Source organism: Nuphar pumila, chromosome 5 (genome assembly GCF_984573655.1).
Source record: "Nuphar pumila chromosome 5, dmNupPumi1.hap1.1, whole genome shotgun sequence".
Lineage (NCBI taxonomy): Eukaryota > Viridiplantae > Streptophyta > Magnoliopsida > Nymphaeales > Nymphaeaceae > Nuphar > Nuphar pumila.
Window position 1 is genome coordinate 44,691,532 of NC_143253.1, and position 72,089 is coordinate 44,763,620.

Genomic DNA, 72,089 nt, shown 5'->3' on the forward strand with positions numbered 1-72,089 from the left:
ATCTTCAACGAGGAGCTTCTTGTCAATGTAGTCTTGAACAATGTTCTTAAGGACGAAGCAGTTTTCTGTATCGTGCCCTACTGCTCGATGAAATTTGCAAAATTGTTCCTTGGATCTGCCCATAATTGCTGGAGGATCATTGGCTTTAGGCAACCGGACAAGGTCTTTCTCAAGCATATACTCGAGGATACTCTCGAGTGTCTGATCCAGAGGGGTGAATTCTCGATCATTTCTCCAGTCCTTGCGCTTTGATTTTTCCTGATCTTTCTTTTGATGCTGAGGGCTGGATTGAAGAGGTTTATCACTGTTGATGTCCTTCCCCTTTTGCTTTTTGATTCTCTCTAGATTGTTGCCATGATCATTCTTGTCGCCTTTGTTATTATTGAAAGATTTGACCACAAAAGTGAAGTGAGCTTTCTTCTTTTGTTCACCTTGAGGGTTATTCTTGGAAAATGTGAAGCCTTCATAGACTCCATTCTCCACGCTCAGCTCGAGCCATTCTGCTCGCTCAATGAGTTCAACAAAAGATTTGGATGGTGAGGTAGAAATTAATCCTCTCAGAGGTTGCAAAAAATTATTGAGGATCAATGATAAAGCATGCCTTTATGATATAGGATCCCTCATTTTGTTGCAGGTCTCTCTCCATCTGCGAATGAAGTCCCTTGCCTTTTCATTTTCATTCTGCCTTAGATTGTAGAGATGGCTCAATGTTGGGAGCGCTTCAGTATTGAACAGAAATCGCTCAATGAATAGGTTGACCACCTTATCGAATTCTCACAGCTTGATTGGATTGATATGCTCAGAGTACCACTTGGCGGCAGTGCTTTCTAGGCTACGAGGAAAACAGAGAAATAGGTCCCTATTGTCTCTCTTGAATTTGGAGCATTCGGCGAAGAACATGACGAGGTGGGCTTTGGGATCACCAGAACCATCGAATTTGATGAACTTGCGAGGGAGGTTTTCGAGATCATCATCTCCTTCGAGGTCATCATAGAAGTCTTCGCTGGTGAAGACTTTCTTGCCCTTGTCGCGGGCTTGCAGATCTTTTACCACTCTGGTCATTTCCTTGAATTGTGTCTGCAGGGGCTCTTCTGCGACCTGGCTTTTTGATTTGTGACTCCTCCTTTGGCCACGTTTTTGAAATGCCGGAGGCACCTCATATTCTTCATCGGTATCATCTTCGTCTGAAGTATCTTGAACATTCTCCTCAGAGGACTTGGTTGACCTCTTGACCACACGATCTCTAATTCTCTGACTGAATGGATTTTTGTCTAAGTTGGTGCCAGCCTGCTCACTCATCATCCTCTTTATCATTTTCTGAAACATCGCGTACATCTGAGGGTCGATACTGTCATCTTTTGGTTGCTCTTGGTCTTTGTCTGACCTTGGCGAATTCATCTCTCCTTCTGATGTTGATGAGTAGCTGAATTGGTGCGGTCTTCTTCCCTGACCTTGTCTGAACCATCAAATGCTGCGAAGGCTCTCTGCGGGATAAAGTCTTGATTAGACTCTGAGGAAATTTTTAGATTGGGAAGAAAATTATATGGTGAACAATTGGAAGAATATCTCATTACTAGGGATGGAGTCATTGTTGAAATCACGACAATTGTGTTGTCATTCTTTGTAAGAGAAATGAACAACGGAAAATGTGCCTTGTTACCTAGGCGAGGTCGTCAACCACGAGGAAAAACGCCATTTTGAAGGAAAGAGATATCTCTTGGAAAACAATCCACAAACGGGTTTAGAATAAGGAGAAGGCAAGTGAGTAAACAATTTTCACCACAACAATCAAGGTATGCCTGAGGAAAATAAGATGAAGAATTTTGCAAATAGACAAAAGGATTGAAAATCCAATGAGAGAAAACATATGATTTTGAAAAATTGCAGGCAGGATGAAAATGCAGCTGGAAATTCGAGATCCAGTAGAAAGGTAGAATGGGAAAATCACCTGGAGTTTTGAAGGAAATTGGATATTTTGAGAAGTCATCCAGGGTTTGAGAAAAAGACCTTGTGGAAAATAAGGATGTTTTGAAAAAGGCCTAATAAGTTGGGAAAACATTGGGAAATATAAAGAATTGAGAAAATCATACATACAATCACATCCAGCACAAACATTTATGCACATTCAGCACTCCCTAAAAGGCTGACTCTAGATGCATCAATTTGAAAACAGCTGTAGGACCCTAATCCTAACTCTAAGTTCAGATCATCTTTGTCCAATCCAGTTATGCCGATATACTCGAACCGAAATCCGAGGTACGTGGCATAGAATTTTAACTCTGGTTCTAAGGTAAGGTTTTCCAACATCCTTGAGCGCCTACCGATATACTTCGGACTGTGGCCCGCGGTACGTGGTAGGGGGTTGTTAACCCAAATAGTTGGCCCAGTTGTGAGGCTCTGTCTTGAACTAGGGTTCTGGAAAAGAGCCCAACAACGTGAAGACCGGGTAATGATAGGTAATGGAGGTTTGAAAAAATGATCACATGCAAGAAATAGAGGGCTCTAAATCCTAGACAGATAGCTTTTGAAAACTTTGAAGAAGCATACATTGTTTGCATTCAGATCCTAAATTGAGGAGAGTTGTATTTAGACCTAAGTCTATGTGAACATGAAAATTTCTCCTCAATCTGGTCCTACCAAACCATGCCTAAGCTATATATGCAGTCAATGTCAGCTAGGTCAGAATCTAGGCTCCTAGGTTCACATGATATCAGAAAGTAAAGAGCTGACATTTTTAGAACACAGTTTTGATAATTGAACTAAGTCAAGCACACTTTTAGTCAGACAAGGATAGGTCCCATCTCGGTCGCCAAACCTGTTATCGTCGCGAAATTTTTCCCCGTCTTCCCTTCCTTGCGGAAGAGAGAGAGGGAAACACTTTTGCGCTTTAAACTTGACCGGATTTTGGAAATTGTTTTTGAAATACTCGCCTCCGTTTTGAAAATTACGAGAAAATCCATGGGATGGGGCTCGACCTGTCGGTACGAGGTTCGACTGCTCCTGCCACCTTTAACAGGGGTAATCGAACCAAGGACCAAAATTGTGTTTGACTTAGTTAAATCATCAAAATTGTGTTCTATCCTATATGCACAGAGAACTCAGGCATGTGCTATGAGATTTGGAAAATGTAAGTTGGAAAACATAATGTATGCTTGGAAAATGCTTTGGGATTGGAAAATATTTCTAAGGAGCGAGATGGAAATTGATTTCTGAGGAAACTCTGATGAAAAGACTTGAAATCTCGAGAAAGTTCATAAAGACTTGGGAAAATCATGAATAGTTGAAAATCCTGAGAAAATAGAAGTGATTTTTGAGAAAAAGGTGAACATTTGAAAGAAAATTGCTTGTCAGGAAAAGCTTCAAGTTTTGAAAAGTTTCTTTGGAAAATGATTGAAATTCATTGGAAAATTGTTTGGAGAGGGAGAATTGAAACTCAAGAAACTGAAATCCTGAGAATCTTGGCCTTGAAACCCTTGGAAATTGAGTTTGATCTTTGAGGAAGATTAGAAACTTCTTTTGGAAATCTTAAGAAAATAACCTTTTCCAGGGAAAACTGTGGAAAAACTTGACTTGGGAAAATCGATTTTGGAAAATCTTCAGAGTTTCTTGAGAAATCAATTTTCTTGAGAATGAAGTTTTCTTAAGAAAATCATGGGAAAACCAAGGATTTCATGATGCAAATGATATGAATGAATGAATGCACTTTGAAAGATTTTCTAAGAAATTTGTTGGAAAAGTGTGCATTAAGCCAAAATAAATCCATCACATATTCTGACTGTGGCCATGAATATGTTCAGAACTTAATTGATTTAATGCACAATGCTTTGAAAATATTGGAAATATGATGTGCATTTGTTAAGATAGCCTAAGAGTGTAGACTCAATGTGACTAGTAGAAAGATGATGGATCTGGGTCTCGTCCATATTCCGACTAGGGCCATAAATATGGACTCCACCGAGTTCATCAACTCCCTAAGAGTTGGTGCACGTGCCATTCGTGTACATCTATAGTGCTTTTGAAATAAAAATGCATGAATCATATAAGCAGGATATTGCATAAATTTAACTATATGATATGCATCCTAGTCTAAGCAGGAAATTAAATCTCTTATTCCAAAATTTACTTTATTACATCACTAAATAAATGAAAGAAATGGAAATTGCAGACTTCAGCTCCTTCTTTTGAATGTCCCTGCCAAACTTAAAATATGGTTAGCTCAAATATGTGGGTTTTTCCAAGATTTTCCAATAATATTATGAAATTATTGGATTTAATTAGATATAAACTCTATTCTCATGCTTCCTTGATATTTGAAATGATGTAAATGCAGGAAATTTAGTAGAAAATAGTTTGAAATTCGGAATGGTGGTCAAAATGACCAAAATACCCCTAATTATAAAGTTATACCTTTAAAATCAGGGTTTTTTGAAGGAAAACTTGGTAAAATTGAGATTTCGAAATTCGAATTGAATCAAATGATGATGAAATGCAGTATGAGACATTATGACATGCTGCTAAACACATTAGGACTGTAAAATCAGAATTTGGCATTTTGCAATTTATCCAAAATAACGAATTTCGCTTGGGTCCGGGTCCTACGGGACCCTGTTTTGATATTATGGCTAATCTGAACCTCAAATGAATTCCAAATTGCACCAAATTCGGTATGAAGCATCTACTTACTCTGATAAACAGCATAGAATGCTAAAAATCATGAAATGATATGATTTAAATGCTAAAATTTAAAGGAAGTTCTAGAATGGTGGATTTTGCCTATGGATCCGAACCAAATGCAATGCTTAATATAATAATGCAAGATTTACACTATGAAAACTTCTGATATTTTGCAGATTGCTAAAGGACCTGAAATGGAACATTTTTGGTTTTTACAGCCTTAGGATTTGAGCCATGGTGAGTTCAGTAACAGGGATTTAGTTCTGATAGAGGTAAAAATCACCCTAATCTGATGTAAAATGCTAAAAAAATAGAAAACACCATGGAAATTTATGATATTAATCAGAGCTACTCACGACACCTACATGGACAACTTTCATGTTCATGACTTTGGCATTGGATCAACAGAAACATGGATAAAAATATAACTTGTTAATCCTAAATTGACAGAACAGACAAATGTGACAAAACAGAGTACTGACAAGAAAAATCCGAAGCAGGTATCAACACTGTTCTAAAAATCACAGTCTTTCAGATGCAAACAGAGGACACCTCGGAAATAACTTTCACTTTTTTACAGTTTTGGATTTGGAGCAACACACAAAGAGAACCCATCGACCTAAGTCGATCCAAAGTCTCAGAGGCCCAAATCAGGCTCTGACACGTGTCCCAAACTCTAGGATTTTTGTCAGACATAAAACAAAAATCAAAAAAATCGGAGAAAATCAGGTTAAAAACTAGACATTCTTCCGAGTTCATAACATCTTTAGGATCGAAAATCGGATCTCCCATGAGGGAGATCTCGATTTTACAAGTCGGAAAATACTTTTTAAAACGCATCCCGGGTAACAAAACCCTACTTGTCATTTTGAATGTTTACCGCAGTAAACAAATTCAAATGCTTCCGAATTTTTGGCACAATTTTAGGGACACCTAAGGGCGCATTTCGTGATTTTTTGGGGATTTGTTATAAAAAATAAATGCATGAAATGACGTGTGGACTGACTGACAAAAACAGAGAACTACTGAAATGAGCAGAATTGAAATAAATGCTAAATTAATCCTAATTAATTCATGAAACATGCTAAATTAACGAAATAAAATGCAAATTAAATCTAGCTAAATGCATGAATGCTAAAAACCATCAAGGAATCATAATCATGTATTTTTATATGTGTTGTTTTATGAGAATAGCTCGATCCATCTCTCGGATGAGCTCTTTCTTCAAACGACTCTCGAATCGAATTATGAAATCAAATCAAGAGGAAAAGAGGTGCACCTTGCTTCGTTAGGTAGCGTTGAAGCTCTTGAAAGGGGCGGCTATCACGGGCTTCGTTCATCCTTCGATCCGAGCTTCGAATGATTCACCAAAATCGACCCACCGTGCCTTCTTCACTGAGCCAAAGGGGGCGTTAATTTCCAAAGTGCAAAAATCGGATTCTCAAGAAGGCTAGGTCGAATTTCCAAGTCCAAAAAAAGTTCTCAAAGATGGTCTCCTCATGCTGGGCGTGGAGCCTTGTTTTTATAGATTTTCTGAAAAAATTTGAATTTCAAACAGGCTCAATCTGAGCCCTCCATGTGGCGCCATCTCAGGGGGTGCTATCTGGGGGTTTGAAATTCGAATTTGGCTTTTGCAGGGAGCCCTTAGGTGGCGCCACCTCATGGTGTGCTACTTTTATTAAAAATAAAATAAAAATAAAATTTGAAGCAAATTGGGACTCTGGATTGGCGCCACCTCAAAAGGTGATTTGAGGTGTAAAGCTGGAAACAATCGAAGCATGCCATGTGGCGCCACCTCTGGAGGCTCTTGACATGTGTCAGAAGGACAGGAGTGGAGAAAGCAGGCTGTGCCACCTCAGAGGAATTCAAATTCTACTTTTCTGCAGGAAAGGAGAGGCTGACATGTGGCATTTCCTCAGAGTGGCTCCTACGATGCCATGTGGCAGGAGAACATGAATGGAGGAAGCAAAATGCGCCACCTTAGAGGGGGGCTTTTCTACTTTTTCTGATGCAGGGAGGTCTGGACATGTGGCAGACAAGTGTCAGCTGTCTGGTGAGGCCTTCTCAAATGGCACCATCTCAGAAGGTGAATTTAAATTTCAAATGGAGGTTGGCTCTGGAGGAATGAAGGATGGACATGTGGCAGTTCCTCAGAGTGGCTCCTACGATGCCATGTGGCAAGAGGGAGGAAAAGGAGGGAAAGGGACACGTGGCACCATCTAAGACAAAATAGAAAAGGTGAAGTTCAGGATTTGCGCCACCTCACCCTGGAGATTGAATATTTGAATTGTTGCTTTTTTTCTGAAGGAGGCAGAAAATGACATGTGTCCTCTACTTTTTCTAAGAAGAGCAGAGAATGACATGTGTCATTTGCTTTTTCTGAGAAGAGCAGAGAATGACACATGGCATTTGCTTTTTCTGAGGAAATGAGAGATTGACATGTGTACTCTGCAGGAGACACCCTTCAAATGGTGCCACCTCAGAGGAGACAAGCCTACTTTTTCTGGACAGGACAACCTATGACACTTGGCATCTTTTGGTGATCTTTGGAATGACACATGGCGCAGGATGGATAGGGTGACACATGGCAGATAAATGGGATGACATGTGGCGGCTTCTTAAGGTAGCCCCACACTGACACTTGGCATGGAAATGGGAGGAGAGAGAAAAGACAAGTGGCGCCAATCCAGGGGACAAGGCTCCTATATTTTTGGGTTTTTCAAAATTCAAATTTTTCAAAAGAAAAGCTTGTGTGACACCACCTCAGTGTGGGTCCCACATTGCTTCTTTATTGAAATAAGAATAAGACAGTAAAACCTCTTTTTGGAATTTTCATAAAATCTGGACTAATCGGTAAAACAGGAATTTTTGGAAAGAGTTGGCCCCTGTAGGGCAATTTTGTAAAAGACTGGTCATTGAAATAGCTGACAAAAGGCAAAATCTGAGTTGAAATTTATTGAAAATTATCCAGATTGTTTCTTGAGGAAATATTTTGAAATTCAGAGCCCTGGGGGTAAAATGGGAAGAATTGATAACTTTGAAGACCCAGGGTTTTGAAATCAATTTTGAAAAGAGTTAAAATTCTAATCTGGATTGAAATTTTTGAAATCAAGAGTTCTGGACCTCGAAATGACATGTTGTGCAGTGCAGTGATATGAGATGCTCATGCCTTATGAAATGCAATCTTGAACCAAGACTTGGAGCTGTCTGTCTCCTGTCAGGAATACATTTTTGAACATCTGAGTTAAAATAGAGAAATTTTGAGAGTTCCAGATGAAATTTGGACTTTTGCAAGGTCCGGGCTCATAAAATGATCATTTTGCCCTCAAGCGATTTCAGAGGCTGGATGATGATGTTTTGGTGAAAATGTCGGCGAGGTGAGTGAAAATTTGGGGTGTTTACAGACACCTCTCTGGCTGATAGTCGACACAGAAGAAAGGACCAAGCAATCTGTAACGCTTGCTACAAGCATAAGTGTAGCGAGGACTTGACTCTCGTCTGTCGAAATAATCCCAAAGGATCTCTTCCTGATGCAGATTCTCGATCAAAGCTCGATACTAAACAGTAGACTTCGACTTCTTGCTGCTAAATCTGAAAGAACTGGCTTTTGACGGCACATGTCGTAGGAACCACGACTGCAAGGCATAAGTGCATCCTTCCACCAGAATGGTCTCTCCGAGGGCAAAACGAGCTAAGCCTCTGTAGAGAAAGGCTAGAGCTGCCATGAATACTGAAAGCTGACGGGTCTGCTTGCTTCCCCATCTTCGAAAGAGTTGGACGACTCTAACATCGATGAAATTTTGACCGTCTTGAAAGAACGCTAATCCTACTGTGCATAGGACCATGGCGTGTTGTATTCTTTCTTTCGCTGCTCGAGACAAGGTGTCAACTTACTCGTAGGCTTCATACTTGCGATAGAGTTCGAACAGGTCGATGAACTGACTTTCGTTGATCTCGGTGAGAGGCCAAGATCTGCTCCCTGTAGCTCTAGCTAATGCTTCTCGAACGTCTATCCCCTTGACATTGATCAAAAATTGTTGCTCGACCGGATCATCTGGCTGACCAGCTGGCTCTGACAATCCCATGATGTCACTGAACTCATCCATTAACAGAGTCATCTCTCCCCAGAAAACCAAAATATGCAGGTACGTAGATTCCACTGTTCTGCTATAGCTTGAATCGGACTGGCGTTGATGGTTCGCTTGCCCACTGTCGATGCCATCTCTAATCCACAATCATCCAAGTGGTCCGGGAATATACATGAGAAGGTGGCGAACCAAGAATAATACCACCGAGGGAAGAAAGGATGAGACTGGATAACCCGATGATCTGGGGTTCCACTCCTCATTTGATAGAAGACATGATCTCTGGAAAAGACATCATCAAGGGAATTGGACGTCATTGGATTGATACTGAGGCAAAGAAGAAGAGATTTTAGATAGAATGAAGGACTTACGGATAGACTCTCGATGAGAAAGAAGAGGATAAACATAAATCCTGGAAATTTTTGAAAGATTAAGGGATTTTTAGAAAAGGGATTTCCAGGGTTTTTAAAGAAAAGTTTGACACAAAAGAGAAAAGAACGTAGGTAAAGGAAAAATACACACCTGGGGTTTTTGAAAATAAAGGGAAATTTTGAATAATACACCTAGGGTTTCGAAAATGTTTGATATATATAGGAGAATACAAGGAAATATCGCATAATCAAAGCTGCACAAACAAGGATGTGCATACAACATTTCCTAAAAGGCTGACTCTGAATGCAATATTTGAAATGGCTTGTAAGACCTTAATCCTAACTCTATGGTTCAGATTATCTGATTTCAATCAAGGTATGCTGATATACTCAAGCCGAAGCTTGAAGTACGTGGCATAAAAATAATTCTCTGGTTCTAAGGTAATGGCTTCCCAACATCCTTGAGCGTCTACCGATATACCTCGGACTATGGCCCTTAGGTACGTGGTAGGGCGGCGCGAACCCAAATAGGTGGTCCAGTTGTGAGGCTCTCTCCTGAACTATGGTTCAGTGAGACAGCCCAGCAACGTGAAGACCAAGATAATATAGGTAGGGATGTTTTCAAAAACATGTTCAACATGCAGATAAAACATGAAAGCTCTAATGCAAGTCCTAAAGAGATAGAACTTAAATGAATAGAAGCATACACTTGCATACATTGTTTGCATTCAATCCCTAGAATTGAGGAGAGTTGTATTTCAGACCTAAGTCTAATGTGAACATGGAATAATATCCTCAATATGGTCCTACCAAACCATACTTAGATCCTATATGCAATGATGTCAGCTTAGGATAGAGTCTAGGCTCCTAAGGTTTGCATGGAAATGTAGCTGACATAGAAGAATAAAGACTTAGATAATATCAAAGCAAAGCAAAGGCATAGATTCAACCAGACGAAGACGAGTCCCATCACGGTCACCAAAACTGTGATCATCGCAAAATTCTTCCTCTCTTGTATCTTTCTCTCTCTTCCTTCTCTTTTTCCTTTATGACCTCTATTTTCTCCTTTTTGAATGGAGAAAATAAAAGACAGAAAATAAGAGAGAAGAGAAAAAGAAAAGAAAGAAGAGAGAGAGAGGAACTCTTGTGCGGGGTCTCACTTGACCTTGATTTGAAAATATTTAGAAAATTACTCGCCTTCATTTTTGAAATATTTGGGAAAATAGAGAGACGGGATTCGCTCGTCGGTACAAGGTTCAACTATTCCTGGCGCCTTTACCAGGGATAATCGAACCAAGGATCGAATTTATGCCTTTTTGCCTTGCCTAAATATTATCTAAGAATTTATCCTAAATTTAAATGCACAAAGAATCATGCTTGTGCAATGCAAGGATGTATGCTCTTTTAAAAAAAATGGTTTTGGAAATCTCCCAATGTTCTGAGATGAACTTGATAATAGAATAAAGAAATGGTTGAATCTAAATTAGAACTTGAGGTAGATCAAAAAAAGGATGTTTTGAAGTTCTAAGTCTTTGAGAGGATCAGAGTTGGGAAAATAATTTTGAAGATAAGAAAGATGAAGTTTCAAAGTCAGAAATGAACTTTGAATTTGAATTTTGAATTCTGGATTTAAGAGAAGGAGATGAAATTTGAAGTGATATTGAATTCTAGATTTAGAGTTTTTGAAATTAAGATGGATTTGAGAAATCTAAATGATATTTAAAAATAGAAATGGATTTAAGAAGTCCATATGAGATTTGAAAAAATGGAATTGGATTTGAAATCCGGAAATTAAGATAGAATTTGAATCCACAGTCTGAATCCTAAAATGGAATTTGAATCTGAAATCTGAGATCCAAGCTGGAATTGAATTCTGGATCCTAAGTGGAATTTGGATTTGAAGTCTGAGATCCAAGGTGGAACTGGATTCTGGATCCTAAAATGGAATTGGATCTGAAGTCTGAGATCCAAGATGGAATTGAGTTCTGGATCCTAAATGGAATTTTGGATCTGAAGTCTGAGATCCAAGATGGAGTTGGATTTCAGATCCTAAATGGAATTTGGATCTGAAGTCTGAGATCTAAGGTGAAATTGGATTCTGGATTCTAAATAGAATTGGATCCAAGGTCTGGAATCCAAGATGTAATTTGGATTTGAAGTCTAAGATCCAAAAAATGGAAGTTAAATTTTGGATCTAACTTTGGTTTTGGATTCTGAAAGTCCAAATGGGACCTTTGAAGATGGAACTGGGTTTTGAAAACCCAGATTGAATTTTAAAATTTAAAAAGGGTCAAGTTTTGAGATTCAGAATTAATCTCAAACTTTGATTTTGAATTTGAAGATGAGAAGACTTGATTTTGAAACAGAAGATGAATTTAAAGTTAATTTAAATTTTGAAGCTTGGATTTTTTATTTGGAAATTGAAATTAAAATGATTTTGAAATTTTAAAGTCAAATTGGACTTTGAAATTGAATTTTTGAATATTGAAATGAGATAGAATTGAATTTGAATCTATAAAGAAGATTTGATCTGAAGAAAAAGAATCACTTGGAATTTTGAAAAGGGAATTTTGAAAGTATGATGCAATTCTATCCTAAATGATGAATGAATTTAAAGATTTTGAAATTGGATTTTGAAAAACATATTTCATTCTTTAAATGAATTAAGAAGGAGATTAAAGATATAATACATCCCTGACTATGGTCATTGAATGTATTATATAATAACCACCTTTAAATTCAAGTGAAGAATAAAATACACTTTTGGTGCTTTTATAGAGTTTGAAATGAAATTAACTCTCAATATACCTTGACTATGGCCATTGATATATGTATTGAATCAATTTTAAACTAAACTCTGATAAAAGAGGAAAATATTTAAAAGAAATATGATGAATTTTAAAAAGGATTCAGTGTGGATCCAATGTTATTTTATAAAAGATAAAAATCCTAAGTTTTGTTTACATCCTGACTATGGCCATTGATGTAAATCATCAACTTAGGATTAATTACGTCTTACAAAATGGTGCACGTGTCATTCGTGTTCCCATTCGTGAAACTTTGAAATGAAGGAAAACGATGCAACAAAGGATATTTATATGCTCATTCATTCTAATCTAGAGCGGGAAATGTAAATTTTCATTAAGATCTAACTTATTACAACACTTAAAATTTAAAATACAAATGACATTTTCCACATATTTCCTACAAAACGCTTGATTAGTATGAAAATAGAGGAAAATTTGCACATGTCATATGGATGTTAATGGCAAAAATGCTCATATGCCAAGATGTTTAAGATCTAAAGTGTAGGAAGATAAGATGATATGCATATATATATATATATATATATATATATATATATATATATATATATATATATATATATATATATATATATATATATATATATATGTGTGTGTGTATATGTGTCTATATATATGAATATATATATATATACATATGTATATATATGTGGAATAGTGAATGTGAAGGGACTATATAGGTGAATGGTAGGTGCAGCTAATTGTGAGGCAAAAAGTGAAGTGAGGGTTGTGTATAAGGTGTGGTAAAACTGTAAAGACATGGTGTGGGCTATGTGAAGTGTAAAAAGGATATTATAAATGTTGTGTATGAGGAAAATTGCAGGCATAACAGATCAAGGTATAACCTCTACAGTGCATAATGTGAATGTACTGGATTATGACTGGCTCGAACGACTGTTTGATATTGGCAAATGATTGGCTGATGATATAAGAGTGGAGGTTTCCTACTGCTGAACCATGGGGGACTGCACAACACTATTAGCACTCTGGACTGGGCAGGGACATTGCGCCCTAGCTCAAAACTGTTACTGCAATGGTTCATTGGTAAATGTTGTAATTAAGAGGGCACTTTTAATTTCAGATGATTACAAAAGGTTGCTGAAAGGAATCAAATGGTAGTCTGCCCTCTACTGCTTAAGAATGAAGCTGCTGGAAATTTTTATTCTGGAGGTGCAGAAGGCAATGGCCATCGTATAACTGGGGAAAACAGGCCACTAAAGGTAGTGGATGGTGGATTACTGAGATATGATGAACCTAGGCATAAGGCAGTTGTGACTGTAGGAAATTGTTGTAGCAATGGTGACAGGGAGTATTATAATAAGCACCGCAGGTAACGGCTACAAGGGATGTTGTTGAATAACAAAAGTGTAATACACAGGAGAACACAGATGCAACTAGAGGCAGTTGGGTGCTGACGGGTGGATGATAGTGGTAATATGTTGTTGTGAAAAAAAAAAACTAATTTACAAATAGTGCATACAATATAGTTTACTGTTGAGATAATGAGAATATGCATCATACACTTCCTATGCTCACGCCACCTGCACTTATGTTAATGTGCTTATATTTACAAACAACACCATTGATTATTTGCTGAACACACTTACAACATTGAAATTTTGGACAGTGTATGGCCCGAGAAATACTTACCCAGTTGGCCTTACACGCATTCATCTTGGCCAAATAAAATCAAGTTGTATCTTGATGGATGATATACATGGTAACCAGCACACCATGTGTATACTATAGCAAATGCAACATAGTGAATCAATAATGCAAAAGGGGTAAAACATAGTGCAAAATATGTGGGAAGGTGGAGTTAATGGGATTTGATAGATGATTTTGAAGAGAAGACGGATGTGATAGAGAAAAACTAGATGCCTTCAAGAAGCGGTGGAGGCCTCTTCTTAAAGGAGAAATGGAGGATTCGAGAATGGAGACAGTTGCAGATGGAGGGTGAAAATCCACGATGGTTGTTGAAGATGGAGGGTAGAAATGAGAGGGAGGAGTGCGCGGGAACGGGCCGTTGCTTGTTTTCCTCTTATTCCAAATAGGGGATCCCTTTTCAGGATTTTTCTAAAAAATGGTTTTTGATTTTCAAAAAGGGGTTTTAAGAGAGGGTCTTTAATAAAAAGTTTAAAAAGGAGAGTAGACTGCATAGTTTCTGAATTTTTTGGATTTTTTATTTTCTTATTTTTTGTTCTTTTCTTGAATTTCAATATTTTTTGTATTTTTTGAAGACAAAATTCTAAAAACTAAGGAATTTGACTACTTTTTACAAAATTTCAAAATATTTACAAAATAAGAGTTTTTCTAAAAAGTCAGGGTTAGTTTGGGGAAATTTCTTCAAAAGAATGGTTTTGGGGTCCAGGTTTTGAGAAAATGTTAGAGTTTTGAAACTTGAATCGAGAAATACAACATGATGGATCCAAACGGATGCCGGATGGACTGTCCGAGCTATTTAAAAACTATTTTTGGTGTTTTCTGTAATTTTAATTTAAAAGTTGGACAACGAGGCTCAGATTTGGATCTTGACCATGGATCCGGATCCGAAATCGAGTCAGATGTATAAAATGAATTTAATTTCAGTAAAACTTGAGAAATGAACTGGAATTTAGATTTAAAAGTGACTTAATTGCTCATAAAATGAAATCAGGAAAAAAAAGGAATATGTACAACATTTTGAAAATTTTGGGGTGTTCACAACATCCCAACCACCCTCCACTCGAGCATACAGGCTCACAACATGTCTTCTAAGGTTTGAATCATTCTTTATGACCAACCATCAGTCTTAGGGTAAAACACAGTACTGAACTTTAGCTTCGTACCAAAAGATTGTTGTAGCTGTCCTAAAAATTGCGATGTGAACCATGGATCAGGATCTTAAATTATCAAAATTGGTACTCTGTGTAACCTCATGATTTCCTTGATGTACAAATCAGTTAGGCTCTTAAGAGGTTGATTGATCTTGATGGGTAAAAAGTGAGCAGACTCGATGAGTCTGTTGACTATAACCCAAATTACATCATGTTTCTTGCGAGTCCTTGATAGACCTACCACAAAGTTCATGGTAATGTCTTATCATTTATACTGTAGAATCTCAATTCTCTACATTTTTTCACCAGGTCTTTGGTGGTCAATCTTAATTTGCTGACAAGTTAAGCACCTAGAGATGTATGTTGCTACTTCTTGCTTCATGTCATTTCACCAATATCTTCAATGCAGGTCCTTGAACATCTTGGTACCTTCAGGATGAATGATGTATTTGGTCTTATGGGCTTCATCGAGAATTTCTTTCCTCAACTCAGGGTTATCTGGCACCCAGAGTCATCCTTCCATTCGACTACTTTCATCATTGTCAATATAAAAAGATGTACCTTCTTCTTGCGCTCGTGCTTTCAACTTTTCATATTGAGCATCCTATTTATGTTCTGCAATGATTCTTGAGATAATCTTAGATTGTATGGTCAAACTAGACAACTGAATAACTTTATGACCAACTGAAATGGGTTTTCAAACAATAAAATCCTCGATAAGCTGCCAACTTCTCACAAGATTGGACAAAATGCTACTAAACTTACGACTAAGTGTATCTGCCATGACATTTGTCTTTCTTAGGTGGTAGGATAAGGTAAATTTGTAGTCCTTGATAAACTCTAACCAACGTTGTCTCATATTTAGCTCCTTCTAAGAGAATAAATATTTGAGACTCTTATGATCTATAAAGACCTCAAACTTATCTCTATATAAGTAGTGTCGCAAAAGCTTCAATGCAAGCACTATCATTGCTAGCTCCAAATTATGGGTCAGATAGTTTATTTCATGAATTTTTAACTAACAAGATGCATATGCTATAACCTTATTATTCTGCATCAGTACACAACCTAAACATGTTCAAAAGGCGTTTATATACACTACAAAACCACCTTGACCAGAAGGCAAAGCCAAGACAGGAGTTGTCATAAGCTTTGTATTTAGAATTTGGAAACTCTCTTCGCATTTGTTTATCCATTCGAACTTGATTCCTTTGTGTAGGAGCTTCGTCATAGGTGATGTCTTCTTTTAAATCGTTGTAATTTTGAAAAGATTTTTAAATGAAAAACATGTGAAAACCAGACATCAAATAATAAAAACCGGTTCTCACTAGTGGATGAGACCGAGTCGAACTCAGGGAACGGGAATATATCGTATTCAAGTACACAAATCTAAACTAATCTTTATTGCCGAATTATTGAAATGTAGAATGTTTAAGAAAAGTAAAACAACTAACTATTACAACAAATGAATACCCTTCGCAGAGGGCGTAAAGTGCAATAGTTACAAACCTAATTAAATTCCAAATTCTAAACTGAAAAGTAAAAATCTTCTATTCTTGCACTCTTCCGTGTCACGTAATCACTTTCGCTCCACTCCTGTGCTATCCTGCACAATTTAAAGGAACACGAGCAGCACAAGAGAGAAATATAGAAACTAAAACTATACTAAACTAGCTAAATGCTAATTACAAAAGCAATTATGCAAGAAATCTAAATAACAATGCTAATTATTTCAAATGAACTAATTACCTAATAATGGAACAGTAATTAAATCTATTATCAAAATACTAAAGTCATCTAATTTACAAAGATGCTAATTAAATCTAACTACTAAGTAACTAAATCATCTAATTATAATGCAAATCACCACTAACTAACTGCTAAGCTAATACATACCAGCTTACTAAACTAACAGCATTACATCAAGTTCATTGTTAAGCAAGTTCAGTGGGTAATGCATCAATTTTAGACAGAACATTCAGCAACCTTGAAATCCTATATAGCTTCATCAAATTAATCTCTTGTATTAGGCAAATCCACACTCAATCGATCAACAAATTTAATCATCCAATATGCTCCATCAAACAATTAATACAATTCTTTGTATTAAAAGATTAACAGAAAATTGCAGCAAAAATCAAAGACAGCCTTCAACCGGCTATCAGGAACCACTCCCCTCACTTGAAATCAATGAAAATAAGCTGCTGAGATCTAATTGCTTTTATCAGAAAACATTATTTTTCTGATTAAAAAAAATCAGTGCCTCTCAATATCCACATCGGATTCAGCCATCCGATTGAATTTTTTTTTCAAAAATCAATACTGGAATTTCAAAGAACAACAGATATCTACTGGAACTTTCAAATAGCTGCTGGAATAACCAGAACTCAGGAATCTAAACACTCAGATAGAAAAATTCAAACATTTGATCGATCTTTGATAAAATCAATTTATCCCTTAATAAAATTTCAACACTCAGTCAATGCAAACAGTAATAGATTCAAAGTCATTCACGAGTTCGATCATTGATCGGAAACATTAAACCGTGAACTGAATTTCACGGTAGTTCAAGAATGAAAAATGCTTGTTTCCCTCTTTGCGTGCAGTGAATCAGGAGATTCCCATCGGCTGGACTGTATCCATCTCTCTAATTGATGCCAGAAACCTATTTTGAATTACTTTTGAACACATTAATCGCTGGAATCTCAGATCAAAAAGATACAGAGCATCGCCGGAGAACTCATACCGGCAGAAATTCAGTCATTGAACGTCAGACAATCAATCGGATGATTGTTTACAGAATATCCATCTCAATTCAATTGGATCAGAATCTTATGGGATTGAAATCGATCTACATCTCTGATAGATGCTGAAAATCATGTTTAGATTTTGCACAAATACTTACCGGAAATCTAAACGGCATCAATGATAAACGAGTTCTGACAGAATTAAATTTTCTGATCACTTAAAATCAGAGACTAATTATTAATGCTCCATCGATCAACAAATTAAAAACAATCACTCCCTCTAAGTTTAAACAAATTAAGACATGAATCTGTGGGCTGTAATCAATCCAGACAGTATCTAATCAAAAGCTTCACAGGCATATATTTGATCCATTACATTTGAATATTCAACTTCCAGCAATTGATCAGATGATCGATTATCATTTTTTTATCAGATAATCTTGATTATGCTGGATGATCTAAAATGATCTATCAGATTTCAAAATAGAAAATCTCTGCTAATATTGATGCTTTTGCAAGAAGAGCCGAAGTGATGATGCTGCTAATTTGCAACTGCTGTAAACTAATTAAGCTACTGTACTATAACTAAGCAAACTACAGGAATTAAAATGTGATGCATAGATCTAAAATGGAAAATTAACAAATCCTTACCTATTTGAGATCAAAGGAAAGAATGATATGCAAAGAAGAAGAAGAAGAAGATAAGAAGAAGAACTCACCGTAACTGGAGGGATTAGAAGAGAGGTGGAATCCTCTCTCTTGCTTCAGCCGTTTGTTGGAATTCTCCACCGGAAAGAGGATAAGAAAAAGAGGGGAAAATAGGGAGAAGGAGAAGAAGAGGTAAGAAGAGGTGGAGAAGAAGGGGAAGAAGAGAGGGCTTGGGCAAAAGAGAGAAGACAAGCCTCTCTTCCCCCTACGTATGGTATTTATAATTTTGAACTTTTCTCCATAAGTCCCTCTTCTTTGTAAAATTGCATTTCAAAAACCTCTCTTCAAAAAGTTATTTACAAAACAACTCAAAATGACTATGTTTTAGAAAATACAAAACTAAGTCTATTTTAACTCTAATTTTTTATGATTTTCAAAAACTAAACTACTACAATTATGTCAAACACTAAAATAGGCATTAAAATGTAAAATGAAACTATTTTTCATGCATTTTTTATTTTTAAATCATTTTAGCACATTTACTCGAAAGTAACATAAAATTGGGTTTTTAAATCATTTTCTCATGAAATCATGCATATTTTTATATGAAAAATCCCTAAAATATATGCATGATCAATAGGTAAGGCAATTTTGGAAAAATATTGAATAAATCGTCGATAATATCCTGCTAGACCAAGAAAACTCCTGATGTCGTTGACATTCTTTGGTTGCTTCCAATCTAGTATAGCTTCTACTTTAGCTAGATCTACGGACACTCTGTCCTTAGATATCATGTGACCCCAAAATATGACTTCCTCAAGCCAAAATTCGCGCTTGGAGAACTTAGCAAACAATTGGTGCTTCCTAAGGACTCCCAATATGATATGCAAATATTCTCTATATTGTTCTGAACTCTCAGAGTAAATCAAGATATCATCGATGAACATGATCACAAACATATCCACATAAGGTTGGAACTCTCTGTTTATGAGATCTATGAAGGTTGTTGGTGCATTAGTGAGTCTGAAAGGCATCACTACAAATTCTTGATGCCCATACCTCATGGCTAGAGAGGAGCAACCTTCTGTGTTCAAAAATGGTATCCACAAAGCCAGAAGTACCCCTTATTCTCTCATTATAAGCATCAGTATTTAGTGTTACATGTTTAACTTTTTTAATTCATTGATTCTATGCAACATACTATTCAAATCAATTTACAAAATTCAGGCCTCTTCAGGGCGCATGGATACACATGTTTCAAATGCGAGACAATAATCTTACATCAATGCATTTTTAACTTTAACATTCATTCATAAACATGCAGTGGTCATACGCAATTAAAGCATCCATATTCAAATCACAATTTGTGCTCATTTCATCTGGTTCAATAACAATTGGCGACGAAAGCCAATTTGTGCATAAGCACTTTATCTAGTTCATGCTTCATATTGGACACTTAATCCCTGCATAAAAATTATTTTAGCAATACATATGTAGTGTTATATAATTCAAAAAAATCATATTTGAATGCTTTAGAAATATTACACGTATTGCTAACCAGGCCTTTACTCGGTTCAGGATCTGTCAGACCCCAAATTTGCCTAACTGATATGACTATTACAGAGAAGTATATATTCTACGTATAGAGCTAAAATTTTGATAAGTTATAAAAAAATTTGTTAGCTTTCTTATGCCACAAACTTTTTGTAAAAATTCCTTCGTATGAGAGAGATATGACTGGTGTAGTGTATGCCTATACTTTTCTATTCTGACTATCACAATTCAATGCTCACTCTGAGAACAGAGCTCCAAATTTCACAAATTGTGTGAAATGTTAGCTTTCCAATGCAATAAACCATTCATAAAAACTTCTCTTGATGAGAGAGATATGAACGATTTAGCATTCAAGTGTCAGACCAGAATTATGAAATAGTAGAAAATATGCATTTGGGTGAGCAGAAATAGGTCACCTGAATTGATATTTATAAAAATTTTCAACAACAATGCATCTAATATTATTTCAAAAATCTAAATTCATGATATTACCTATTTCATTACAGACAAATCTCATTTTTATAGTAATTAGGCAGAAAAATCGATCTGTCTTCCTGAAAAATATTTTCTCATAAAAGTTTTTGATGTTTTCTCAAATTTAAGCATAGAGTTATATTTTTTTTTCATGGCAAAAATAACAAAATTTCAATTAACAGCATACCACATGAATGAGAACATTAAATCAAGCAATCTAACTAAATTTTTCACAAGAAAACAATATATATTACCCTATTATATTTCGAAAATGGTTTTTATTTATGAAAAATCCATAACACACGACTCGCATCAAATCTTACGTCTTTATTTCAAACAAAACATTTTCTCTAGGGATTGAACCAATTTTCCTTGCAAAAAAACAAATTAAACCCTTCTTCACTAATACATTCAAGGTTTACAAAGGGTCTTCATTTGAACACCCTCAATATTTCAAATCCGGGCTAATCAACTAAGACAGATTTACCCGTATTTGAATCCAATACACATTTTATATATTTTGTTTTTTGTTAGGGCTTAAACCAAAGCTTTCCTCACATATATACATGTGTGTACACCTCTGATTCAAAGTGTATGCACACATATTAGTGTTATAACCAAATTTTAATTAAGATCTAAGAAACTCAATTAAGCAAAAACTGGTTTTTAGAGGGTTTTTCTTTAGAAAACCCTCTCTATTCTAATTTTGATGAATCCAATACCAAATCCTCACATGAGAGGTTTGGTACAAAACTCATCTAATTAGAAATCAGAATAAACTCATGCATATGAGTTATGATCTATGTGTAGAGAATAGAACCCCCTACCTTTTTCGAGAAAACACCCCTTCTAGCCAAAAAATTAGATTTTTCAACTGAATTGGTTTGTTCGCTTCATGCGGTGGTTGTGTTTCAATGTTCAGCTCCCCTCCAATGTATGTGGGTTCACCTCTTTGTTGTGGAAGAGGAAAACCAGAAGAAAAAAAAAAAAAGAACAAGAAGAAATAGAATAGAGAGAGACAAAAATTCAAAAGGGTGTCAAATAGGGGAGGCGTGAGCCTCTCCTCCCTTTTTATAATGTATGGGGCTAGATCAAGGGGCTGAAGCAATTCTCAGCCCTTGATCTAATCCCCTCTAATCTTATCTTTTTTCTACTATTTGGTTTTTCAAATTTCCTTCTATTTTTTTTCCTATTACCTTGTATATTTTTTTTTACCTTCTTAGCTTAGGTTGCTAATTCCTATAATGTACTAGATGTACATTAAATGAAACATAGCCCTCCCATAGACCGGACGTCACCCCTTATGGAATTTCTCTTTCCTATTCTCAAATCTTGTCAAACTTGCTTACTTGGCAAGCAAGTTTGACTAGGTCTATATATATATATATATATATATATATATATATATATATATATATATATATATATATATTCTTCTTTCTTTCCTTATTTCATTTTTTTTATTTTCTTCTTTAACATCCAACTCATCCTAGAAGATTCTAGGATGGGATGTCCCCCGGCTTGGGAGGGTTTCCATGCAATTAAGAAACTTAGACTTTAACCACTATATTTTGGTTTGTTTGTTTTTTTACTTTTTAAAAGTCTTGTATTTAAAGTTTTAAAATTTTTTTTCTCAATTTTAACTTTGAGGTGCCACATAGGATGGGTCCCATAGGGGATGCCCCTCCTATGGACTTCTACTCCATTATTGAATTTGCTTAAATCTTATTTTCCATTCCATATTAATTATTTTACTACTTATCTTTATTGGATATTTTGGATTTCAAATTTTTCAAAACTAAATTTTAAATTTAAATGGAATGACTCTACATGTAAACCAAATTATTTCAAATTCATATGAAATTCTTTTAAATGCTAATTTGTCATAATTATTTAAATTCTCTTATCAAAAATTCTATTTTTACTGAAATTAGTTTTGAGTGCGATTTTTTTCTAGAGTTGGCAGGACAATTTAGTCATTTTTATTTTTTTATAAATTAGATTTTAAACTCATGAAACTAAATTCAAATTTATTAAAATTGCATTACATACATATCAAATTATTTTAAATTCGTCTGAAATTATATTTAACTTTGTTTTGATAAAATTTACCAATTATTTTATTAAAATCTATCTTTTATTAAATTCAATTTTAAATATGAATTTCACTAAAATCAACCTGAATCAATTTTAATTTTTTACAAGATATTTTTTATCATTCATCATAAGCTAATTTGCATTTTTGCACTTTTTTTGGTAAAATTCATCATTAATATTATTTTATTCATTAAAATTACCCTAAATTTCAAATTCAATTTCAACAAAAATTCAAATTATTGTATAATTCAAACTTGAATTGACATTCAATTAAGTCTTGATTTAGATTCGAATCAAACTCAAATCTAATTATAATATTTGAAACATATTTATTAAATCCAAATTAAATCAAAATCTGATTCAAATTAAAATTAAATTCAATTAGAGATCAAAAGTCGTAATTCAGAATAACTTCTGATTAAAAACTCAGAGCCCGATACAGAATAAATTTCTAATTGAATTTCATCCTGAATCCAATTTAAAGCTTGAATTATAATTTAAATTGCATCTTAAGTTCGAATAATATTTTAATATTAGACTTTGTTTCTTGTAAAATATCAAAAATTTGCAGATTTTACAATAAATATCAAAGCATCTATCATGGATATCAAATATGTTTTCTAATAGTCAAATAGATGTGGGTAATACAACATGTGATCCTTAGTATTAAATATTATAACATGAAATATCAAGTAGATAATCATCATGAATCACATAACATGGATATGCAATAATCGAGCTAAACAGTTAGTAGTGTTAATAAACTTTTGTTTGTCTTGATTACACCTTCAAGTATGCAAAGATAGTTGTCATCGTGTCTGCTAGAGCATACTATGGTGTTCATTATGTCATTTATATATTTTTATCGTAGTACCTACAGATCAGATAAACACACCCAGGCGAGTGGTTCGTGATCAAGCAATTGTTTGCACAAGGGTAAATTGGATTGCAATCTCTACTACGAAAGTAGCTGAGGTATACCACTTTTGGGCATAAGTGATTGGAGGTCAAAAGACGCCTTTGCTCATTAATTCAAGTCGGTACTTGACCCTTTGATTGCCCTTTTTATCCTTGAACTTACCCTAACCTTGTCTTTTTCTCTCTCTCTCTCTTGAGTTTCCTAACTCACTCAAGCTTTTTCTTTCTCTAGTACTTTTTCTTTCTCTTACTCTATTGAGTTCAAACCTAAGTTAAGCCTAAGGTTCCAGCCTAAGTTGAGCCTAGGGTCTAAGATTAAATTGAGCTTAGGGTCTAGTTGACCTTTTCAAGAGGCTATCCAATGTGATCTGTGTCGAGTTGTTTGGTCTCACTCAATGCAGGGAATAGGCTGACCTTCGCGAGTAGACGAAAACTCGATTGTATCTTCGGAGCAAAGTTGCATGAATATTCATTACACTATGGACTTGATCCTATATAAGTAGGGCAACTATAACTTAAAAGATAACGCGTCTAATGCGTGCCTCTGAGCACACTTGATTCAAGTTCAGTTGTCATACTCACTGAGTGAATAATTTTTCAACACAGATGGCTAGACAATGTTGTAGGAAACACTACAAAAAAACAGTTGATTAGCGACGGAGTTATATCGTCGCTACTTAGCGACGGATTAACGAGAGAAATGAATTCGTCGCTATATTTGGAGAATTTTACGAAACTAGCGACATATTATATTCCCTCGCAAAATCCGTCGCTACGTAGCGACGGATTGTGCGAGAGAATATTTTGTCGCAATAAATATGGCAGTTAGCGACGGAATTGTGACGACTAAAATTCCGTCGCAAAATAGCGACGGCCTAGGCGACAGAATATTTTTTGTCGCCTTTTTCGTTTTTTGAATTACGATGGCTTAGCGACGGAATTAATCCGTCGCTAAGCCGTCGCGAAATGTCGCATTACCCCTAATCCCAGCCCTCTTTTTTCTTTTTCCTTTCGTTGCTCCCGCCCGCCGCCCTCTCCCTCCTGCCGCCCTCTTCCTTCGACCGCCCTATCCATCCTGTCGACCTCTCTGTCGACCCCCACCGTTCGCCAGAAGTCGATCTCCGTCAACCTTCCGCCGCCGCCGCCGCCCGGAGCAACCACAGGTATTTCCAGGCCCCCACCGTTAAATGGATTGGGGGTCGACCCCCTGCGTTTTCCGACAGGGGGTCGACCCCCTGCGTTTTCCGACAGGGGGTCGACCCCCTGTCGTGTCCGGCCGGGGGTCAACCCCGGCAGGGGGTCAACCCCGGTAGGGGGTCGACCCCCTGCCGTGTCCGGCCGGGGGTCAACCCCTTGCCTTGTCCGGCAGGGGGTCAACCCCTTGTCATGTCCGGCAGGGGGTCGACCCTGGCAGGCACTCGACCCCGTGAGGGGGTCGACCCCGGCAGGCGCTCGACCTCGTCAGGGGGTCGACCCCGGCAAGGAAAAGCCCTTTCCCATTGCACCCTCTCCTTCGTTGCGCTCGAGTTCAACCCTCACACCTCTCTATCCACAGCCTTCTGAGCCTCTCCCATGTCCGTCGGAGCCTCATCGGAGTCACCTACATGTGCCTCCAATCGCCAGAGCCACCTCAACTATTCTTCCACAAGAGCTGAGCCCCGTTGAATGCTCAGCGGGGCCTCTCCACACCTCATTTTTCAAATGGTGCTGCCCATTAGCAAATTTAGTCACAATTCCTACAAATATGATATTCGTGGATCCATATCCGCCCAAGGATGAGTTGGCAGGATCTTATTGTCCTAAGTTTGAAAGGGTTTTTTTTCATGGTGACTTCATTTTAAAACATCATTTCTTTTTTGCAGAATTCTCAACGGAACTCGCTTGTGCCCCGCCACCCGTGGTAAGTAAGTGAAAAAAACAATGCAAATCGGGTAAATACCCATGGTGAGTAAGTGATGCAAGCGCATCACATGTTATTTAATTTATTGAATGTAACACTTTATTGTTCACACACTCACTTAGTTGTTGATATCTAGGACTTCTTTGTTGGAGTTCGGAGATCATGCTGAGCATGGTAGTAGTTAGTGAGATATTGAAGTGTGTTTGCTGCAGGTATATGTTTGAGATTTGTTTAAAATGAATTATTTCGATGTATTGCAATGTTTGATGTGATTGTATCCATGCTTACATGTAGTTACTTTCAATTTGATTATGTCTTCCATGTAAAATTGTATACTGAAAGCATGCTTCAAATGAATGTATCGTGTCATGAATAGTTTGCACATGAAAATATTAAGTTATCAATGCATGCATCATAATTCTTGTGATTGTATGACATCATATATTGCATGATAAATTTGATATTTTCTTCATCATAGCATTCTGATGGTTCTCTTTTAACTGGTTAGGATACTATTCGCAACATCATACGACAAAATGACTGCAAACCGTGAATGGATGTACCGTAGGATAGTGGACAATGAGTTATCGCATGAATATATGGATGGTGTTGACAGTTTTATTGAATTTGCAACGGCAATTGTCAGTACAGTAGATCCCACAGGTCGGATTAGGTGTCCCTGCAAGATTTATAAGAATAATCGATTTGTAGAACCTCATGGCGTTAGACATCACCTATACAGGAAGGGTTTTGTGAGTGATTATCAGAACTGGACGTTTCATGGAGAAGAATTTAGAAACGATTTTGATGCACGGGTGAATGTGGTACACGATAATCCATATACGAATTTGATATTTGATGCCGCAGGAATAGAACTCGGTTCTGCTATGAGTTCTAATGATGTAAGAACTGCCGTAGATGAAGAATCACCAAACGATACAGCTAGTAGATTTTATGATTTACTTAGAGATGCTGATGAGCCACTTTGAAACGGTTGTGAGAGTCACACTATCTTGTCTGCAGTTCTTCAGCTAATGAATTTGAAGTCCGAGTATAATTTGAGTCAATCATGTTTTGACCGTTTGTGCATGATTGTGAAGAGTATGTTGCCCAAAGATGAGAAATTGCCACAAAATTTCTATCGTGCGAAAGTTATGGTCAACGCTCTAGGTATGGGTTACAAAAAGATTGATGCTTGTCCAAATCACTGCATGTTGTATTTCAAGGAGCAGGAAAATGACATATCATGCCCGTCATGTGGGCATCCTCGGTTCAAGCCAAAGACAAGAGGCAATGGTAGTACGAGATCAAAGGAAGTTTCATACAAGTCGCTCTGCTACTTTCCTATCACTCCTAGATTGCAGCGATTGTATATGTCTTCAAGGACAGCTAAACACATGAGATGGCATGCAAATAAAGTTCGACACGATGAAAACAAGATCATGCATCCTGTTGACGCTGAAGCTTGGAAGCACTTTGATCGTACTCATCAGAACTTTGCAATGGAAGTGCGAAATGTTAGACTCGGTCTATGTACAGATGGATTTAATCCATTTGGGGGTAGATCAACTCCATACTCATGCTGGCCAGTATTTGTAACTCCATACAACCTTCCACCAAGCTTGTGTATGAAACGTCCAAATCTTTTCTTGTCTCTGTTGATCCCTGGTCCGACCTCACCTGGCCAAAATCTTGATGTATATCTAAGGCCATTGATTGATGAACTAAAAGTATTGTGGGATGATGGTGTTACCACGTATGATGCCCACAAAAAACAAAATTTCAACATGAAGGCCGTTGTTCTATGGACAATCAGTGACTTCCCTGCATATGGTATGTTATCTGGTTGGAGGACACATGGGAGGTTGGCTTGTCCGTACTGCATGGAGGATTCCAAAGCTTTTAGATTAAGGCATGGAAGGAAGTCTTGCTGGTTTGAGTGCCATCGTCGATTTCTACCCAGCGATCATCCGTTCCGACGTCAAAAGAATGCATTTAAAGCAGGCACAACTGAAACGGAAGGTTCATCCTCAAGATTGTCCGGCATAGAGATTCTAAGAAGATTGCGATACTTTCCAGATGTATTAACAGATGCCCGCAGTCCTATACCCTTCCGTGGATTTGGGAAGGATCACAATTGGACGAAAAAATCTATTTTTTGGGAACTACCGTATTGGCCGACCCTATTGATACGACATAATTTGGATGTGATGCATGTAGAGAAAAATGTGTTTGATAATGTGTTCTAATACAGTAATGAATATTAAAGGAAAAACGAAGGATAATCCGAAGGCCCGTATGGATTTAAAATTAATATGTAAAAGACCAGAATTGGAACTCAAAGAGTATAATGGCAAAGTACTGAAACCAAAGGCGAAGTACGTGCTCAGACCTGATCAAATAAAACATGTATGTCAATGGTTGAGACAACTGAGATTTTCAGATGGATATGTCTCTAACATTGCTCGGGCTGTGAAGATTGACGAGGGACAGTTATATGGGTTGAAGAGCCATGATTGTCATATATTTATGCAACGATTGATACCCCTAGCATTCCATGATATGTTAGACAAACCTATATGGGGGGTATTGTCTGAGTTGAGCGGATTTTTCAGAACATTGTGCGCAGCGGAGGTCGTTGTATCAGATGTAAAGAATCTCGAGGACTCTGTCATCACCACTGTTTGTCTGTTAGAAAAGATATTTCTGCCAGCATTTTTCTATGTTATGGAACATTTGATCATACATCTGCCATATAAACTAAGGGTTGGTGGCCCTGTGCAATATCGATGGATGTACCCATTTGAAAGGTATATGTTTTTTTATATTTGTCTCTTTAATGACAGATATTTAAAATTTGAAATGTATATTCTTGTCAGATGCATGTTCAACCTAAAAAAAAAGGTTCGTAATAAAGCAAGAGTAGAAGGCTCTATTTGTGAGGCGTACACTTTAGAAGAGATTTCAAATTTCTCATCTATGTACTTTGAACCTCATATTCCAACACGTTACACATGCCCGCCCCGTAACAATGATGAAGAACAAGTAACTGTAGCTGATAAGCTGTCGATATTTCAACCACTTGGGCATGCATTTGGTAGTTGCCGATCAAGGCTATTGACAGATCGAGAGCAAGATGCAGCACACATCTATATTCTTTTTAATTGATCAGCGATCGACCCATACATCGAGTAAGTATATGTATATGCAACTCAATTATAAATCCTTTTATGTTCTATATGTGGATACATGGCTCGGTAATATAAGTATTTGTGGTTTGCAGACGATTTGATCTGGAGTTGCAAAGCGAAGTTTCACATCTCACTGATGCAGAAGTACAAAAAGAACGTGAAACTAAGTTTGTGGAGTGGTTGAAACAGTTGGTAAAGAAGCTAACATAAATTTTGTACTTATAAACAACACTAAGTTACTTAATTGATCATGATCACAATCATTGTTTATGTCTGTGCGTAGGTTCGCCATGGTGATGTTAAAGATCAAGGAATATGTGATTTAGAAAATAGTCCGACCAAAGTTGTGCAATGCTACAACGGGTATATCGTAAATGGTTATCGATTCCATACAAAAGACTATGGTATAAACAAATCAATGATAAATAGTGGCGTGTGTGTCAAGGGTAGCAGCTACGGTGAAAATGAACATGATTACTACGGTGTTATAGAGGAAATAATGGAGTTGACTTACTTAGGCATGAATAACACAGTTACGATATTCAAGTGTCATTGGTTTGATCCAACTACAACAAGACTCAACAAAGCTTCAGGCATTGTGGAGGTGAATCATAAATCCAGTTTTGGAACATATGAACCATTCATATTAGCCTCGCAAGCTCAACAAGTTTATTATACTTCATATCCGAGTATAAAAAAGTCAGATAGAAATGAATGGTGGGCAGTTTGCAAGGTGAAATCCAAACTATACCCCGAGTATGATCAGTTACAGGAAGATGAGTTAGCTGAAGACAGTGATTACTATCAATCAGATGATGTCTATGACTTCGCTTATGGTCACGATGTTGCGCATGATATGCATGTCATATCTCCATTGGCCATTGAAACATTCATAGAGGAATGTGATCCAAATGATGTACCAAGTGGATGGGCAAACAATGAAGAAGAAGAAGAAAGTCAAACTAGTGACGAGGAAGAATTCTCAAGCTAGTGAGCAAAATCTTATACTACAAACCTTTATTTAAATGCATTGTAATACTTGATGTGAGTTGTATTCCAATACTTGGTGTGAATGATTAAAAATTTTATTTGAATGTATTGTAATACTTGATACGAATGATTCGAATGCATTGTAATACTTGATGTGAATAATTTCAATTATCTGAATGTATTATAATTTATGCAACGAATGATTTGAATTAGTGCAATACTTGATGTGAATGATTTGAATTATTTGAATGCATTGCAATGCTTGATGTGAATGACTTGAATGCATTGTAATACTTGATGTGAATTATTTGAATGTATTGTATGACATATGTTATTTGTTAGAATATGGTTCGTGGAGGTTATAGTGGTCGCTCATCCAGTAGTAGCCAGGCTCAGCCTTCATCTTCACGGGCTCTTGTGATAGGTATATCATATAACTAATTGGATGCTTGATTAGTTCAAATGCGCATTCTGAGAAGTTCTAATGTATTTTTTTACAGATGATGTTGCGCCTGTACACGACCCACCTACACCAGTTGATCACACAAGTCAACAGTCAACATAGGAAACAGGGTCTTCTCAGGCTGGCACAAGAAGACTCATTCGAATAGTGTATATCGATAATCGACCGTAAGTATTTTGTTTTCAATTATTGCATATCTTTTAAATATTTTATATTGATATTTATTGTGTAACAATTCATGTGCAGCACGAGGTTTGAGCCACAAGAAGTAGTACGAGAGATTAGGAATTCACTTCTTCAATATCTACCAGGACCAGTTGCTCAATGAAAAGAGTACCCAAAGGAGGTGTTAGACAGATTGTGGTCCTCATTCATGGTATACAGTTGTTCCTCATAGTTAATGCGTTTCATATTTAATTTATTTAAGCAATGTCTACTAACTTTCTGAAAATATTTGTAGGCTTCGAATCGCTTCGCAACTACGGTGGAAGAAAATGATGCAAGGAAGGTGTGGCAGAAGGTGGTTGTCAATCGATTTGTAGACATGTTGCACACTATGAAGACTGCAGCAAAAAAAGCATCTGGCGTAGTAGATGATTCATTACTGTGGAAGGGCCATGGTTCTATTACTATCAGGAGAGATTACTGGGATGAAATGTGCGATAAGTGGGCGGGAGATGCATTTAGAAATCGCTCTGCGAAGGCTGCACAAAATCGATCGAAGATGCCCGAAGCCCATCTACACACAGGTGGATCTAAGACATTTGGGAGCCACCTAAAGAAAATAGTAACTCATCAATATAAAATATTAATTTTATAAGTATTGTTGCAAACTTGTGTACTAAATTTTTTGTCATTTAACTTCGCAGGAAGCAGAAAAAGGAGGCAGTGTACCATATAAGGATGTGTTTGTAGAAACACATAAACGGAAGACCACGGGAGTCTTCGTATCAGAGAAGGCGAGAACGACAACGGTATGTATTAATTCTATTAATAATCATTGCAATATATATGCAAGTTATCATAATGTTATCATTAATTATTAATGAATACTTTAAACATTATTTTGTAGGAGGCATATGAGAAATAGATGGTAGAGCGATATGGCGATGACGCTACTCAGCATCCATCATTTGATCCTACAGCATGGGTGACTGCAGCAGGTGAACCCAAAAAAGGTCGCGTGTTCGGGTTTGGGAGTAATATGAACACTTCACCAGTTATTGGTTCTTCCAGTTACGGCTCACCGACTTCTTGCGCAGACATAAGCTCCAAGCAGCCGACTATTCTTTCCGGTGATGATGTACGTCATATCATTAATGAATCACTGAATAACTACTTCCAATACACCATCGCCCCCTTTCTCCGAAATGAGATCAAGGCCGTTGTTCAGGATAGGGGATCTTCGATTCCAGGTCCCTCTCAGGTATAATCACATATTCAGTTTTTTGTCTGCCTTAGAACACATATGAGCATAATCGAATCACATATATAACTTTTTGCCTGCCTAAGAATACATATGAGCATGTTATAATCACATATTCAGTTTTTTGACTGCCTTAGAGCACATATGAGCATGCTATAATAACATATAGAGTTTTTTTATTGCATTAGAGCACATATGAGCATGCTATAATCACATATAAAGTTTTTTTGCCTGCCTAAGAACACATATGAGCATGATAGAATCACATATAAAGTGTTTTTGACTGCATTAGAACATATATGAGCATGCTATAATCACATATTCAGTTTTTTGACTGCCTAAGAACACATATGAGCATGTTATAATCACATATTCAGTTTTTTGACTGCCTTAGAGCACATATGAGCATGCTATAATAACATATAGAGTTTTTTTATTGCATTAGAGCACATATGAGCATGCTATAATCACATATAAAGTTTTTTTGTCTGCCTTAGATCAAATATGAGCATGATAGAATCACATATAAAGTTTTTTTGACTGCATTAGAACACATATGAGCATGCTATAATCACATATTCAGTTTTTTGACTGCCTAAGAACACATATGAGCATGTTATAATCACATATTCAGTTTTTTGACTGCCTTAGAGCACATATGAGCATGCTATAATAACATATAGAGTTTTTTTATTGCATTAGAGCACATATGAGCATGCTATAATCACATATAAAGTTTTTTTGTCTGCCTTAGATCAAATATGAGCATGATAGAATCACATATAAAGTTTTTTTGACTGCATTAGAACACATATGAGCATGCTATAATCACATATTCAGTTTTTTGACTGCCTAAGAACACATATGAGCATGTTATAATCACATATTCAGTTTTTTGACTGCCTTAGAGCACATATGAGCATGCTATAATAACATATAGAGTTTTTTTATTGCATTAGAGCACATATGAGCATGCTATAATCACATATAAAGTTTTGTTGCCTGCCTAAGAACACATATGAGCATGATAGAATCACATATAAAGTTTTTTTGACTGCCTTAGAACACATATGAGCATGCTATAATCACATATTCAGTTTTTTGACTGCCTAAGAACACATATGAGCATATTATAATCACATATTCAGTTTTTTGACTGTCTTAGCACATATATGAGCATGCTATAATAACATATAGAGTTTTTTTACTACCTTAGAACACATATGAACATGCTATATATCATTTATGATAGAATCATATATAAATTTTTTTGCTTTGCCTGCCTTAGAGTATATATGAGCATGCTATATTCACATATTCAATTTTTTGACTGCCTTAGCACACATACGAGCATGATCGAATCACATATATAGTTTTTTGCCTGCCTTAAAGCACATCTGAGCATGGTAGAATCACATATAGAGTTTTTCTAGATGCCTTAGAACATATATGAACATGCTATAATCACATATTCAATTTTTTGACTGTCTTAGCACACATATGAGCATGATAGAATCATATATATATATATATATATATATATATATATATATAACTTTTTGTCTGCCTTAGAGCACATATGAGCATGATAGAATCGCATATAGAGTTTTTTTATTGCCTTAGATCACACATGAGCACATGATAGAATCACATATAGTGTGTAATTTATTTCATTATATTTTGTTTATCAATACTGACTATTCTTTTCTTGTGTAGGCTGCTAGCGATAATCAGCGTAGTGGAGCTGAAGGGACAGATAAAGACAATGAACAAGAAGACGCACAAAATCTTGGCGATGATTAGAGGACTATGTTGAAGAAGTTCTATTTTTTTTATGTTTCCTAATTGTAATTGTTGAATTGTAAATAATTAAACTTTTTAATTTTAAGGTGGAACGATTAATTGTTGTAGATTCTTGTTATATGAAATTTTTTTTGTGGTTTGTTTTTTATTTACAGGAAATATAAATTGTACAGGAAATAGAAATTGCTCTGTATTTAATTTTCAAATAAATTTTTTTAAATTTTTTTTCGTGTTTGCGACGGATTAGCGACGGAACCATCCGTCGCTATTCATATTAATCTAGCGACGGCATAGCGACGGAAGTAAATCCGTCGCCAAGACGTGGTCGCCGTTTAGTATCGGCGGATTGGCGACGGAATATAGCGCCCGTTATTCCGTCGCAATTAGCGACGGAATAATTCTGTCGCCAGTTAGCGTCGAAATATTCGCGACGTAAGCATATTGTCGCCTCGTTGTCGCTAATCCGTCGCTAACCATGTTAGCGACGGATTAGCGACGGAATGTGGTTGTCGCTAATCTACTGCTTTGTTGTAGTGAAAGCAGTTGAATCGAGCACTCAATTTTTTTGAATGCAAGATCAGTAAAAGAATTTGGTGCAGCATCCTGTCTGAAATCAACATGAAGAGTGGTCGTGGCCAGGGAATTCGTCTTACCTAGTTCGGGGATGGGTTTATTTTGCTGACAAGCAAATAGAGGCAAGATGGATTCTTTGTTTGCCATTGGTGATTCGTTATGTTTTAGAGGAAAGCAATCTCATCACAATAGACGTTGTGCTCAAATCGGCAAATTGTGCAATTTAGGATGTCGGCAAATTGTGCAATTTAGGATGTCTTAAATGCTGTTCGAAATCAGATTATGCCCATTCTAAGTCTGGTCATGTAGTAAATTTCAAGTGGTTATATGCTGGTAGATGGACTCCTCCTCCAAATGAAAGGATCAATATATCGACAGCAGATGCACGTGCGTACCATGCAGTGGGTAAGAAGAGATGTGCAGTTCGTCACCGCTTAGGTCATGTTTTGAAGGGTGGACGGCTCAGCCTAAAGCTAGACACATGCATAATGGTGGTGGAAAGAAATTATTTTCGATCTCCTGCATTATGCCACAGGGACACGCTATTTTTAAGTGTGACTTTGGTGACACAACCGGACACATTGACATGGATACTTGTGCAGTCATTATTTCAATATTTTTAAATAATATTTTAATACTTTATATAAAAATAGTTTTTTTAGTATTGAAATTTTAAAAATATATATATTAATTATAAATGTATTCTTGTGTCCTGCATCTAATTCCTGAAATCTTTATGACAGTTGTCAATATAGTTTCTTGGGTGTCGGAGGGTGAAGATCGCATACAACTCATGTTGTCTTATCATCCCCTTTCATAAATTTAAGTCTATGTTTGGGAGTCTTGGAAACGCGGTTTTAGTGCAGAAAACATTAAATGTGGGGTTTGGCCTGCCAACACTAGTCTCAAACTTGTTTTTTCAGCTAGCTACTCCATTGCTACCAAACAGCAAGAGTATGAGAGCGTCGCTAAAACCACAACACAATCAGCGATTCAAGGCTCTCAAACATAGCCCAAATGGCGATGGATCCTTAGGTATTAAAATCATGTTCCTAATGATCTTGTAATGTTAGGGAACCTGAGGTTTTGATCACTGTTGAACGGACAAACTGCCATGTTAGTTTCCTCCTCTTCCTGATATGTGAAGTTGAAAGCTCGATCACGTATTCTGCTGCAAAATCTTTCCTAACCCCCAGCTTGCTACTTAAAAATAAATAAAATAAAATAAAAAGTTGGTAGACAAAAAGTAAAAGCTATCTTATTCTGACAAGTTGGCAGCACTATCTGGTTTGTTCGTATGGAATCCCATAGATTTTCAGCAGATGAAACCATGAGCGCCGTTGTTAGAAGTTACTGAATGCACACTCTCCAATACCACCAGGCAATAGTCCATACTCCGTGGGCTTACACAATGGCATTCGAATCTTATGAGAATAAAGGATATGCTGACGTTACCTCCCTTGGGAAGGCAAAGCAAGGGAGAACTGGCATGTCAGCCCTCGGACGTCCTCGTCAAAGGCAGTCCCAACGCACATAAATAAATAAAGTTTGGTAAAGATGCTTTGGGAAATCTAGTTGCCACACAAACCTGTGAGCTGGCAATTTCAAAGAGTCTTGATCACCTTCCATAAGATCTCGAGTATTGACAACTTCCTTTGATGAATATGGGCATTAGCTAATAAGACCATGTTACGAGTTGGTAGTGAAGAATTGAAAAATGGGGTCCACTAAAACTACTCTAAGGGTACATTTGGTTGTTTTTTAATAAATGAGGAAGGTAAAACTCATGAGACTCACTCTCACGAGATTTCATTTCCCATGTTTGGTTGGTTTGAGAAAAGAAATCTCATTTGTATGAGATCAACTTTTCTTTGTTTGATAAGTTCACTGATTCATTTTCTCATGTTATACATAATTGGATCATGGATGGAATACCAAACATGTAATTATTAGATCAATATTTCTTTTTGTATTTAATGACCATGAATTGGATCTAATGGATCATAAATTGGATCAATAGATTTTTTTGGATTTAATTGATCATGGTCCATAGATTGTATCAGTGGATTTTTTGGATTTAATGGATCATGAATTAGATTTAATGGACCCGTACATGGATTGTTATTGGATCATTATTTGGGTTTATCATATTTGGATCCAATAAAATGGTTTTAAACAAATTATAAATATTCACCCTTGGACCCTGCATCCTGCCTTGCCCTATGTCGCCTTTCCCCTATGCTCTTCTTCATCGTAAAGGAGAGAGCAGAAGACGAGGGAAACAAACTTTGTGGGGAATCCCAACTTTCACCCGTATTTCACGGGTGTGATTTCGAATCGTGTGATTCAAAATCACACCCCAACCCGTGAGATTAGAAATCTTACTGGTGGAGTGATTTTGATGCTCGTGAGAACCAAAATTAGTTCATTGTTCAATTCTCACGTTCAGTTGAACATGAGATTTGATGTGAATGATTATCGTGTGATCAAAACAAATGACGCCTAATAATTGTTGTCTAGGACCTGAGAAATTAGGTAAGTAGTTGCAGCTATGGCTGGAAAACGATCCTCACGAATCAAATAGGGGAATGTTCAAGCTTGGCTTGTTTTTTTATTGAGCCGAGCCAAGGTTTGTTTTTTGTGTTGAGCTGAGCCAAGCTTGAGTACATGAAAAGCCCGAGCTAAATGAGACAACACAAACAAGATCACAAACAAACTCATTTAGAAAAGATATATATAGTGTGTGGCTTCCTGCACAACTCTAAGGGCCGTCCATCACGCCTGTGATGGACAGTCACAAAAGAAAAAATACAAAAAAAAAAAGAGTTTTTTCGTGTGTGTATATATATATATATATATATATATATATATATATAAGTTAAAAACAATAAAATTTAAACCCTAAACCTATAAAGCCAAGTTCTAACTAACTCATTTACAAAACAAAACTTATAAGCAATAGATCTGATCTCTAAACTTATTGCTTGCATGCCAAACACTTCAACCATCTTAATTCTATAATATAAAACATATGTTAAATATATTTATTATTAATAAGCGAGTCTAGACAAACATTGGTTGTTGATGCTCGAGCTCGTTGAGCATATTTCAAATGGACGCTTTAGGAGCCAAACATGAGCCAAAGTCCCAAGCAGCTCATCTTGTTTCCCAGCCCTAGTTGCACAATTCACAATTTGGTGATTGAACCCAAACGCAGAAATGGTAGTATTAGTCAATTGCAAGCACTTGACAACAGCTCCACTCAAAATTGAGTCCGATAACGGCGTAACGAGCAGTCAAACAAACGTAAAACAGTTACCCAATCGGCTTAAGAGTCATTCAGTGTTCTCTGAGATGATTCCAACTTGAGAATAAGAAAGCAGTCAACTCATGCAGGAAAACAAATGTTTGGAAAGAGTTTTGTCTACATGAAAGTTTATTTTTTAATTTATTTTGGGTCGGCGAAGAAACTGTTGATTGAAGGCATGATTTCTGGAGCTCTGTTGCGAAGGAACTTCCTTAGTCCATGTTCAGCATATTTTTCCCCTTCAGCAAAGTTTTCCAGAATTCCAGAAGTCCTGTTTTCCTTATTGACCCTGAATTTAAGTCACAAAATGAAAAAAGTGGATCAGAAATCCAGAAAACACAATGCACTTGCCCGCATACATAAACTTTTCTCTTTACAATCATAATTAGGAAAACACTATCGATATGACACAGCTGGGTAGTTGGATATAAAATCCATATTGAAATCAACATGGCAGATTATAGCTTCAAGGCAGCCATACATTAATGGCACATTTGTTTGGGCCCAAATGAGAATCCACCTCTCATGGCTGTGAGAATGATTCTCATTGGCCCCGTTTCCCACATGCAAGCAAACACGAGAAAATGGGGACAGTGATTCAAAGTGGCATTTGGTGTCATTTTCTCACTTCTCATGAGATTCCAAATCACAACTGTCCACTTCATGATTCGGAATCACATGATTTCAGTTCACAGGAGATGGAATCACATGGGATTAAAATAAACGTGACCCGAAGCCCTTGCCTCCATACAGTAAAAAATGCCTAAATCATTAAAACCCACAACATTTAACTCGGGAAACAGAATAAAAGTGAAAACAAGCTTTACCAGATCATTTGCATGTAAGCACATATGAAATCAAACTCCTAAAACATCCAAGATAGCCAAAAAAAATTCCTTCCAGTCAAAAAAGAAAAACCACTGCAACAGAAAATCCATGACATAGGCAGATTCCTAATATAATGAATTTTATGAACTTTATTTACTGTACAGAAACACATCCCAGTGACATTCACGAAATGTTACTTCAAGCCTCAGCTAAATCAGTTTCTTTAAAATTCAGCAGAATCTTTTATCCTTACACAGTTCCAGGAGAGAACTCAAAAGTAAAAGAAAGTTATAAGCATGCTAGAGCTCAAGGAAGTCTTCAAGCGAAGCAAATTTAATAAGCATAGAAAAGCAATTCACATTGGAGGGGGGAAAAATGTCCACCATGCATCAGTTCATCAAAAATTCAATAAACTCAGCCATCTTACTAGACCTTATATCCCTATGCAATTACAGAAGCAGAGTACCAAAAGCAACAAAAAAAAGGTTACAAACATTTTAGACCTTAATGAATGTTTAAAGGAAGCTGATACTAAGCATCATTAAGGCAAGAAAATTTAATTAGAAATAAAAAAGTCTAACAGAAAGTGTGGCACAAAAGTACAAGGTACATACATGTTTCAGTTAGACCATTAAAAGATTTAAAGTTAAAAAGTATAATTGGGATAAAATTCCCTAGGCTTTCCTAAGTAGCAACTAATTGTTGCACCAATTTATTTTTCAGGCTATAGGATGTTCCAAATCATAAAAGTTGGATTTTGCAAGCAAGTTTTATAGTTGCAGACACAGTAGCAGAGCTTTGAACTATATTCCAGGGACCAAAAGTAAAAAAATTCACAATGCACTGGCAAAATATATGCAGCTCCCGATATCAGAACTGCCAATACAAGCTCATGCCCAATGTTTTATCAAACATCTGACTCAAAGCTCCTTATAGGAAATATTAATTCTGGACCAACAACACAGGAGAATCACAAAGAATACATAACCTAACAAAATAGGGAAAACTGCAGCTCAGTTATGACATAACTGATTACCTCAAGCATGTACTCTACTACAAATCTCACCGAAGGACTATATTATGTTGTGAAGGAAAATTGACGACAAGAGTTTCCTAGTGGTTGGCTGACACATGCTGCAGACTAGGATAACAATTAAAAAAAATGACTGCATAATTTCAGATGATCACAATAACTTGCAATAGGAAATGAACCACCCTCTTTTACCCAAACACTTTATCAAGCAAAGAGACCCGTGCTTCCGGTAGTAGCTAAGCAACAAAATGTACCCTAGGCTTCTAGCAAGGTTGTGCCTAATAGAAAAGGGTCATAAACAAAAGCAAGAGTAAAATCTTCATTTCTTCCAATGCAAAGCTTAAACTGTAAAATAAAGGATGGGCCTTTTAAAGAAAGATGAAAGCAAGTCAAGCCCACCACAAAGCTTGAGAATTTGATCAACTAATTTGATCCAAACACTTTATCAAGCAAAGAGACCCGTGCTTCCGGTAGTAGCTAAGCAACAAAATGTACCCTAGGCTTCTAGCAAGGTTGTGCCTAATAGAAAAGGGTCATAAACAAAAGCAAGAGTAAAATCTTCATTTCTTCCAATGCAAAGCTTAAACTGTAAAATAAAGGATGGGCCTTTTAAAGAAAGATGAAAGCAAGTCAAGCCCACCACAAAGCTTGAGAATTTGATCAACTAATTTGATTCAAATGTACCCTCAGATGCTGGATCACATCTCAAAGTTGTTAGTTCCAATATAGAAAAAAAATTATATTGTACCATGCAGATACCATACAAAACCCACATAACACGCGGCCCCCCCTACCCCGCTGGAAGACCCCATGGGGCAGAGAAAGGGTGATACATGACCTATCATAAGAAACAGCTACTTATTTATTGAAAATTTTAAGAAAAATGAGTAGAGATTTCACCTTTAATGAGGTCACTTCAAATGAACAACTTTAACATGTTAAAAGAAATTGGCAAACCTTTCTTTTTTTAATATTTAATACTCACTAAAACTTGTTATACTTATAAAGTAAATAATTGATGGTTGGTTCTTTATTTACTATTTTATATGGTGTGGCTTATTACTTTAACATTTTGCATTTCTAAATTTTTCATTCTTAGACCCTTTTTTGATACTATAAGAGATATGCTTGTAAAATCTTGTCATTACGACCGTTTGTCAGTTCATGTATTATTTGCTAATTGTTAGATATTTGCTCATATTCTACCTATTCAATAATCAAGCTCACTTAATATTGTATTTGATTACTTAGATTTGCTTTTTTGCTTGTAAATTGCCTTGATTGTGATAATGCCAAATCAACTGTAAACCATTAGAAAACCAATAGCATCCAACACATATAAAATAGCTGCCAATGTACCATAATTTACTCCAAAACATCTTCCTATCCCTCAAAGGATGTTTGATTTGTCAGAGAAAGTTGACAAAGTGGAAAATTTTTACAAAAAGAAGGTGAATCCCATTTTTATCTACAAGAGCTAGCAACCACAAGATAAATGATAAATTTATCTGAGAAAGTTGCCAACTTAAACAACTTTTCTTAGGGGAAAAATAACAAACTAAAGAGGCCAGATTTTTTCTCCAAAAAAAATCCATATGCACTTTTTTCAACACTTGCACCTTCTATTTTAAATCAAACGCATTGAAAAAGTTCCATGGGTAAAAAAAGTGAAAAAGTTTTGTTTCATGGGCAGTTTTTCCTAGGTCCTTTAATTACCTTTCAATTTTGATCCTTAGGAGAAAATTATCCAAGAGATAATTTTCCAATGCTTTTGTAAAATGCTTGATATAAAATAGAAAATGATTTATTGAAAATAGTGCATATTAGACAATTGTCTAGAGAAAAAAGTCTGACTTCTCAAGGTTGAACAATTTTTATCCATGAGATTGGACTTTTTCAACAGAAAATTTGTCCAAAATGATAAGTTTCCCCAAGGGTCTATTAGATTCTTCAGGACAGCTTTCTCTTTAAGAGGAAGCACTTTCACAGGCTTTTTCTCCTAAGGATTAAGGACCTGTTTGTTTCAACAGAAAGGAAGGAAAGTGCTGTTCATATGAAAGACACGGCCCTCAGAAAATATACACAGCTCTGCAGGAAAGTGCTTCCCCAGGGAAGAAGGGGGGGATTGGTTTGTGAGTGAGCGTATGGAGGAATTTTCATAAGAAACATGAGCAGAACCTGCACTCCCTATGGGAGACGTTTGTTAAAATGAGTCATTTTCCTGCAGGATTCAGTGAAACAAACAGGCCCTAAGACAGTTGTCCCCAATAAAAGTTGTCGGTTCTCTCAATGTTTGACAATTATTTTCAAGAAATTGTCTAAAATGACAACCTCCTCCAAGATAAATTCAGTTGGCGTTTGTGAGTCTTAGAGAAGAAAGTGAGCCCCAATTTCTTTTTAGACGAATTTTCTCAACTTTAACAGCTTTCTCTTTGCCATTAAACAGGCCCTAAGATACATTCATCAGTGATTTCTAGGTCACGAACAAAAGAGAGATCTTTCCTTTCTTCCTTTAACAAGTTTCTTCAGCTTTCTTTGGGCGATCAAACAGCATCCAGAGGACAAAAAGTCTGGGTAATCAAATGTCCTCCCTGAGTAATAGGGAAAAAAGACAAAAATATTTACTTTTTCCAAAAACAAACCAGAGGCTTCCCACCCTTTTGTTTCGTCTCCAACAAGGTTTTCCTCTCCTTCCTTTTCAACATCATTCAGTTGCTTCAGTTCCATCTTCGCCTTAAACTTTCTTTTATAGCCCAAAATAACACAAAAACAACTCGAAAAATGATAAAAAAAAAATCTATAACAACTTACCCTTCCATACGTACAGATCAACTATACATTTGAAATTAGATCCCTAAGCGAAAGTCTTCTAAACCAGTTTCCATCAAACTCCATCAACACTCTACAAAATCCATAAAGGAAAATCCAAAACTACGCATCATAGAAGACACATGCATTAACCAAAAGAATGGCATCATCACCAGATTCATGAAAACATATATAACCTAACCAACATTCAAAACCCTTCCAAATTACCCACCCACCACCACCCAGTTCCTCCCTTGTACAGAAATGAAGAGTCAGAAGCGAAAAAAACATCCACGGACAAGGGAAAAAAAAGGATATAACACAACACCATAAATAGGGAAATAATAACACGAACTTAAAACAAACTCGATCTCAATAACCAAAAAAAAATGTGAGAGAGAGAGAGACACCTGACTTCGGGGTTGATGCAAATGTTGCGAACCAACTGGAACCCACAAATGCCAACGGCCACCCCGACGGCAGCAAACAGCGGATACACCTACCACTCACCGACTCATCAAAACAAAAATCTACGAAAGAAGTCCCAGAAACAAAAAAAAGAAAGAAGAAACCGCGGAAACAAAGAAATCACGGAGATGGTAACAAGAATCCTAGAAAGGGAAGACACCCAACTCGGCGAATCGGGTGAAACGAAGAAGAACAAGAAGATGAAGGGATTCAGTGGCAGAAATTATTTTACCTCAGGCCTCAACCATCGGTTAGCGGTGGACGCCATTGACGACGATGATGAGGGGAGGCTGCAACCAAGGAAAACGAAGCGCAGACACAGAGAAAGTGAGCCAAGGACGTCCCTCAAGAGTTCTTCCCTCTCGGAGTTGTTATCTTCTTTTTTATTAATAAAAAGCAGCTGCCTATCAAAAAAATAAAAGCAGTCGCTACTGAGAGGATGGGTGGTTTCCTGGCTGGACCCGCAAATTAACAAAATGCCTCGTTCTTTTTGTCACGGATGATTGATTACAAAAACGTTAAACCTTCTGTTTGGGAACCGTGTTGGATTTGGAGGGAGTTGCAAGGAGTCGGTGAGAATAGAACTACCTAAGTTAGAGAAATAAATTTTGGAGGAGTTGTGGACTCCCTCTTTTATTAGGAAGCATAAATAACTCCATAAAAAAATTCAGGCTTGTGACTGCTGTTGATTTCTTATATATATATATATATATATATATATATATATATATATATATATATATATATATATATATATATATATATATATATATATATATATATATATATATATATATATATATTATCTATGCATATTATATATATAAGGTATGCATTTTGTATGTATATATATATATATTATACATATATATATATATTATGTATACATATATTATCTGTATATATTATGTGTATAGGAATAAAATTGGTTTATTAAATTCTATGATAATTATAAAAGGGTGTTTTTTCAAAGATGTGTTTTAGATCTTGCTAAAAACATGAATTTGATTATGCTCTAATGCTTGTGTTGATTTATATTTCATGTTACAATATCAGGACTGATAAATTATGTGTGTATCATGCTTAGAGATCCATGTTAGATATATTTTCATATAAGTGTTTTCATGCAAATGTTTTAATTAAGAAAATTGGATATATGTTTGTATCTTTCTAACTAAACAATGTCGGTGAAAAAATTCTAGTACTCAAATGAATTAGATTCTAATTAAATTCTTTACGGGGGTCATATAGACATATACATGAAGTCTCATTCAATAAGGTTTGGCCAGAAGGTCCATCGTTTGAGGGTTATTATTTCTGTAACACAAACCAAAAAATCTAGCCTCTGCAGAGATCCAAATCTGGTAAATGTTACAACAAAAAATTCAGTAAATCTATTTTATAGATTTTTTAATTAATTTTGGGATATGTGATATAAGACAATATGCAAAATTTATAAAAAATAAAAGAAATTTTTTAATACTTGTCAGTGAGTACTAGAACTTCATCCAAGCTGATAGAATTCTATCACTTATAGAAAATTAGGACTTGTGAAATTCCTTGACAATAGTTCAGTCTAGAATAAATTTAAAAATGTTGGCAAGTGGTTTTGCAACAAGAATGGTTTTAGTTGAAAGGCATCAGATAAGGCTATTATTCAAAAAATTGAGAAAATTTTAGTCCTTCGGATAGGGTATTGAATTACTACTTCTTTAGCGAGCAAAATTATGTACTTGTGTCTATTGATAGAAAAACAAGTTTCAATTTGAGAATTTTTACTATAAAGTATAAGCGCTTTTCCAGATTTGTAAATTAGAGATGTTAGAGGACACATGTAGGTGTCATCAAAAGAATTTTCTTGTTAGTATGAGCTTTGTGTGAACCGTGACAGAGCCTGTGATAGTAGGATAATTTCTTCTATTTACTATTTTTGACTAATGAATTGTGAACCTATGTGATCCAATGTCTATCATGGTTTCATGTACATACTCAATTTGTAAATCGGTGTATAGTCTAGGAATTGTATGAAATTGATGTGTGACAGCATGATAAGTGTTTATGCATGATGGTTGTAATGAATGTCATGCTTACATGGTGTGATATGCATAATGAGATGAACCATATGTAATGATGAATTGCATAAGAGATGCGTTAGTGTTTTATGTTATGGGTATGGGCATCATGCATTGTTGTTGAGTGGTGTATGGATAGCATGTTGGATGTATGTGGGTTATGAGAAACCCTACGTGTTCATAGCTCATGAGTGAGCTTGAGTTCTAAGCAACCACTGCGGGGTTCGTATGCATCACATAGTAAATAATTGTAAAGCATACTCATACACACTTAAACCTCAAGAGAGGTATGGCTCAAGGGTACTTCTGAGGGGAGTATGTTATAGTGAGTATGGCTCAAGAGTATCCTAGAATGGGGATATGTTACCGGGGGTTTGGTTTAAATGGGTTGATATTTTTCTTGTGTTTCTATGAGAGCATTCTGAGGAAGGCTTGGGTTGGAAGCCCTTGGTGCTAAGACACTTGAGTTAACTTATGAGTTTAATTAATCAACGCTAAGTACTCATTCAAAATAGTGTGTATCTTAAAGAAGGTAGGTGGTACACACGACTGAAGAAAAAAATAATTAATTTGGAGAGTGAGGCATCTCCCCGGTTTCACATCCTCAGCATAGAAAATCAGGACTACCTTATAAGGCCTAGGTAAGTAGCTCTACGACTCTGCAAAGTAAGAATCAATTCCCTAGACCACTGGAGTGTCGCTCAGCTAGTGGTCAATTTAATGGGTATTTGCAGATCTTATTAAGTTCATGGGTTAATTATTAATACATGGCATAACGAACCCCCCATCGAATTGGTTTGATCGAAGTTGAGTCCTTGAGAGTGTACCCTTATAAGGCGAGAAAAAATAAACAATGCATTAGAGATAAGGTTCACCCTGGTTCACATGATTCATAAATTTTATGCATAATTTCATACATTTTCGTGCATGATCATGTGCGATAAATACTTAAAAATGCTTATTTGTGAAGGGTTTTAGAGTTTTTCATCAAATTATAATTTGAGCAAATTGAGTCTCTTTGAAGTATTTCATGGAAAATAATTAAGTTTTTAGAAAATATTTTAGAAAGAGAGGTCTTTTGAAATATTAAAAACTTTTCAGACTCTTTTTGAAAGATTTGCTAAAAAACTAATTAGCAACTATAAAAAGGAATTTTTGAGCCAGAGGAAAATGTTTTTTCCATCTTTGGCAACATGCTTTGATAAATCACTAGTTTCTTTATTAGTTAGTCTTGCGCAATACAGGCATTCTTTGTAGCAGATGACATGATTTACATAAAGCAAAATCTGGTTATGCCTTTTGTTGCACTCATCGTTAATCACCCGTCTAGGTGTGACTGACGATACTCAGTTCAGACTGGGTTAAGTCCAATGCTCTTTGTGTTTCAGAGTTAGTGAAGTTTTTTATATTGTTTGGATAGATGGTTAGCTTGTCTTAGAACATTATGTAGCCTGTGAGTCATTAGTTTATAGTTAGTTCATATATTTTATTGCTTATTGAGTCAGTTAGTTAATTCAATGTTGGGTTAATTAGATTTAGTAAAAGAAAGTGTTTCTTTTCATTTGATCTTAGTTTGTTTCTTACTAATTAGTTAGTTTGTTATGCTAATTCATCTTTTAGTTAGTTAGTTTTATAATTTGATTCATGTTAGTTATAGAGTTAGTTATGTTATTTTATGTTGTAGTGTAATGCCCCAAAACCCCAACTTGGAAAATCCATAGATTTTTAGAGTAATTTTTTTTTATAAATATTGCGCAAACAAAAAACCATAAGAGAAATAAGTAGAAAATTCTGAGCGGGTTACAGAATAAACAACAAGAAGAAGCATTCCTTTCCTATTGGTTTACAAAATGAGACGGAAGAAATTATACATCATTCTCCTTTACAAAAAGTCTTCCAAACAAGAAATTTCTCAAAACCAACTGCCAAGATCGCAAAGATCTGAAGTGTGGGTTCAATTCTCCGTCGCACATCGAGCACCATCGCACCACTAGCAATCATCACCTGCATCCCCATAAAACGGGGTCAGTACTCTTGTGAGTTGGTGGGATAATATCTACAACTATCCATTTATGAAAAATATAAGCAGTAATAGCATGATGTGCAAAAACCAACATGGCTATACGTAAATAACTTAGGCATGATGAAACAATTAGAAACATTTGCAGTAATTAACACATGCCACTATAAAAAAGAAACAATAAGTAGGAAGATACATCTTTAGCAACATGGTTAGAGATAAGCAGTAAGAACATTATCAAGCGACTAGCATGCTTACATGATTAACATTCAATTGCAACAATGGACAGTTCAGCAATTATAACTATGAGCAGAGAAATATGACTTTAATTATAGAGTTATTGCAAGGTAGTAAGTGATATCATCGTGTAACAAGCATGCATCTAGATTCATAACTCAGTGTACTTAAGCAGTTAAGCAATTAAACAGTTAGATAATTAAGCAATTGAACAAGTGGCCATTTAAGCAAATAACTATGACAGAAACCATCAAACTCATAAGTCAGTTGTTAACGCATTTAGTTTAATTACATTGTCTTGATTACCCCTTCGGGTATGTGAAGGAACCTCGCATTCTGTGAGAAATATCATTGGTGTCTGTTATTTCAACTTATGTGAATATGCAACCAGCACTACAAGAAACTTGTGGATTAGCGATGACCTAAATTTGTCGCTAAATAGTTTAGCAATGAATTAGTGTCGGATTAGAGACAAATAACTTTCATCGTAAATTTTTTGACGCTAAGTAGTGACAGAACTTATCTGTTGCTACTTTTGTCGCTAATTTGCGATGGATTAGCAACATACATGATCCGGTGTGAGTCCTTCGCTATTTTAAATTAGCGATGGATAATATCCATCGCTAATCCGTCGTTAAATTTAAAAAAAAAAAAAATTGCTCTCTGTCGGCGCGCTCTCCGGCAAGGAGCAAATTTTTTTTTGCACAGAATCGACGCGTTCTTCAACGTGTTCTTTTGCATAGAACCGACGCGTTTCGGCATTGGGACGCTCTTCCGCAGCGAGCCAGTCACGACGGGAGAAGGGACGCGAGCAGCCGCAGGCGGCCTCTCGTGATGGCCAATCGGGAGGGAGAATGACTCCCCCTGGAAGGAGACCGACAAGCTCTGTGTCGACGGCTAGAGGACCTCCGACGCCCACTTCACGGAATAAATTGTCGGCGAAGGAGTGGACGTGCGGGAGGGGGTAGAGGAGCGACGTCAATCGACCGACTGCGACCTTTTCGGGGTCGTAGTGGAGACGAGATCCGACGAGGGAGAGGCGGGATGGGTGGTAGAGACTGGTGAGGGGAACCGCCGGGAGGAGGAGGACGACGCGGGGGAGAGGTAGCGGGAGTTAATCTCGCGAGCCTTTGGCCTCCGGGGGCCGATGCCATTGTCGCGCTCGGAGGGTGCGAGAGGTGGCCGCTGCGCATCATCAGAGGAAGGGTGGGGGCTTCTGGCATCCTGAGAAGCGCGTGGTGGCGGTGGTGGGGACCGCAACCACCATTATCAGCAAATCATGGTCGTAGGGATCTCCATGCCCAATAAAACTTGCAATTCCACCAATAAAAATGGAGGGAGGGAAAATTTTGTGCCTCATGTGGGACGATTTAAATAAAAAATTAGCGACTGAATTAGCGAGGGAATGTTTTCCTCGCTAATCCGTCACTAATTAGTGACAAATTAGCGACGGAAAAATTCCCTCGCTAATTTCATCGCTAATTAGCACTAATTTTTTGTAGTGTTTTGGCGACAAAAAAATGTTGTCGCTAATCCATCGCTAATTAGCGATGGATTTAGCGAGGGAGATATTTTTGTCGTTAATTTTGCAAATATTTTGAATGTTAGTAACAAATAGTTTTCTCTCGCTAATCCATCACAAATTTGCGATGGAAAAAATCCATCACAAATTTTCGTCGCTAATTAACATTTTTCTTGTAGTGCAGGCAGTTTATCTTATTTATGCTTATCTAGCAACATTCCCTCCTTCTGAGGTACTTAAGCTCATCTGGCCTTGTGCTCCCTACAGGGCAATACGAACAACATGACAAGATCACACTCATACATTCACGTGCTCTAGCACAACAAGCCAAGAGGTGCACTTCACCAGTGAAGGCGACATCAACATTCATCATTTAGGGGTGTATGACATCCTTGAACAAGTGAGCTCGACTCACAAGGTGGATCCATCGCCCACACAAAACTTGCCATAGAGTTTCAACATTCACTAAGTCTCAAAAGACAATTATACCCCTATAATGTGCCCCAAGTCCCTGTTACAATTTTGGGATGAATCAAGTGTCGAGTGTGCATCTTGTGTCCAGTGTGGACATGCACGAATTCATTTAAGCATTCATCACTTGCTAAGAAACATCGTTAAATATAAGATACTTGATTTATAAGCATGCTCAATTCAACACATTTTAGTTCAATGATATGATGTGCCAAAGTGCATGTAAGACTATCACATCATCAAGCATTCAATCACATATTTCTATGATTCAAAATACATGTGCTGCATCATTTTAAGCAAGACATATTGTTTTGCACATGCTTCATTAGACAATTCGCATCATGGTCAATGACATTGCCATTTGTCACACATCATAGAATATCAATCCTCACGCTCATAATTTATTTCAAGCAGTAATTTACATGTTATAAAATATCTGGCATTTGTTTCGATAAAGCGAGCCTCAATCGTACAATTCATTCTAGTGACAAACGGTGCGATAGCGTACTTCATCTCAATGACATGTATGTGCAAGCACTATAGGTATTTTTCTTTCAAAAGTTGTCAAGCATGCGATATGTCTAGCCTGTTTTACACAAACTGCCATATGTATTAAACCCACAAGGGAAGATCAATACCGCAGCGGGAGAAGCGGTGCCAAAGAGCATGGGGTTTCACAAACTTTTGTAGCGAACCAAGAGCTGCCACGAAACCCACTACAACAAGAAAATCTATAGCGATAAGGGCGCTGCCACGTAGCGCCACCATTACGGGAGGTTGCAACCAACAATATGCTGCTCTATGATGAAAATATGGGAAGTAAAACGCAGCAACCGGCTTGCTTGTCAAAACCTTTTAAGGATGTTGTCTAGCACAACATTCTAGTGCTGAAACGGATGCTAAACAAGCAGGGAACTAGCATCCAAAGGTGTGCTGCCACGAGGGTCACACGTGCGGTAGAAATGCAGCAACTCAGTGTTGCCCTACATGTGCCAAGTGCATAGGAAATCACAACTGGCTAATTTCTGCAATGACGTGTGCCGAAAACACAGGGAAATTGCAGCATACAAGATGTCTGCAATTACCTCCTGCCACACAATTCTCAGCGCAAAAGGCGCAGCCAAGGAAGGCATTGATAAAGAATATAGACAGCGCACATGCTGCTGTCAAGCGTGTTAACCTGCAAGGGTTTGCGTGAATGAGGATGCTGCAGTGAGGGTGTTAGGCGTTCACAGGATCGCAATGTGCTTATGCTGCCAATGACGTGGAGATTTTGCAATTGGAGTCTCAATAAAAATTTCAGGGTGTCGGCCCACTTAGGGTACCATTTCACAAGAGGTATGAGGTTGAAGACATGCGACTGGGCAAGCATACTTTACGAACGTATTTAATATGCATACATACCTACGCAACGACTTTCACTAAGGAGAAGCGGCACGCAAAGGAAAGGTAAGGTATTGTTGTATGTTGCCCCAAGGTGCAACCCATGAGGCTGTCATAGGAGAAAAAGGAAAGGAAAGGGATCAAGACTAGTATGGACCAACCATTGATCCAGACATGTCATACCTGGACTTGCAGCTCCAGACACAGCCATGGTCTGGCCCGTGGGAGTGCCAGGTGCAACGAGACTGCAGCCACCAAGGGACAAGGCACCCAAACCGCATGGTGCACCAAGCTGGGTTGCCATGGCCACCCAACAGCTAGCCAGTGCAGGCAGTCCGGGGTGACTGCCACAACAGAGCAGACCCACCATAAAGGGATGGTGTCATGGCTTGCACCCAACTTAACCCAGTTGAGTGGTGCGCCAGCCATGCGACAGCCGCACACTTGCTAGGCCAAACCCGGGACTGGAGCGTGTTGCAGCATGCTGCTTCAACCTTGGTCGAATGAGTGCCCAGGGGTTAGGACTTGAGTTGGCCCAGTTTTACCCGGACGGAAAGGCACCGAAGAGGGGAGGAAGGAAGGGCTGACACGAGAAAGGCATGGGCAATGACTAGTCTGGACTGAACTTGGGTCCAGGTCTGTCATGACCATGGCCATTCCATGCAAAGTAAAGGGCTCAGCTCGGTCCGGACTCAGACGTGGCTGCAGCCATTTGGCTAAAGCCAACCCCCAGAAATTTGGGCGTTCGGGCTACATGCCATACCCAGACCGCGGATGTCACAACTGCCCTACAACATGAGCTGGACGGATCCGGAGTAGCTGCCATGATAGGGCAGAACCCGAGGTTTGACACCAGGCCGATCAATAAATAAAAATGTAACTGAACATGGGTCATGAAAATGAAGGAGAGAAGGAGCATGGTGTGGCTGCCCTGTTGCAGACCGACCCATATACGAAATGAGTTTCTGTTGCAGGGTTATGCATGCCGAAGGGAAGGCGTCTGAACCAGGCGGATTAAACCCACCCTTGCATAAAAAAAAATTCCATGTAAACAACAACTAAAAAGAAAACCCAAATAGCAATGTGCGTGTGTGAGTAGCGTGAACAAGGTATCAAAAATATAAAACCCATTGGGGTACCCAAATCCGCCTAGCTCCCGTAAGTGCACAAAGGCGTCGGGGAGACATGGCTTCATGTTACAAGTCCATGTATTGCAAAAATGTTAGCCGTAGAAATGAAAAACCTCACCTTAGAGCGAGTGGAGTGTTCCTTTTTGGGTGATGGAGGAGGCAACGACTCCCCTTTGCTTAGAGTGTAGAGGAGAGTCCCAAATCGATACCCACCCCTACACCAAAGCACAAAGGGAGGAAGAAGGAAGGTGGGCTCATGGTTTGAAGAAAGAGAGAGAGCCAAAAAAAATGCCACTTCCTCTTCTTTGTCCTCCTTCACAAAAGTATTTATACTTTAGGGTTTACAACAAAGAGTTGAGATTAAAGGTCAAAGATGGATGGATGAGCTTGAATTCACACCCTTCTAGGCAAGGGCAAACTTGAAATACCTCAAGTTTGCCTCCCTTGCCCCTTATAAGCTTCTAGCATTTGAATTTTATTAAAAGTTTTTTTCAAAAATGCCATAGGGCTGCCACCCCCTATGGCTAATGAGCCTTCTTTCTTTGAAAGCCCAAAAAAATATTGCAATTGGGCCACTGCCCAGCTGGTCAAACACGCCCAGCTAGGGCTTCCTCATGTGGGCTGCACCCAGTGAGCCCTAGCTGGGGTCTAGGTTCGAGCTTTCCGAGTTGATCCCAAACACAAACAAAAATCCAAATTTTGTTTTATTTAAAATTCACACTTAAGGTTTGAAATGCTCTTTCTAAATTTTATTTTAATTCCTACAACACTTAAACATTTCTAAAACCTCATTTGATGTAAAAATATCTATAATATGATGGGTTTAAGCATTTAAATTTTTTGATGTGCAACTCAATTAATTTTATGCATTTTGATTAAAACTTAGGGATTGTGTAATTACGAGGAATATATATATATATATATATATATATATATATATATATATATATATATATATATATATATATATATATATATATATATATATATATATATACATTCATTTTAGGGTTTCGTATATATGCACATATATATGCAAATATGTACACATACATATACATGTATGTAAAACAAAACAACAACAACTACGCCTTCATCCCAAAACAATTGGGGTCGGCGATATGAACCAAAAAAGAAAATCATTCCGGGTCTTCCACATGAATCCTTCTCCTCCAATCATTTCTATCTAATGCCATGTCCTCGGTGAGGTTCAAAGCATTCATATTATTTCCTATCACCTCCATCCATGTCTTCCTAGGCCTACTCTGACATCTTTTAGCTAATATATTTTCCCATTTCTCCATCCTTCTAACTGAAGCGTCATTAGGCCTTCGCCGAATATGTCCAAACCACCGTAAACGATTCTCTCTCATCTTATTTTCAATGGGTGCAATGCCTACCTTCTTTCATATCTCCTCGTTCTGAATCTTATCTTTTATTGTATTTCCACACATCCATCTCAGCATACGCATCTTAGCTACACATTTTTTGAATATGTTGTCTCTTGGCAGCCCAACATTTTGTACCATATAGTAAAGCGGGCCTAATAGTCGTCCTATAAAACTTTCCCTTCAATCGCAATGGCATTCTACGATCGCACAACACTCCAGTTGCACTTTTCCATTTCATCCACCCAACCTTTATCCTATGATTTACATCTCCATCAATTTCTCCATACTTTTGAATGATAGATCCCAAATATTTGAAACAATCATGCATCGATATTTCTTGCTCACCAAGCTTCACTACACTCCCATCACTACTTCATTGCGTACTAAACCGACATTCCATATATTATGTCTTACTCTTACTCAACTTAAAACCTCTTGCTTCCAATGTCTGTCTCCATAATTCTAACTTAGCATTAACCCCAGCTCTAGACACATCAATCAAAACAATATCATCAGCAAACAACATACACCATGGCACATTTTCTTGAATTGATCTCGTAAGCTCATCCATCACTATAGCAAATAGAAAAGGGATTAATGCAGATCCTTGATGTAACCCAACCGTTATAGGAAAATTGGTTGTCACCCCTCCACAAGTGCGGACATTGGTTACTACTCCTTCATACATATCTTTAATTATACTAATGTACTTAAGAGAAACACCTTTCTTCATTATTGTCCACCAGAGAACGTCCCTAGGTACTCTATCGTATGCCTTCTCCAAATCAATAAAAACCATATGCAAATCTTTGTTCCTCTCTCTATTTCTCTCAATAAGTTGTCTAAGAAGATAAATAGCTTCCATAGTTGATCTTCTAGGAATAAAACCAAATTGATTCTCTCATATCATGACAACCTTCCTCAACCTAGACTCAATCACCCTCTCCCAAAGTTTCATAGTATGACTCATGAGTTTTATACCACGATAGTTTGTGCAATCTTGTATATCACCCTTATTCATATATAGAGGCACCAAAGTACTCTTCCTCCACTCATTAGACATCTTATTTGTCCGCCAAATCTTGTTAAAAAGATTTTTCAACCATTCTAAACATTTTTCTTCCAAGCACTTTCAAGCCTCGATAGGTATACCATATGGGCCAACTGCCCTTCTTGATTTCATTTTCTTCAAAGCCTCTGCAATTTCTTTCTTTTGAATCTTGCGCTTGAAGTCACGATTCATCTCATGAAAAGGAATGGAGAAGTATTCAAGATCCTAAGCATGACTTTCATTAAATAACTTATCAAAATAATATTTTCATCTCTCCTTAATCTCCTCATCTTTGACTAAAACCCTTTGTGTTTCATCTTTGATACATCTAACCATACCCAGATCCCTCGATTTCCTATCTCTCATCTTTGCAAGCCTATAAATATTCTTCTCGCCCTCTTTGGTATCCAACTTGTCATAAACCTCCTTATATACCTTATCCCTCACGTTTCGAACTACTTTTTTAGCTTCCTTCTTTGCTATCATATACTTCTCCAAATTCTCATTATCACGACTCTTACTTAGATTTCTATAACACTCTCTTTTAACCTTAATAGATAATTTAACATCCTCGTTTCACCACGATGTATTCTTACGTAGCGGTGCACCGCCTTTAGACTCACCCAATACCTCCTTAGCCACCTTTCTCATGCCACCCGCTATCTTATTCCACATTGATTCTGAATCCTCCTCGAGACACCAATCAACTTCCTTAACTATCTGCTCTACAAACATTCCATGTTTAGCTCCTTTCAGTGCCCACCACTTAATTTTTGGATCTATCCTATGTCTATCCCTTTTGCGGCATTGTCTAATTCTAAGATCTAAAATTAAGACTCTACGTTGTGTAGCTACACTTTCTCCCGGTATAACCTTACAATCGATGCAACAACCCCTATCTCTCTTTCTAAGTAGGAAAAAATCTATCTGACTCGTATTAACCCCACTTTTAAATGTTACTAGGTGAGACTCCCTCTTCCTAAACCAAGTGTTTGCTAAGATCATATCATAGGACAAACCAAAATCTAAAATCCTTTCTCCACTTTCGTTTCTTTCTCCTATACCATAGCCTCCGTGGATACTCTCGAATTCATCCCTACTAATGCCTACATGCCCATTAAGGTCACCGCCAATGAAAAGCCTTTCTCCATAAGATATCTTTTGTACTACTCTATCTAAATCTTTCCAAAATTGACGCTTAATGGAATCATCTAAACCTACTTGAGGTGCATAAACACTAATAATATTAATAATATTCGCACCTAATACTAATTTAATAAGTAAAATCCTATCACCCTTCCTACAGACCTCAACTACATTATCTATAAACTCACGACTCATAACAATCCCTACTTTATTCATATTCCTATTTATTCCTGTATACCAAATCTTATATCCCCAAGGTTCTATCACTTTTGCTTTCTCACCTACCCATTTGGTCTCTTGTAGACATAAAATATCAATCTTTCTCCTACGCATAACATCTACTAACTCTACCAACTTACCAGTTAAAGACCCTATGTTCCAAGTGGCTAACCTAATTTTATGGTCTTGGACTAACTTCTTTACCCCCACCCATCCAACAAAGTGAGGGAACCCTTGCCCATTTGACACCACACCCGGGCGCCGGTGTGACGCGTCACTTCCGGGCGACGACCTTGCAACCCTTGCCCATTTATCACTGCCTCCGGGCCTATAGAGTACAACGCGTCGCTCAGTAGGGAACGCCCCAACGAAATTCTCATATTGGTTCATATTCATAGGGTATGACTAAGTTTTTATGCTGGCTGTCACAGGCCTACCGCAACCGTCCTCCTTTATCCGGGCTTGGGATCGGCAGTGTATAACTAAACAGTTATACATAGGCGAAGTTTTATACATGTATGTATGCCCTCAAAAATATATATAAAGTTCTTTCATGAATTAATTTTTTCTCAAAAAAATTATGGGTCTCATATCCTACCCTCCTTAAAAAGGATTTTGTCCACGAAATCACGACATCAAACAATCCAAACAGGTCAGAGTATTTTTCTCGCACACTCGCTTCAGGATCCCATGTACATTTTTCGATGTCATGGTGTTGCCAACACACTTTAACCAACAAAATTGTCTTGGTACGCAAAATGTGATCTCGATAATCAACAATCTCGACAGGCTTCTCGATCATTGTCAAATCTTCTCCTTCAATGGAGCCTAATCAGCATAAACTAAGTCTCCAGTAGACTTCTTCAGACAAAACTTAGCGACATGCCCTGGCTGCTCACACTTGAAACACTTGCCATTATAGAGAGGGCAAACTCCGAAGGGATGATCTTCACTGCTTCGTCGACACTTTTGCTAGATATTTAATTATTGCAATTTCCTTTGTTGTTGGCAGTCCTGGTAGCCTTCCTGACACTTTTGCTTTTTGGTAGGTGGTGTGAACTCCCTTCCACTAGGATTCTTCTCACCAGTACTCACATGAACCTTGGTCGGTTGTTTGAGTTCATTCTATTGGTTCTTCTGCTCCTCAACCTAGTCTTTTTCCAACAGTGTCGCTACCTCGATGGCCTTATCGAGTGATTTTGGCCCTTGAGTGAACACCTTGGTTCTCAGAGCTGGCTTCAACCCACAAGCGAACTTCATCGCTCAATCCTTCTCCATGACATATATATTTGGAAAATATCGCTCCAGACAATGAAACTTAGTGATGTAGTCTACCAGGGTTGTTGCCTTCTCTTGTAGGTCTAAAAATTCTTGCATCTTCTTACTTCGTTCATGCTTAGGAAAATATGCAGAGTTAAAAACAACGTAACATTCCCATTTTGAAACTTTACTGCAAAGATCATGTCCCACCACTTCTCAGCGTGGTCCTTCAAACGATAGGTACCGAAGTTCACCTTCTGCTCCTCTATAACATTTAGAACACAAAAAAGACATTCTATCTCGCGTATCCATGTCTCAACAGCTTCAGGGTCCGTCTTACCCTTAAAAGCAGGAAGATTCATATCCATAAAGCGCTTGTAGGTGACTGTACCTATGTTCTGCCTATCTTGGGCTACCTGTTGGAGGTTCACACCTATCTGTTGCATCGCAACCACCTGTTGTTGCACAACCTCCGCAAGGTTATTCATAGTGTCTATGATATCATTGCACCTGACATCCTGTGCCATCTATCTGGACAGAAATATAATAATAGTTAATCATTAGGTTTCATAATCATGCTCGCTAAGTAATATCCCAACAATCTTTCGAAATTCTCGAATGCACGATACATGATTCAAACAGTGACATAATACCATTTATTTATGCAATATCTCAAACTATATACAAATTCTTCGATTGATCTCAAGCTACACCACCTAAGGCCGCTATCGTCAGAAAATCACCATTCTAGACGACCATCGCTAGAGAATTGTCACTCCAACATACTATCCGGAGAATCATCACTCTGATATCATAATTAGAGAGCCACCACCCTAATGGCATTGTTAGATAATCACCACCCTAATGGCATTGTTGAAGAATCACCACTTCAATAACTTCATTAGAGAATCACCACCTAATAGCATTGTTAGAGAATCACCACCCTAATGGCATCGTTAGAGAATCACCACCCTAACTGCATTACTGAAGAATCACCACTTCAGCCACTTCATTAGAGAATCACCACCCTAATGACATCGTTAGATAATCACCACCCTAACAACATCGGTGAATAATCACCAATCTAGCCACTTCATTAGAGAATCACCACCCTAATGACATCGTTAAAAAATTACCACCATAACGACATTGCTGAAGAATCACCACTTCAGCCACTTCATTAGAGAATCAACACCCTAATGACATCGTTAGAGAATCACCACCCTAACGACATTGTTGAAGAATCATCACTTCAACAACTTTATTAAAGAATCACCACCCTAATGGCATTGTTAGAGAATCACCACCCTAACAGCATTGTTGAAGAATCACCACTTCAACAACTTCATTAGAGAATCACTACCCTAATGGCATCGTTAGAGAATCACCACCCTAACAGCATTATTGAAGAAACACCACTTCAACAGCTTCATTAGAGAATCATTACCCTAATGACATTGTTAGAGAATCGCCACCCTAATGGCATTGCTGAAGAATCACCACTTCAACAACTTCATTAGAGAATCATCACCCTAATGGCATCGTTAGATAATCACCACCCTAACGACATTATTGGCATCACCAGGAATCACCACCCGAGCCAACCTTTTCTTAGCGCACCACGATCCCCTATGACTGTGGCTAGGATCAAGAACTCCCACAGTGCCTTCTCAAAAACAATAACACCATGAAGTTTCGGTATTATGTTGTCCCCATCCACTACCCTCCTAGGTGTCGCTTACCACCAGGGGCAACTCATGAGCAATTTGTTAAGTGCATATATTTTTATATATGTTCTCATCACCAAGAACAACTGGGGATCTACAATATCCTCCAACGAGAAATTCAAATGTTCAACAGGCACAGACATGGCTCTAGCAATCTTTCTGAAAGGTCACATCCAAAAATACCTTTCAGCAAGGATAGGGTTACAAACATATCCAACGTAGTTGGAAAACAAATGAAAACATTAACTTAGAGTCTCATCAGATGACTCTTAACCAAAACAACATTTTAAATACGATTGGCGTAATAGTTTTGATAGTCATTATGATTCATCAATCGTCTCCGCTTAGGTACTGTGGAACGAGGAGGAGAAGTTGGTGTGTACTGAGAAGAAATTAGCGAAATATGCAAATAGTCTCTAGGTTTAGATCAAGAACTCCAACTCTCACAGGAGTTGGCACGAACTGGCTTGGAAAACCACATCCTCAAGTGTAGCAGCATTACCTTTCCAGAATTCTACACCAAACTCCAACTGGCACTCAACAACTAAGTGTGCCCTCAGGCCACAATAGGTGCATACACTCAGTTCTCGGGGATGGATTAGTCCCACGTGTTCCATCTTACATCTCACAGTAGGAGGTGCTCGATTCACAAACACTTGCACGCTTCGCATGATAGTCTGAATCGCTTGGTTCAGGCTCTCGATGCCTTGAGCCGAATCATATAAGTGTCTCACATTCAACGACAATAGATAGAACATACATATTTAAATAAAGCAACAAACAACTTAATCTACTAAGTCAAGTATACTTACAGTGTGATGGTCAATACATGTAGAGTCTTGAACCAAACTTCTAAAACACTGTTCTGATACCAAGATCTGTAACGCCCCAAAACCCCAACTTGGAAAATCCTTAGATTTTTAGTGCAATTTTTTTTTAAATATTACGCAAACGAAAAACCATAAGGGAAATCAGTTGGAAATTTTAAGCGAGTTACAGAATGAACAACAAGAAGAAACATTCCTTTACTATTGGTTTACAAAATGAGATGGAAGAAATTATACATCATTCCCCTTTACAAAAAGTCTTCCAAACAAGGGATTTTCCAATACCAATTGTCAAGATCGCAAAGATCTGAAGTGTGGGTTCAATTCTCTGTCGCACATCGATCGTCATCGCACCACTAGCAATCATCATCTACATCCCCATAAAACGGAGTCAGTACTCTTGCGAGTTGGTGAGATAATATCCTCGACTATCCATTTATGAAAAATATAAGCAGTGATAGCATGAAGTGCAAAAACCAACATGGCTATACATAAGTAACTTAGGCATGATGGAACAGTTAGAAACATTTGCAGTAATTAACAAGTGCCACTATAAACAAGAAACAGTAAGCAAAAAGATACATCTTTAGCAACATGATTAGAGATAAGCAGTAAGAACATTATCAAGCGACTAACATGCTTACGTGATTAACATTCAATTGCAACAATGGACACTTCAGTAATTATAACTATGAGCAGAGAAATATGACTTTAATCATAGATTTATCGCAAAGCAGTGAGTGACATCATCATGTAACAAGCATGCATCTAGATTCATAACTTAGTGTACTTAAGCAGTTAATCAATTAAACAGTTAGATAATTAAGCAATTGAGCAAGTGGCAATTTAAGTAATTAACTATGATAGAAACCATCAAACTCATAAGTCAGCTGTTAACGCATTTAGTTTAATTATAATGTCTTGATTATCCCTTCGGGTATGCGAAGGAACCTCGCATTCTGTGAGAAATATAGTTGGTGTCTGTTATTTCAATATATGTGAATATGCAACCAAGCGGTTTATCTTATTTATGCTTATCTAGCAACATTCCCTCCTTCCGAGGTACTTAATCTCATCTGGCCTTGTGCTCTCCGCAGGGCAACACAAACAACATGACAAGGTCACACTCATACATTAACATGCTCTAGCACAAGCCAAGAGGTGCACTTTGCCGGTGAAGGCGACATGAACATTCATCATTTAAGGGTGTATGACATCCTTGAACAAGTGAGCTCGACTCACGAGGTGGGTCCATCGTCCACACAAAAATTGCCATAGAGTTTCGACATTCACTAAGTTTCAAAAGAGAATTATACCCCTACAATGTGCCCCATGACCCCTTTACATTTTCGGGATGAATCAAGTGTTGAGTGTGCATCTTGTGTCCAGTGTGGACAAGCACGAATCTATTTAAGCATTCATCGCTTGCTAAGAAACACCGTTAAATATAAGATACTTGATTTATAAACATGCTCAATTCAACACGTTTTAGTTCAATGATATGATGTGCCAAAGTGCATGTGAAACTATCACATCATCAAACATTCAATCATATATTTTCATGATTCAAAATACATGTACTACATCATTTTAAGCAAGACATATTGTTTTGCACATGCTTCATTAGATAATTTGCAGCGTGGTCAATGACATTGCCTTTTGTCACACATCATAGAATATCAATCCTCATGCTCATAATTTGTTTCAAGCAGTAATTTACATGTTATAGAATATCTGGTATTTGTTTCAATAAAGAGAGCCTCAATCGTATAATTCATTCTAGTGACAAATGATGTGATAACGTACTTCATCTCAATGACATGTATGTGCAAGCACTATAGGTATTTTTCTTTCAAAAGTTGTCAAGCATGCAATATGTCTAGCCCATTTTACACAAACTGCCATACGTATTGAACCCACAAGGGAAGATCAATACCACAGTGGGAGAAGCGCTGCCAAAGAGCACGGAGTTTCACAAACTTTTGCAGCGAACAAAAAGCTAGCACGGAACCCACTACAACAGAAAAATCTATAGCGATAAGGGGGCTGCCACATAGCGCCACCATTGCATGAGGTTGCATCCAACAATATGCTTCTCTATTGCAAAAATATGGGAAGTAAAACGCAGCAACCGGCTTGCTTGTCAAAATCTTTTAAGGATGCTGTCCAGCACAACATCCTAGTGCTGAAATGGATTCTAAACAAGTAGGGAACTAGCAGCCAATGGTGCGCTGCCACGAGGGTCACGCGTGCGGCAGAAATGCCACAGCTAAGTGTGGCCCCATGTGTGCCAAGTGCATAGGAAATCGCAGCTAGCTAATTTTTTCCATGACGTGTGCCGAAAACACAAGGAAATTGCGGCATGCAAGGTGTTGTCTGCAATCACCTCCTGTCACACAATTCCCTACGCAAAAGGTGCAGCCAAGGAAGGCATTAATGACGAATATAGACATCGCACAGGCTGTTGTCAAGCATGTTAACCTGCAGGGGTTTGCAGCGAATGAGGATGCTGCAGTGAGGGTGTTAGGCGTTCAGAGGATCACAACGTGCTCATGCTGCCAAGGACGTGGAAATTTTGCAATTGGAGTCTCAGTAAAAATTTCAGGGTGTCAGCTAACTTAGGGTACCATTTCGCAAGAGGTATGAGGCTGAAGACATGCGACTGGGCAAGCATACTTTATGAATGTATTTAATGTGCATACATACCTACGCAATGACATTCACTAAGGAGATGTGGTGCATAAAGAAAAGGTAAGGTACAGCTGTATGCTGCCCCAGGGTGCAACCCATGAGGCTGTCACAGGAGAAAAAGGAAAGAAAAGGGGTCAAGACTGGTCTTGATCAACCATCAGTCCAGACATGTCATACATGGACCTGCAGCTCTGGATGCAGCCATGGTACGGCCCGTGGGAGTGCTAGCTGCATCGAGACTGCATCCTCCAAGGAACAAGGCACTTGAACCACATGGTGCACCACGTTGGGTTGCCATGGCCACCCAACAGCTGGCCAGTGCAGACAGTTCGGGGTGACTACCACAACAGGGCAGACCCACCACCAATGAACGGTGCCATGGCCTGCACATGACTCAGCCCAGTTGAGTGATGCGCCAGCCATGCAGCAGCTGCCCACTTGCTAGGTCAAACCCGGGATTGGATCGTGTTGCAGCATGTTGCTATAACCTTAGCCAAATGAGTGTCTGGGGGTTAGGACTTTAGCTGGCCCAGTTTTACCCGAACGGAAAGGTGGACGGAAGGGCTGACATAAGGAAGGCATGGGCAATGACTGGTGTGGACAAAACTTGGGTCCAGGCCTGTCATGACCATGGCCATTCAATGCAAAGAAAAGGGCTCAGCTCGGTCCGGACTAGGGTGCGATTGCTGGCATTTGGCTAAAGTTGACTTCCAGAAATCTGGGCATTTAGGCTGCATGCCATACCTAGACCTCGGATGTCACAACTGCCCTCCAACATGATCTGGACAGATCCAAAGTAGCTGACATGACGGGGCAGAACCCGGGGTTGTTTGACACCAGGCCAGTCAATAAATAAAAATGTAACTGAGCATGGGTCATGAAAATGAAGGAGAGAAGGGGCATGGCGTGGCTGCTCTGCTACAGACCAACCCATATACGAAATGGGTTTCTGCTGTAGGGTTATGCATGCCGAAGGGAAGGCGTCCGAACCAGGTGGATTAAATCCACCCTTGCATGAAAAGAAATGCCATGTAGACAACAACTAAAAAGAAAACCCAAATAACAATGTGTGTTTGTGAGTAGCGTGAACAAGGTATCGAAAACATAAAACCCATTGGGGTACCCAAATCCGCCTAGCTCCTGTATGTGCTCAAAGGCATCATGGAGACATGGTTTCATGTTACGAGTCCATGTATTGCAAAAATGGTAGCCGTGAAAATGAAAAACCTCACCTTAGACCCAGTGGAGTGCTCCTATTCGGATGACGGATGAAGCAACAACTCCCCTTTGCTTAGAATGTAGAGGGGAGTTCCAAATTGGTATCCACCCCTACACCAAAGCACAAAGGGAGGAAGAAGGAAGGTGGGCTCATGATTTAGAGAGAGAGAGAGAGCCCAAAAAAAATGCCACTTCATCTTCTCTCTCCTCCTTCACAAAAGTATTTATACTTTAGGGTTTACAATGGAGAGATGAGATTAAAGGTCCAAGATGGACGACTGGGCTTGAATTCATACCCTTCTAGGCAAGGGCAAACTTGAAATACCTCAAGTTTGCCTCCCATGCCCCTTTTAGGCTTCTAGCATTTGAATTTTATTAAAAGTTTTTCAAAAATGCCATAGGGCTGCCACCCCCTATGGCCAATGAGCCTTCATTCTTTGAAAACCCAACACAATATTGCAATTGGGCCACTGCCCAGCTGGTCAAACACTCCCAGCTAGGGCTTCCTCCCGTGGGCTGCGCCCAATGCACCCTAGCTGGGGTCTAGGTTCAAGCTTTCCGAGTTGAGCCCAAACACAAACATAAGTTTTGAAATGCTCTTTCTAAATTTTATTTTAATTCCTACAACACTTAAACATTTCTAAAACCTCATTTGATGTAAGAATATCTATAATATGATAGGTTTAAGCATTTAAATTTTTTTATGTGCAATTCAATTAATTTTATGCATTTTGATTAAAACTTAGGGATTGTGTAATTACGATGAATATATATATATATATATACATTCATTTTAGGGTTTCGTATATATGCACACACACACACACACACACACACACACACACACACACACACATATATATATATATATATATATATATATATATGAATATGTGCACATACATATACATGTATGTATCCCTCAAAAATATATTTAAAGTTCTTTCATGAATTGAATTTTTCTCAGAAAATTCACGGGTCTTACATGTAGTATAGTGTTATTTCATAGTTTGTTTAGTGTTTTGTGATTTTCCTTTAAATTAACCTTTGATTTTCTTATAGTTTCCTTTCATGTTTTTGTGTTTTGTGTTTTTATTTTTACAAGAAAGTGTTCAAACGTGCATTGAGCCTTCAAAAATACCCTAAAAGAGCCTTTTGAAGTCCCCAAAAGGTTTCCTCAAAAGGCCCTCCAGGCCCCTCAGAGCCCTAATGGAGCATATCAAATGAAAACCAATAATGAAGGAAGAGACAAGAAGCTCAAGCATTGAAGACCTTTTCTTTTCTTTTTAACTTAGGCTTTTTTTTTTATTTTAATTAATTTGGGTTTGTAATAAGACACTTATTATTTTTAAGCCCTTCGTAGAGGGCCGCACTCTGAGTTTATTTATTTATTTAATTTTTTTATTTTTCAAGGCAATAAAGAGTAACTTAGTTATTTATGGAATACAAAGTATTTTTCTCGTTCCCTGAGATCAACTCAGACTCCACCACTAGTGCAAGCCGGTTTTTATTATTTGATACATGGTTTGTGCAAATGTTTTTATTGAAAATATATTTTTAAATGCTTTATTGAAAAAGTTGTATCAAATTTTTGGCACCATTGCTTAGGGACGACGATTAAAATACTAGTATTCACTTTATTGTCATTGTGTGTTCTTATTTGCTTAGGTTGCTAGTTTTTTTTCTGTTCTTTGCTTAGGATTGCTAGTTTCTTTCCCTATTTAATTGTTTAGGATTGCTAGTTTCTTTCAGTACTTAGGATCTAAAACCTCATGTTTGCAAACCCTAGATGCCAGCTTACCTTTCTTGCATGACCCACCTATTAGGCTTCCCCTAGGAGGTGACTGTGCACAATTGGTACCATGCTCTTAGTTTATTTTTGGAAGATATCTGTTGGGTGCATGTGTATGGTGGTGTGTTTACTGATTTTTAGTTTTCTTTTTCTTTACCTGCTTTATGGTTTGGCCGTTCTACACGTTAGGTAGATAGAAAACTAGTTTCTTAGGACGGTTGTTGCACCGATCTACCCTCAGATGCGTGCAAGGGTGACACTCGCTTGACCCCGAGCATGTGGAGACTTTAGAGGACCCCAAGTCCCTCGTTAGAAGAGCCCGCAAACCCGACCCCATTGTTGAGGATCAGCAATTGACCTGACTTCTCAGAGAGTACTTCATTCCCAATGTTTACACTCCTGCCTTCTGCATCACGAGACCTGATGTAGGAGCCAATCATTTTGAAATCAAGGTCAGTGTCATTCAAATGCTACCCTCTTTTTATAGCCTTAGCAATGAAGACCCCTATTGCCATCTTAATGAATTCCTCGAGATCTACTCTATAGTGCGGATCAATAATTTTGAGGATGACACGTTAAGGTTAACGTTATTTCTTTTTTCCCTCAAAGACAAAGTCAAGCACTGGCTGAAGGCTCTAAATACAATTCATATTACCACTTGAAAATACATGCAAAGCGAGTTCCTCAAGAAATACTTTCTGATTGGTAAGATGAACCAATATCGAAAAGCCATCACCAGCTTTACACAAATTGAGGGAGAAATGTTTTATAAGATGTGGGAGAGGATGAAAGATCTTCTCTGAAAGTGTCCCCACCACCAGGTGCCACGTTGACAACTGGTGCAATATTTTTATGATGGGTTGAACAAGAAGAATTGTCAAATGGTTGATGCTGCCTATGGGGACACTTTCATGCTGAAGAGTGAGGATGAGGCACCACACTTCAGCCTCACGATCGGAGAGGGCTACACTTACCCCTGTTGAAGCCAAGAAGATTGGTATTTTTGAATTAGGGACAAACCTTGAGTTGCATAACAAGGTCGACCTGCTGACCCAGAAATTGGATCAATTGTTGTTGAATCCCTCTCTAGTTATGCAGGTGTGTGCGTTGTGTGCTAGTCTAGCACACCAGGTCTTTCACTGCCCCGTGGCACCATAGTATCCTGACTTTGTCCAAAAGTAAGCTCAGATGGCATAAGGTTTTGCTCAGCCCGCACCCAACCCATTTTTCAACACTTATAATCCGGGTTTGCGTAACCATTCAAATTTCTCATGGAGAAATTCACAAGCCCAACCCTCCATCCCTTCCCAAAACCAACATAGGCAAGGCGATTATGTGCCTAGTTTTCAGAGATACAGCTACCCCCCAGCTCATCTTCCTATAGTCAGCCTCTATCACAAGAGCCTGCTTCTAGCCAGTCTTTTGAGGACAAGATGTTGCAGGTGGTCGTCTTTTTGTAAAAGTCTTTTTAAAACATTATTTTTATCGAAGTATCATTTGAAAAATCGCCTACCAATTAATAATACCGATCTTTCACGGAAGTGGTGAGTTCGGATCGATCCACAGGAAATGGGATATACTCAATTAAAACTAAAATTTGCACTTTATTGATATTGAACTTGTTCAATTACAAAGAATAATACAATGAAACTCAAATTGAACAAGTTAAAACAGAAACTACGCCCACAAATGCAAGGACATTTTCATCATTTCACTGATGCGACAATCGACCACTTGGATGAGATGCTCTTAACTTGCAACTTAATATCACCTGCACGACATGAAAGCAAAGTTAGTAAAACTACGTAAACACTTAAAACAATTATGTTTACTTTAATTTCTAAAATTAACTACTAATCTGATTCGTACGTAAAACAAGAAATAACCGGAGTTAATTTGCTAAGCTAAATATCCTAACACTAAAATTACTCTGGACTAATACTAGAATTCTAATACAACACTTAAAAATGAAATTAAAAACTATGAAAAATGTAAAATGACTATTTTGCCCCCGTGCTACATGAAACCCTAATTTCTGATAGGCGGTCGGAAAATGAGTCGTAGATGGCCCAAACAGAGTCTGATTGGAGTGATTTTTGTTGCGTTGAATTTCTGACAGAATCATAAATTCAGTGAAGCTTTTGGATCCTAAATATCACTTCGAGAGCTCCATATATAGGCATCACAAATTCAGTGGGAAGTGTAAAATATACCTATCTAGAAATATCAAAATCGCAAAGCTCAAAACTATGAAAAAATAAACCCTAAGATACTAATTATCGAACTAATACATGTACATATTGATTCTAAACCTAATTATACTCATAATCTACAGAAAATGGTAATATCACAACGGAGCCTCTTCTCACAAATCGGCGAATCCGGCTAGATACGCGGTTCTAGCTGGTTTTGTCATAAGAGTCGAAAATCGATGCGACGAAGATATATAACTTAAACACAAGCTATTTAAACCTAACTACACCCGAAATTAGACTAAATGCTAACTAAACAAAACCTAAAGCATGCTGGAAATAAGTCATTTAACAGCTACTTCTTAATCCCTACTCGGTTACACCAATTGGAACCTAACTAGAATGTGACTATGCCAAGCAATATTAACGAAAAGATATGCTAACACACAACTTGAAATTCAACTAAATTGCGCTATCCTACGTAATCTAACTCAGCCAGTACAGATATACTACCCAAAACAGAAACTAACTACTTACCTATTTCATGAAATTCGCCTAAACCGAGTAGACATAATCCAATCGGTTCTAGGTCTTTGAACTAATCAAATCCTAAAAGCAATATTAATCAATTAAAAATGACTAGACTAAGCTTATCTAAACTAATTAGTGCAGCATCCACTAACTAACCATAACCTAAACACTGTTGTAACGGTATCTAACAGAAAATTGAAAACCTCTATCAACTATACAATGCTAACATCAATTAACATGGTAATGAACCCAAGTAATGCTAACTAGAGAACTAAACTAATTTGTAAGCATAACACAAAAAATATCACACAATTACTACTGACTTAACTAACAACTTAGAAGCGAGCTAATAGGCATCCAATACTTAAAACAGAAAATCGACAAGATCTACACTATTTGCACTTTGCCTAAATCGAGAAGAGGAAATCTACTCGATTGTTGGCATAGAACTCATCACTCAAATCAAGCATAAATTGAAATGCCAAAACAGTAAATACTGAAAGCAACCAATCTAATCAACAACTAACACACTTTATGCTAAACTAACTAGTCATAGTTCTTAAAAATAAAAAACACTCCAGCCGGCTAGAAGCACTCTAGCCGGTTTGAGTACAAATGAGGAATACACTTAATTGAACAATAAAATGACAAAAATATGAAATCAACTAAAACTAATATCTCTAAGAACGAACTACCTCATACGAACTCTTCATCAACCAATCAATCTACTGCTAAACACTACAATCAACAGCTATACCTCTACTCTTAAGCAAAACACACAGATCGGGTAGAAGCACTCTACCCGATCTTGCCATTTGGGGCAAGTCGACATTTATAATGAAAGACAGAAAAATCTAAACAAAGGCAGGATGGCTGCCGAGATTCAAACTACTTAAAATGCATCTAATAACCAGAACTCTATCTACTAATGCATTAACAATAACCAACTAGAGTATTTCATCATTCAAATGCTCAAAAACGGAAATGCTACTAAACAAAACACAATAGACTATCTATGGTGTTGTTTGACACACCACTACACACTAAGGTCAAAACACACCAAAAATGCAGCAGACAACAGAAAATGAACACAATCACATAGGGTTTTACACTAAAAGAGAAGAAGATGAGAAAATGAACCTCGTGAGGCTGTTCGACAAGGGGTGAGGTAGAGAAGAAGTATAATAAACCTGTTGAGCTTGCGAGGCTAATATGAATGGTTCATATGTTCCAAACCTTGATTTATGATTCACCTCCACAATGCCTGAAGCTTTGTCGAGTCATGTTGCAGTTGGATCAAACCAATGACACTTGAATAAAGTTACCCTATTATTTATGCCTAAGTAAGTCAACTTCATTATTTCCTCTATAACACTGTAGTAATCATGTTCATTTTCACCGTAGCTGCTACCCTTGACACACACGCCACTATTCATCGTTGATTTGTTTATACCGTAATCTTTTGTATGGAATCAATAACCATTTACGATGTACCCGTTGTAGCATTGTACAACTTTTGTCGGACCATTTTCTAAATCACATATTCCTTGATCTTTAACATCACCATGGCGGACCTATGCACAAACATAAACAATGATTGTGATCACGACCAATTAAGCAATTTAGTGTTGTTTACAAGTACAAAATTTATGTTAGCGTCTTTACCAACTATTTCAACCACTCCACAAACTTAGTTTTATGTTCTTTTTGTACTTCTGCATCAGTGAGATGTGAAACTTCTCTTTAGTTAAAGAACTGCAGACAAGATAGTGTGACTCTCGCAATTGTTCCAAAGTGGCTCATCAACATCTCTAAGTAAATCATAAAATCTACTAGCTGCATCGTTTGGTGGTTCTTCATCTACGGCAGTTCTTACATCACTAGGACTTATAGCAGAACCTAGTTTTGTTCCTGCAATATCAAATATCAAATTCATATATGAATTATCGTGCACCACATTCATCCGTGCATCAAAATTGTTTCTAAATTCTTCTCCATGAAACGTCCAATTCTGATAATCACTCACAAAACCCTTCCTGTATAGGTGATGTCTAACGCCATGAGGTTCTACAAATCGATCATTCTTACAAATCTTGCAGGGACACCTAATCTGACCTGTGGGATCCACTGTACTGACACTAGCCGTTGCAAATTTAATAAAACTTTCAACACCATATATATATTCATGCAATAACTTATTGTTTACTATCCTACGGTACATCCATTCACGGTTTGCAGTCATTTTCTTATGATGTTACGAATAATAACCTAACCAATTAAAAGAGAACCATCAGAATGCTATGATGAAGAAAATATCAAATGTATCATGCAATATATGATGTCATACAATAGCAAGAATTATGATGCATGTATTGATAATTTAATATTTTCATGTGCAAACTATTAATGACACGATACAATCATTTGAAGCATGCTTTCATTATACAATTTCACATGGAAGCCATAATCAAATTGAAAGTAATTACATGCAAGCATGGATACAATTACATCAAACATTGCAATACATCATAATCATTTATATCAAACAAATGACAAACATGTACATGCAGCAAACACACTTCAATATTCCACTAACTACTACAATGCCTAGCATGGACTCCGTACTCCAAAAATAAGAACACTTTCATATTCATACATTAAAATCATGCTCAGCATGATCTCCGAACTCCAACAAAGCAACCCTAAATATCAACAACTAAGTGAGTGTGTGAACAATAAAGTGTTACATCTAATAAATTAAATAACATGTGATATGTTTGCATCACTTACTCACCACGAGTATTTACCCGATTTGCATTGTTTTTGTCACTTACTTACCATGAGTGATTGAGCACAAGTTGGTTCCGTTGAGAAATCTGCACAAAAAAATACTGTTTTAAAATAAAGTCACCACAAAAAAAAACCAAGCCTGTTCCGGCAGGGGTTCGACCCCTGCTGTCCCGACAGAGGGTCGACTCCTTGCTATCCCGGCAGGGGGTCGACTCCCCTGCTGTTCCGGCAGGGGGTCGACCCTCTGTCTTTCCGACAGTGAGTCGACCCCCTGCCGAAAAATGCAGGGAGGGGGGGGCGGGGGGGGGGGGGGGGTCTCGTTTACCTGTCTCCGGGCGGCGGGACCTGCGGACGGTGGGGCTGGCGAACGGCGAGAGTGGGAGCAACAAAAGAAGAAAAGGAAAAGAGCTCTGGGATTAGGGTTATACGACAATTCGCGACGGCTTAGCGACGAATTAATTCCAACGCTAAGCCATCATAAATCAAATTTACCAACATAGCAACAAAATATATTCTATCTCCAATTCTGTCGCTAATTAGCGACGAAAAATCCTTCGTCGCAAACGACATTGCTAGATGTTGCGTCCGTTATGACAAAATACTATGTCACAAAATCCGTCGCTAATTAGCGACGGATTTTGTGACGGGATATCTTCCGTCGCTTTTTTCGTAAATTGCATTGATTATAGCGATGGATGTTTTTCGCTCGTTAATCTATCGCTAATTAGTGACAGAAGTATTCTGTCGCTAACAACCTATTTTCTTGTAGTGCATGGCAGACCTACAAGCATAAACAATGACTATGATCATGACTAATTAAGTAACTTATTGTTGTTTACATAGAAAGAATGCATGTCATCATCCTTACCAACTCTTTCAACCATGCCACAAACTTATTTTTACGTTCTTTCTGTACTTATGAATCAGTGAGATGTGAAAGTTCTCTTCGTAACTCCAGATCAAATCGCTTGTACTTAATAAATATTTATATTACCGAACTATGTACGCAAGTATAGAACTTAGTGTTACATTTTAAGTATACTTACTCCATGTAGGAGTCGATCGTTGAGCAATTAAAAAAGATATAGATTTGTGTTGTGTCTTGCTCTCGATCTTCCAAGAGTCTTGGCCGGCAACTACCAAAGGCATGCCCAAGTGGTTGAAATATCGATAGTTTGTTAGCTACAGTAAATTGTTTTCCATCATCATTATGAGGTGGGCAAGTGTAACATATTGAAATGTGAGGTTCAAAGTATATAGCTGAAAATTTTGAAATCTCTTCTAAAGTGTATGCCTCACAAATAGAACCCTCCACTTTTGCTTTATTTTTAACTTTTTTTTTAAGGTCAAACATGCATTTGTCAACAATATATATCTCGTAATACAATAATTTCCCAATAGCATTAAAGAGAAAAATATAAAAAAAAATACCTTTCAAATGGGTACATCCACCGATATTATATAAGATCACCAACGCTAAGTTCATATGGCAAATGTATGATCACATGTTCCATAACATCGAAAAATGTTGGCGAAAATATCTTCTCTAGCTGACAAATAATAGTGATGACAAAATCCTTGAGATTTTTTATCTCAGTTACTACAACTTTCGATAAGCACAATGTTCTAAAAAATCTACTCAACTCGGATAATACCCCCCATATAGGTTTGTCTAACATATCATGGAATGCTAGGAGAATCAACCATTGCATAATGATATGACAATCGTGGCTCTTTAACCCATATAATTGTCTTTCGTCTATCTTCACAGCCCAAGCAATGTTAGAGACATATCCATCTGAAAAACTCAATTATCTTAACCATTGACATACCTGATTTACTTGATCTGGTTTAAGAACGTACCTTGCCTTTGGTTTTAATACTTTGTCATTATACTCTTTGAGTTCCAATTCTAGTCTTTTACAAATTACTTTTAAATCCATACGGGCTTTCGGATTATCCTTTATTTTCTCTTTGATATTCATTATCGTATTGAACACATTATCAAACACATTTTTTTTCACATGCATCGCATCCAAATTATGTCGTATCAATAAGGTCGGCCAATATGGTAGTTCCTAAAATATAGATTTCTTTGTCTAATCGTGATCCTTCCCAAATCTAAGGAAGGGTGTTGGACTACGGGCATCTGTCAGTCTATATGGAAAGTATAATAATCGGCTTAAAATCTCTATGCCAGAAAACCTTGTAGGTGAACCTTCTATTTCAGTTGTGCCTGCTCGGAATACATTCCTTTGTTGTTAGAACAGATGGTCACTGGGTAAAAATTGATGATGACAATCAAACCAGCACGGCTTCCTTTCATGCGTCAATCTAAAAGATTTTGTATCCTCCATGCAGTACGGACATGTCAACCTCCCATGTGTGCTCCAACCAGATCACATATCATATGCAGGGAA

The 72,089-nt window shown here is 37.5% G+C and overlaps 1 protein-coding gene across 1 annotated transcript; it reads right to left on the minus strand.

Moving 5' to 3' along the window:
- Positions 1 to 36,756: 36,756 nt before the first annotated feature.
- On the minus strand, positions 36,757 to 42,391 carry LOC149837482 (uncharacterized). The gene is made up of 3 exons (XM_090006068.1): positions 42,232 to 42,391; positions 41,942 to 42,030; positions 36,757 to 37,151 (listed from the first exon to the last, which is right to left on the minus strand). Exons 1-3 carry the CDS (start codon positions 42,265 to 42,267, stop codon positions 37,004 to 37,006), a joined length of 273 nt encoding a protein of 90 aa, XP_089862194.1. The 5' UTR covers positions 42,268 to 42,391; the 3' UTR covers positions 36,757 to 37,003.
- Between the last annotated feature and the right edge of the window lie 29,698 nt (positions 42,392 to 72,089).

What these genes read in the sequence shown, in the direction of transcription:
- LOC149837482 (XM_090006068.1), bottom strand. Translation starts at nt 42,267, where the DNA reads ATGGCGTCCACCGCTAACCGATGGTTGAGGCCTGAG. An exon ending in ACCGATGGTTGAGGCCTGAG is followed by an intron (nt 42,031 to 42,231) that starts GTAAAATAATTT and finishes GGTGAGTGGTAG; the next exon opens with GTGTATCCGCTGTTTGCTGC. An exon ending in TGCATCAACCCCGAAGTCAG is followed by an intron (nt 37,152 to 41,941) that starts GTGTCTCTCTCT and finishes ACTTAAATTCAG; the next exon opens with GGTCAATAAGGAAAACAGGA.